The sequence below is a fragment of the Carya illinoinensis genome, chromosome 4 (assembly GCF_018687715.1).
Source record: "Carya illinoinensis cultivar Pawnee chromosome 4, C.illinoinensisPawnee_v1, whole genome shotgun sequence".
NCBI classification, from domain to species: Eukaryota; Viridiplantae; Streptophyta; class Magnoliopsida; order Fagales; family Juglandaceae; genus Carya; species Carya illinoinensis.
Window position 1 is genome coordinate 37,723,647 of NC_056755.1, and position 72,089 is coordinate 37,795,735.

The 72,089-nt window shown below is 34.6% G+C and overlaps 6 protein-coding genes across 11 annotated transcripts; all 6 read right to left on the reverse strand.

Moving 5' to 3' along the window:
- Positions 1 to 15,278: 15,278 nt before the first annotated feature.
- Positions 15,279 to 16,464, reverse strand: LOC122306484 (anthocyanidin 3-O-glucosyltransferase 7-like). Its single transcript, XM_043118915.1, has 2 exons — positions 16,218 to 16,464; positions 15,279 to 16,080 (listed from the first exon to the last, which is right to left on the reverse strand). The coding sequence occupies exons 1-2, from the start codon at positions 16,462 to 16,464 to the stop codon at positions 15,299 to 15,301; spliced, it is 1,029 nt and encodes a 342-aa protein (XP_042974849.1). The 3' UTR covers positions 15,279 to 15,298.
- A 4,407-nt stretch (positions 16,465 to 20,871) lies between these two features.
- On the reverse strand, positions 20,872 to 22,215 carry LOC122306485 (protein FAR1-RELATED SEQUENCE 5-like). Its single transcript, XM_043118916.1, has one exon. It carries the CDS (start codon positions 22,213 to 22,215, stop codon positions 20,872 to 20,874), a length of 1,344 nt encoding a protein of 447 aa, XP_042974850.1.
- A 1,904-nt stretch (positions 22,216 to 24,119) lies between these two features.
- Positions 24,120 to 24,898, reverse strand: LOC122307046 (flavonoid 3-O-glucosyltransferase-like). The gene has a single exon (XM_043119654.1). It carries the CDS (start codon positions 24,537 to 24,539, stop codon positions 24,225 to 24,227), a length of 315 nt encoding a protein of 104 aa, XP_042975588.1. The 5' UTR covers positions 24,540 to 24,898; the 3' UTR covers positions 24,120 to 24,224.
- Positions 24,899 to 38,220: 13,322 nt separating this feature from the next.
- On the reverse strand, positions 38,221 to 39,648 carry LOC122306487 (anthocyanidin 3-O-glucosyltransferase 7-like). Its single transcript, XM_043118917.1, has one exon. The coding sequence runs from the start codon at positions 39,646 to 39,648 to the stop codon at positions 38,221 to 38,223; it is 1,428 nt and encodes a 475-aa protein (XP_042974851.1).
- A 6,279-nt stretch (positions 39,649 to 45,927) lies between these two features.
- LOC122306488 (protein FAR1-RELATED SEQUENCE 4-like) lies at positions 45,928 to 46,815 on the reverse strand. The gene has a single exon (XM_043118918.1). The coding sequence runs from the start codon at positions 46,813 to 46,815 to the stop codon at positions 45,928 to 45,930; it is 888 nt and encodes a 295-aa protein (XP_042974852.1).
- Positions 46,816 to 64,621: 17,806 nt separating this feature from the next.
- Positions 64,622 to 71,531, reverse strand: LOC122308239 (casein kinase 1-like protein 3). Of its 6 annotated transcripts, XR_006241963.1 has the most exons (17): positions 71,246 to 71,531; positions 71,109 to 71,149; positions 70,167 to 70,236; positions 69,928 to 70,076; positions 69,403 to 69,498; positions 69,229 to 69,299; positions 68,966 to 69,027; positions 68,782 to 68,845; positions 68,511 to 68,595; positions 68,292 to 68,418; positions 67,658 to 67,740; positions 67,491 to 67,548; positions 67,061 to 67,197; positions 66,700 to 66,885; positions 66,391 to 66,598; positions 66,043 to 66,127; positions 64,622 to 65,442 (listed from the first exon to the last, which is right to left on the reverse strand). XR_006241963.1 is itself a non-coding variant. In XM_043121449.1 (15 exons), the coding sequence occupies exons 1-14, from the start codon at positions 71,319 to 71,321 to the stop codon at positions 66,706 to 66,708; spliced, it is 1,269 nt and encodes a 422-aa protein (XP_042977383.1). In that variant the 5' UTR covers positions 71,322 to 71,531; the 3' UTR covers positions 66,209 to 66,598; positions 66,700 to 66,705. The 6 variants fall into 6 exon arrangements, 4 of the variants coding, with proteins under 4 accessions (XP_042977383.1, XP_042977382.1, XP_042977381.1 ...); XR_006241964.1 differs by lacking the exon at positions 66,043 to 66,127; XM_043121449.1 differs by lacking the exons at positions 64,622 to 65,442; positions 66,043 to 66,127 and having other exon boundaries at positions 66,209 to 66,598; positions 66,700 to 66,879; positions 67,061 to 67,173.
- Between the last annotated feature and the right edge of the window lie 558 nt (positions 71,532 to 72,089).

The window sequence follows — 72,089 nt, forward strand, 5'->3', positions numbered from 1 at the left end:
CTCATGTAGCTGCACAAAGTTCTCAGCCTTCATCATCTGCAAAGAAAACTCTAGATGACAGTATGGCTCAGATGGCCAATTCACTTCAGCAATTCATGCAGATTCAGGCCACCACAAATAATCAGAACACTCAGGCCATAAATGAGTTGCGTGGCACTATTAATAAGATGAGCACAACCTTGAGCACCCTAGAGAAAGGGAAATTTCCAGCACAGCCTCAGCCTAATCCTCAAGTATACAGACAACAACAACATCAAGTGCATAATGTCTCAGGAGACGTTATTGAGACAGCAAAAGCTGTTCTTACCTTGAGAAGTGGGAAGGAAGTTCCCCGACCTGAGATGACCATAGACACAGAGGTAGTTGCTCCAACGCCTAAAGATGCAGCAGAGACGGATGAAGTTGAAAAAGAACCAGAGGTAGTGAGACCAGAACTGAAAAAGCCTGTGAGCGCAGATGTTGAGACTAGTAAGGGATACCAACATGTGGTTCCCTATCCTCAGAGATTGGCAGCTGGCCAAAAGAACAAGTATCACACGGAGATTCAAGAGATTTTCAAGCAAGTGAAGATCAATATTCCACTCTTGGATGCCATACAACAAGTGCCTTCATATACAAAGTTTTTGAAGGACTTGTGCACGGTGAAGAGGAAGCTGAATGTGAAGAAGAAAACTTTCCTAACGGAGCAAGTTAGTGCATTGATATTGAGTGAGACTCCTCAGAAGTTTGGAGATCTCGACTCTCCCAACATTTCCATTATGATTGGTGAATTACGCATTGGGAGAGCTTTACTTGATTTGGGGAGTAGTGTGAACTTGCTACCGTTCTCAGTATATGAGCAGTTGGAATTGGGTGAGCTAAAAAAGACCTCCATCATGCTACAGTTGGCTGACAGATCAATTAAGGTACCGAGGGGTATTGTAGAGGACATGTTGGTCCAGGTGGACAAATTCTACTACCTAGTGAATTTTGTGGTTCTTGACATGCAGCAGCCGGTCTCCACTATTTACCAAGCTCCTGTCATCCTAGGAAGACCATTTCTAGCTACATCAAATGCATTGATCAATTGCAGAAGTGGAGTTTTGAAGCTTACCTTTGGGAACATGGCACTGGAGTTGAACGTTTTCAACGCTTGCAAGATGCCAGCACATTTTGATGACACAAGCGATTTGAATGCTGTGGAGAGTTTGACACCAACAGATTTTATTTGCTCAACTTCTCCCTTCTCTGATGATGACTATATTTTTCAGACACCTGAATTTTTACTTGATGAGAAAATTGATCATATCAATGAAGATGACTTTGATCTTTTTGATTGTTTTGCAGATTTTTCATTACCACTTGAAGTACAGTTTGCGGGAGCAAGATGGAAACCCCAGTTTGAAGCTCTACCACCACCAGACATGCTTAAATCTTCAGAGGAAGAAGTTCCCCAGTTGGAGCTGAAACCGCTTCCTCAAGATTTAAAGTATGTGTTCGTTGGTCCTGAAGAAGGCACTTTTCCGGTGGTGATTTCCTCAAAGCTAAATCAGAAGGATGAAGCCCAGTTGATTGAAGTATTAAGGAAGCATCGAGGCGCAATTGGTTGGACAATAGCTGACATCAAAGGCATTGATGCCGCTGTATGTACCCACAGAATCCATCTTGAATACGATGCTAGACCGGTTCGTGATGCTCAACGTAGGCTCAATCCTACCATGAAGGAAGTTGTGAAAGAGGAGGTGCTTAAGCTACTCGCAGTGGGTATCATTTATCCCATCTCAAACAGTAAGTGGGTAAGTCCAACTCAAGTGGTACCAAAGAAATCTGGTTTGACTGTCATAAAAAATGATAAAAATGAGTTGATTCCAACTAGAATGGTTACTGGCTGGAGAATGTGCATTGACTATAGAAAACTTAACTCAGCCAGTAGGAAGGATCATTTTCCTTTACCATTCTTGGATCAAATTTTGGAAAGAGTAGCTGGTAATGCATATTATTGTTTCTTGGATGGCTATTCTGGTTATTATCAAATTGCTGTAGCACCTGAGGATCAGGAGAAAACCACTTTCACCTGTCCTTTTGGCACTTTTGCTTTTACTAGAATGCCTTTTGGTTTGTGTAATGCTCCAGCTACTTTTCAGAGATGCATGATGAGTATTTTTTCTGATATGATTGATGACATTTGTGAAATATTCATGGATGATTTCTCTGTTTTTGGAAAATCCTTTGAGAGTTGTTTGCATAATTTGGCACGTATTCTCCAGAGATGTGAGGAAAAAAATCTTTTACTTAATTGGGAGAAATGCCAATTTATGGTTACTCAGGGCATTGTATTGGGGCATATTGTTTCTTCTGAGGGTATAAAGGTTGACAAGGCAAAGATTGAATTAATATCTAAACTTCCTATCCCTAGGACAGTTAGGGATATTCGTTCTTTTCTTGGTCATGCTGGCTTTTATAGGCTGTTTATTTAAGGGTCTAGTTCTATTGCAAAACCTTTATGCACTCTTTTACAAAATGATATTGAATTTGTTTGGACTGATGAGTGCCAAAAAGCCTTTGATACCTTGAAAAAGTCACTTACCACTGCCCCTATTGTGCAACCCCCACAGTGGGACCTTCCCTTTGAGATTATGACAGATGCTAGTGACTATGCCTTAAGAGCTGTTTTGGGGCAGCGAATGGATAACAGACCTTTTGTGATTTATTATGCCAGTAGAACCTTGAATGATGCCCAGAAAAATTATACCACTACTGAAAAAGAATTGCTTACAGTAGTTTTTGCACTTGATAAATTTCGGGCTTATATTCTTGGTTCTCCTGTCACTATTTTCACTGACCACTCTGCTCTAAAGTATTTGTTGGCTAAGAAAGATGCAAAACCACGCTTGATTCGCTGGATTCTATTACTTCAAGAGTTCAACATCAATATTAAGGATAAGAAATGAGTTGAAAATGTGGTAGCTGACCACCTCTCTAGATTGTCATCATCTCCTTCTTCAAATGTCAGTCTTCCTCTTGATGATAGTTTCCCAGATGAGCAACTGTTTGTGGTTGATAGAGCTCCCTGGTATGCTGACATAGTCAATTATCTAGTGACTGAGCGAATGCCTTCTGAATGGTCAACCCAAGATAAGCGTCGGTTTCTATCTGAGGTAAAACATTTCTACTTTGATGACCCTTATCTTTTCAAATATTGTTCAGACCAATTGATTCGGAGATGCATTCCTGATGATGAGTTTTCCTCAGTATTGAGATTTTGTCATATGGGTGCATGTGGTGGTCATTTTTCAGCAAATAAAACAGTGGCAAAAATTTTGCAAAGCGGTTTTTATTGGCCTTCCATGTTTAAAGACGCTTACAATTTTTGTAAAGCATGTGAGTCTTGTCAAAAGTTGGGAGCCATTAGCAAAAGAAACATGATGCCCCTTTCCCCCATTCTTACTTTAGAAATCTTTGATTGTTGGGGAATAGACTTTATGGGACCTTTTCCGGTTTCCTTTGGAAACACATATTTTATTAACTGTGGACTATGTTTCAAAGTGGGTTGAGGCCATCGCTTGCAAAACTAATGATCATCATGTTGTACTAAAATTTTTACAATCTTTGTTTGCTCGATTTGGCATGCCCAAGGTTATCATTAGTGACGGGGGTTTTCATTTTTGTAATAAACAATTTTCTACACTTGTGAAGAAATATGGTATCACATACAGAGTTTCTACCCCTTATCACCCTCAAACAAATGGGCAAGCTGAATTGGCAAACAGAGAAATAAAAATCATTCTGAAGAAAACAGTAAATCCTAATAGGAAAGATTGGTCGATTAAGCTTATTGATGCTTTGTGGGCTTATAGGACAACTTTTAAAACAAATCTAGGGATGTCTCCCTATCAATTAGTTTATGGTAAAGCTTGTCATTTACCTGTTGACATTCAGCATCGAGCTCTTTGGGCCATAAAACATGTTAACATGTCACTTGATGAAGCTTCAGGGTTGAGAAAATTGTAGATCAATGAATTGGATGAAACTCGCCGGAATGCTTATGACAACGCACAATTGGCAAAGGAGCGCATGAAAATTCTGCATGATCAGAAAATTGATCCAAAGCATTTCACACTTGGCCAGGAAGTTCTTCTTTACAACTCTCGCTTGCATATTTTTCCTGGAAAGTTGAAATCCCGATGGAGTGTGCCGTACATTGTAAAGGTCGTTCATCCTCATGGCGCGGTAGACATTGTCAATCCGAAGAATGGTAATAGCTTCACTATCAACGGACAACGTCTAAAGTCATTTTTGAAGGTCTTTAATCCACATGAAGAGATCTTGCTTGTGCAAGACCCCAGGGAAGTGTTTTGATTTGCTTCTCCTTCTTTACAGTTTTCTTTACTTGCTCTGTTTCTATTTGTTCTTTTGCTTTGATTTTATATTTCATGTTGTTTGTTTGTTTTGCTTTTTTTTTTTTTTTTTGTGCTTTTTGTTTTCTTTCGTTCGATTCATTGAGGACTATGTCTCTCACTAGTTGGGGGGTAGCATATGTGCACATAAAAATAAAATATAAAAAATTAAAAATTAAAAAAATTAAAAATTAAAAAAAAAACAAAAGTTTGAAATTTGAGATTTGTGAAAATTGGGCATCTTGGAGGAATAGTTGAGCAGGATCATTTGTGAAGATTTATTTTCAAGCTTAAACATAGAGCATGATTTTTGATGCATCATATTTTGTTGATATGTGGCTTGAAACACCGGGATGTTATGCTTATTGAGAAGAAACTTGATAAAATTTTTGTAGAACGAAAAGCAAATTTTGAAGGACATTTTGCACATGCTTACGCTTGTAGTGTTCCTTATTTACCATTCATTGATTTAACACTGGAGAAGTAAACTGCAGGACTACCGAGCCATGCCAAAAAAAAAACAGAGAGAGAAAAGGAATAAAGGCAACTTAGTGAACTTTCCTAAGTAAAAATGGCTAGAAACAGTTACCCAAGACTTTGGGGGTTGAGTGTCCAACCTTTAAAAACAAAGCTGGCGTGAAAACTGCTAGTCCCTTGGGCTTTGAGGTAGTTAAAATCAGTAATGATTAATCTTAAGGTTGAAAAATCCTATGACAAATCATAGCTAGTAATAAGGAACGCACAGCCAGTTTAGCTCCACACACACATTTGAATTCAGAGAAATTTGCCTCAATTCTACGTGAAAGATTGTTGAGATAATCTTGGTGGGTATAACCCTTGGGGGTTGAGTAGTAACATGTCACTTTTGTGAGAATTCAGAATTGTATTTGATTGTTTTTGTTTGAATTTCGATCTTTATGCAATATTCATCTCAATTAATTTTCACTATTTTACTCAAGGATTAGCAAAATGCTGGTTGGGGGGTGTGATTGAGCTAAAATATTGCATATTTTAGCTATTTAAGACCAATGTATTTTAAATTCATCATGACATTATTAATGGTTTTAAATGGAAAAATGGTTAAAATGAATAAATCAAAGTTGTGATTTTAATTGATTAAAAGCATGAATTTCTGCTTGAATTCTACCAACTATTGATTACTGTGCATTCTAGTCCATAATTTTTCTTGCTTTCCATTATCATTTGTGTTTGTACCATTGTTCTCCTTGTTCTTCATGTTCATAAGGTTTCTTGAGCTATCTTTCCATCTTCAAAAGATAGAAGCACTTCTTGCCAACCCATAACCATAAGGCATCCTCAGCATTAAATTCTTGGCTACAAATTTTGTCTTATTTCTTTTTATTTTCTCCCCAAAACAGATCAGATTCATCCAGCACTGTTCCAACTTCCACCAACAAGAACAGTTCAACATGCTCTTGTTTGCCGGTTTCCTCAAAACTTGGGAGCATCATCACTCACGAATGGAAGGGAAACAACTAATACTCACACAACACACATGCAGAAAATGCAAACATGCAACAAACCAGCACATGCAGACATGCAGCGGACATCACTCATACAAACACAGCACATGCAGAAAAATGCACACATGCAGAAAAGCATCACTAGGACAGCACATAACCTGGACGTTGCAGACAAACACAGCAGCAAAGACACTCACACACGCTGGACAAACTCACACATACAGCAAAAGAAAGAAGACCCTTCGGACAGCACTCACACATGCATGCACACATGTACACAACAGAAAGCATACAGCACGTTACAGCAGACTAGCCTCATTCGGACAGCACACAGCTGGACCCACAGCAGCTCACACATGCAGGACAGCAAATTTGTTCTTCTTTTTAGAGTAGCTGAACGTGCAGCAACAAGATCACTCGGACAGCAGAACACTCACACATGCAGACCTTTGGACAGCTGAAGCAGAAAACTCACATGTGCAGCAGCTACTACAGCAAGAGAAGAAGACTCACACATGCAGAAAAGTGCAAAACCAACAAAGCACTCGGACAACACTCATGCAGAGCACAATGCACATGCAGACCATTCGGACACATGCAGACCAACATGCACACATGCACATATGCAGCACCGAGGGCAGAAACAGCAGAGTTATTTTTTTCCTTTCTTTCTTTTTCATTCGGTTAGCTGGAGCAGCTGGAGATCAGCTATTTATTAGCTGGTAGCAGCAGCAGCAGAAGGAAGTTTTTTGTTATTTTCTTTTCATTTAGAAGACTAGCGGCAGCAGCAGAACCTAGCTAAGCTTGGAACCATTAGTTTGTCTTTCATTTTTGCTTTCTTTTTTTGTCTAAACTGGAAAACAGCAGAGTGGTGTTCAGCAGTTTGCTTTAACTTAAACATAGTGGTGTTCGGCAGTTGGTTTTAACTTAAACATAGATTGGTGTTCGGCAGTTGGTTTTAACTTAAACATAGATTGGTATTCGGCAGTTTTTGTTTTTGCCTACAATGCTTTGTTGTTTTAAGAATTTTTATTAAGTATTAAGAATTGTTTTAGAATTTTATCTCATTAATTGTAATACCTTAATTTCTTTCAAGTGTGCTAGTTGGTTTCATGCAACAAGAGAATTGTTTTAGAAGTTTTTAATCAAGTATGCTAGTTTGTTTCATGAAATAAAGGAATTGTTTTAGAAGTTTTTAATTAAGTGTGCTAGTTTAATTTATTGCAAGAAGGATTTGGTAGAGAACTTTTGTTTTTGTTTTAGTTGGGTAATTTATTTGTTGTTTACTTATTTCATGTTATTTATTTTTATTGTTTCATTAAGTTTTCATTTTAATAGTGATTACAATTGCTATGGTTTAATTTGAGAATTTGTGATGAACCCTAGATTATTGATTTTGAGGCTTTTCAATTTTCAGGACATGTTTTGTCAATTACTTTCTAATTTAGTTTAATTTTTTATTTAGTTTAATTAAATTTCTGAGTTTAATCTATTAGTCCTTTACATTCCAATCCGACAATCAAAATCTAAAAACATGAATCTAGTCCATGACTAGTAACCTCTTCCATCCATTGCACATATCATCCTCTTATTTTCTCTTTGTGAAGTTTTTCACATTCTTCAACGAGTTTAATTTTAAGTAACTTTCCCTGAGGAGATGATCTAGGAATTTATTCCTAATTATTACACGACATCCTCCTGCACTTGGGATAGCATTAGTGCTACTCATTTATGAGTGAGTCAGTGACTGGCATTACCTAGAGATCCTAGTCATTTTCCATGGATGGATGCAGGTAGACTTGGCACCTCAAATTCTCACAAGTAGCAGTCCCAATCAACCAAAGCCGCTCCCCAGTCCCCTCTCTGAACCACCCCGAGAGACTTCTCATCTCCACCACTGCTGCATGCCCCACCTCTTAAATGCATTTAATAGAAATGCATTTGAAAATCAAATGACTACTGAGATTTTATTTGGAGTCAGTATTCGGTGCCAAGGTGAAAAGTAGCAAATGAAAATTTAGTTGCCACCAACTTTTAAAACTAAATATGCCACATTTATTCTTTTTTTTAATATATATTTCAAATATTTATCAATAAAATATGAAAAAGCTATAATTTTATTATAATATTTTATTTTAATAAAAAAGAGAAATATTCTAATCACAAAGGAATTATATAAAAGTAATTTTACAAATTGATGTGATTTGTTAGATTGTAAAGTACATCTGATGAATCATATAAAATCATGTCAATTTGTAAAATTATTTTTGTATAATCTATTTGTGTCTGACAGACCACAAAATGTATATTTGATGAACACCAATAAAAAATGCTCATGATAAAAAATTTGCAAAACATGAGAATGATTGAAAAAAATACATAAAATAGGATAATAACTTTTTCATTTTTATTTTCTTTTGAACTTTTTATTGGGTCTAGGTGTGAAAAAATAAACCAGTAAACTGGTGAACTAAACCAAACCGGTAGAGTCAATCTGATTCAAAATCGGTTTGACCCGATATTGGTTTCAATTTTCTCAAAACTAGTCCGATTTCGCTTTTCCATTTTCTAACACCGGATTTACATTATATATCATTTTGATATATAATTTATATAATTATATATATAATCATCTTAAATTATATACTAACTTGTAATTAATATAACTTCAATTTTAAAATCCTAGTATTCATGAATAATAATAATAACCTAATAACACAAAATTAATATAATATTTAATATAACATAAAATTATTCGTATAAATCTTACGAGTAATTCTTCATACAACCGTGAAGTGCATAAACGCCGTGTAATTGCTGTGAAAAAGAGTGGGATCTACTATTAAAAAAATTAATTTTTTTCATGTGGGTCTCATATTTTATTCACTTTTTTTAAAATGATTACGCGGCAGTTGCACAATTCACGGTTGCAAATATCATTTCTCGAATCTAATATAACATTTGATATATATTTTTAATCTTAAATTTGAATATTTGATCATTCGTTATTAATATAAACTATATATATACTAAGGATAAATACATTTTCTAGCATAATAAATCATAATATATATTCTTTTTAATAAATACCTTTCTATACATTTGATCATGTACAATAATATAAAAAGTGTATATAACCATCATATTATCACTAAAATATATGTAGCCAAGAGTATTATCACTAATATATATAATCAAATATATAAATAAGTTAGACACTAACGTATTATTACTAGCATATTATTACTAAGATACATAATTAAATACTATATCACTATATGATATTATTATATATATATATATATATAGATACACACACTGTAACAGCCCGCTAGAAATTTAATTGTGAAATTTCTATTGGTTTTAGGAACCTCGTGAAGACCCCATAAGTTTTCACGAATCTATTAATTGTATAGGTTTTAGTCTAACCACATAATTAGTATTATTACTCACTATGGTATCAAAAGTGTGGAATGTCCAAATTAAGTTAGAAAAGTTTTAATTGGACACCTTAGCATTGATTTTGGCCAAGTAATGTCATCCCCCTACATGGCTAATCAGATATCTTCAAGAGGATCTAGAAGGTTCTAGAAGGAAAAAAAGAATCAAAGAGCTACCTCACTCTTCCAAATCTATACTCTACCATTAGAAAATATATTGGCTTGACATTTGTGGTTATTTTTGGGTAAAAATATCTTGAGATGATTTTTGTGGATATTATTGGGTAAAAATATTTTGAGCTGATATTTTTGGATATTATTGGGTAAAAATATCTTGAGCTGATTTTTGTGGATATTATTGGGTAAAATATCTTGAGCTGATATTTTTGGATATTTTTAGGTAAAAATATCTTGAGCTGATTTTGTGGATATTATTGGGTAAAAATATCTTGAGCTGATTTTTGTGGATATTATTGGATAAAAATATCTTGAGCTGATTTTTGTGGATATTATTGGGTAAAAATATCTTAAACAGATTTTTGTAGATATTATTGGGTAAGAAAGACCTACACTCAACCCTCACTTCAGCCTCATCCTCTTCCATATCTTGTGCATAAATGTCTCCAGTCCGCTCCCCACGAAATCATCTTCCTTTACACCTTTCATTGAATGAACACTAAACACTCTCTCGGACAGCTTTTAAGTATTCTTTTGCATGTCCATTTCGAAATTTTTGTAAGTGTTTTATCAAAAATTCTTCTGCATACAAGTTGTTCCTTTTTAAGTCTAATTTACGTGGATATCTTATTTATTCATTTGAAGATCATTTGGTCAGTCAAATGTTATTTAAACTCTAGAAAGGTCATTCTGGGAGATAAACTGGAGAATATGTTGTATTTTGGAGTTTTTGACCAAGCTAATGGATAAATCTTGGTCTGAAATTTTTATGGAGTATTGTTAACATATGTATATGATTATTGGTTTAGGATTTGTTGCATGATTAAAGGTTTTTATGAAATATTTTCTTAGATCTAGAAACTTAGAAACTGGAAGAGTAAAAACAGTTTCTATTTTGAGAAAGTTTAAATCTTTGGTGGTTTAAACCTATTCCAATGGCTTTGATAATTTTATTGGAGGATCCTAAGCCTCTTATATACATATTAGAATATTATTTTGAAGATATTTGATGTTAGTTTCAAAGATATGAAATATTATGCAAAGAGATGTTCGGATAGGCCAAAGTATGGATGTTCTTCGCTCAATTTATGTTTTGGTTAATGTTTAACCATGTGATCTTGAATTAGAAGTTTATATATGTTTTAGGACATCTTTTTAAATCATGTGATGGTTTGGTTTGAAGATCACATCTTTATAAGTCATAGATCAAAAGGTTAATCAAAATAAGTTAGAAACAAAAATCAATGGAAATAGCATATAAGAATTTCGGCCCTATGAAATTTTAATAGTTGTGATTAGTTTTAAATTTTTCTAAATTGATATTTGAGTTTAGGATAAAATTTACATAAGGCATGTAAATTTTGGTGACTTTTGGAGTTAGCATGCAAAATCCTTAAATTAGAGGTAAAACAGCATTTTCCTACATATAGAGCGTAAAATAGAAATTTTATTCTTTAAGTTAGTATTTTTCCATATTTCAAATTATTAGTGATTTAGTTCTAACTTTTAGAATCACTATTACAGTTCCTCGTGATCGCACTTGAGCTTTTATAAGAAATGCAGAGATCGAGGTTAGTTAGCTTTTAACTTACTAGCAGTTTACTGTGTATGTGTGCTAAGTAATGGAACTACAGTGTATATATGTGTTATCATATATGACATGTCATGCCAAGTTAAATCAAGTAAAGGAACTACAGTATATATATGTGTTATCATATATGACATGCCATGCCAAGTTATCACATATTTATCTATTACACAGAATTTATTCTATCATGAGTTTTCATCCGTTACACAAGATATTCTATCACTTATTACTATACATTGCAAGTACATCATGTTAAATATGCCATCTATTACATGTATGTCAAGTCATGTAATATTCATTGTTATAAGTATGTCATGTTAAATATGTTGTCTATTACATGTTATGCCATGTTATAAAATATTTATATCTCAAGTACGTCATGTCTTTCGAGTTACGTTCAAGTTTGTTATGTCTAGGATACTCGTGATGAAATCATTATGAGTGTCCGAACATCTTCTTTTGTAATTCACGCGAGATACTTTTGGTGAAATCATTTTTTATTGTCATAATTTAATTCAAGTTCAGTTATGCTTTAATTATTTATGTATGGGGTCACAGCAATTGTGATGCATACACAACGTGAGATACAGCAATTGTGACACGTAGAATACATGGAGCCACAACAACTATGAAGTATGTATTTAAGCAGTTAAATAATAAGTTTCAGACACACGAAGTATGGGGTCACAGCGATTGTGATGCATACACTACGTGAGATACAGCAATTGTGACACGTGGAATACATGGGGCCACAACAACTGTGGAGCATGTATTTAAGCAGTTAAAGAATAAGTTTCAAATCAAGTTTATGTTATGTCATGTTATGTTCACGTACATATTATGTTCGTGTTCAAGTTCATGTCAAGTCAAGTTCAGTTCATGTTTCAATTTTATTTATGTTAATTATGTTATGTCGTACGTCAAGTTATGCTTTGATTACTTATGTATGGGATCACAACAATTGTGACGCATACACTACGTGAAACACAGCAATTGTGACACGTAAAATACATGGAGCCACAACAACTATGGAGTATGTATTTATACAATTAAAGAATAAGTTTCAGATAACGTTCATGTTAAGTCAAGTTTCAGAGCAAGTTCATGTTAAGTCAAGTTTCAGATCAAGTTCATGTCAAGTTAAATTCAGTTCACGTTTCATTTTAAGTTATGTCAGTTATGCTATGCTATACGTCAAGTTATGCTTTAATTACTTATGAATTTGATTATGCATTCATGTTTTTATTGTCATCCATGCATCATTAGCCTGTGTAGAAGTTTTTTGTTAACTTACTGAAATTTGTAATCAAATCTCATTTTGGTAGTCCCAACTACCATTCTCCCCAAATGGTAGATCTTGTTACAAGACCTGAATGAGAATCAAGAGCTGACCAACTAGACACAGTTGACTGAGCGACAGTGCAACATCAATGTTAATATAGTAGTTAACGTAAATTACTACTTGTACGATGGAGTTGCATCTCTAGTACGTTTTGGATCATAACCATTTTGGACTAGTGTTGTGATCTTAGTTGTTCAATGAGTCTTTATGTATGAAGTATGTTTTAAACATTTGGGATATTTTTAATTTGGTGCATAGTACTGCTAAAGAAAAAAATTTATCCGCTGCAAATATTGCATAATATTAGATGCATGTTAGGAATATTGCATTTTATATGTTATGAATGGGGGCAGGTAACCTTGTGTTGTATGTCTCGACGCTTCAAATGTCCATCCGATCCCAAATAGAATTTAGGGGCGTAACACACACTAATACTAATATTATTAGTAATCCACTAAATATAAATAATTATATAAATCATTGTAGTATTAGTAGTTATCCTAATACTATATCACTATATAATCCAATATATATCACTAAGTTATCATTAGCGATAATTTTTGGTTGGTTGGTTGGCATTAAGTTCGTTGAAAGGTTCTCTTCTCTTATGCGTTCTAATTAAGAACACTATGCAATTGTAAAAATGTAAAAATAAATATATTCATTGTAATATTAAAAATATATTACAAATAAATTTTGAAGATATATTAAAAATAATCATAAAATATATTAAAAATTATCATAAATATATTAAAAATAATATTCAATGATAATAAATATATTAAAAATAAATTTTGAAGATGCAAATTAGTCTAACAATGAATAAATTATTAATGGAAAATGAACTAAGATTTTGAAATTCACCTCATCAATTCATTGTAATATATTTATGATAATTGATTCTTGTAAAACATCTATATGATAATCTAGAAACCAATTTTTTTCATTCTCAACCTTAATTGAAAATTTAGTTAGACATGATCGTGAGAATAAGCTCTAAATTTTGAACGTAAATAAACATAAATTTTTTTCCTAAAACATGTTCATGAAGATAAACATTAAAATCTGAACATAAATAATTTAAAATAAACTAAAGAAAAATAAAAATTATACTACTCATGTACAGGACGTAAATATATGCAAAAACTGGAGGTAGCTAGATTTCTTCTCCTTGTTAAAATTTCCACTCCTAAGCCACAGAGCTATTTTTTTATTGTCGAATATATATGGAGTCGCCCGCTACTGAGCCTCATAGACGGAGTTATACCCACAAGGTGATTTTTTTTAAACATTTTACCCTTATATATTTTTGGAGTTGTGATTTCTGAATGTCTTTCTGCTGTTTATTTTTCTGAGTTATATGAATAATATGCATGAACATTTGCACATTATTCAAGCTGGTCGTTGCTAAGAAGAGAATGCATGAACAATTGCAATCTTTAGGCTTCTATTTGCATTATGAGCACACCCTGTTTGATGAAATGTCTCAGTTTTGCACATCGTAATTTTTGGGCTGGCCTTTGAGGGGGTTTGTGCCAATTCGTGTTTGAGAGGGTCGGGTTTGGCATTTTTGTTCAAAAATACTAGTCAATTGGGCCAATTCTTTGAAGGTGTTTATTGATTTATTCATTGCGATTAGTGGTTTGAATTTGTTGTGTACCATATAGAGTTACTGATGGATTTTGGTCATATAAATTCCCGTGTACTATACTCTTCTTGCTTGCTATAAAACTTGTGCAATCGTCTAGGTTAAGTAGTTATTTTTAATCAAGGTTTTGGTCGGTTGATATTGGAGGAATAGGTTGTATTGCTCTGGTAAAGGTGCCAGGGGCCTAATATTTTTTTGAGATAATCTGCAGATGAAAATAAGAAATCTGGGATTAATTCTTGCATTACTATTTTTCTTATATCTATGATATTGAAAATTTTGATCTTGCTATCATGCTAATTTAAGGTATTCATTTGCCTCTCTTGTGGAGATTAAGGCTTGCAATTTAAGTACTATCATAGATATTGTTTGATTAATTTTTTGCCGCTTACAGTTTAGAAAATATTCGGTGTTTGGAGCTGATATGAACAGGCATGTCAACTATATAAAAAAATAATGGCACACCGCTATTTGTGAAGACTTAATTCATGCATGCGGTATAAAGAGAAGTGTTATATACATAAAGAGAGTATACAAAATAAATCTATGAATTGATGTGATTTTATGTAATCTATTAGACTTACTTTATGATAAAAAATAATTTTAGAATCTGACTTACTATATCAAACCATATCAATTTATTAATTTACTTTTATATAATCTCTTTACGATAAAGTATTTCTCGATATAAATTCTAAATTAAATCAGCCTATATAATATCCAAACTTAGATCTCTAAAATTATATTTGTGAAACTCAAAGTAATGTTTCTAATTTAAGCAAGCATGATGATCTCAAGAATTATTATTAGAGCACTTAGGGATGTAGCACGAGAAGCCATCGAATCAGGTGTAAAACAAAAAAAACAAAAAAATTATCTTTTTATTTTTTCTTATATTCTTAAATATTTTTTAAAAAAATAAAAAAAAATTCAGACATTTCTTTAATTACTAAATAAAAAATATATACATTTAGGATACAAATTCGGAACCCAAATTCGGGTCCCAAAAATTTCTCTAATTATTATTATTATTATCATTATTGTCGCTCACACTGCATACTTTATAGATGGCTACGAACCCAATAGATCGTAGCATTCTCTCCGAAAAGACAGGATCAGCAGAACCACACAGACGATAAAATGAATTCCAAAACTACGTACCCCTGTTAAAAGAAAATAAGATAAAATGAAAATGACAAATTATTTGGAGATGGTGATCTTTCTTTATGCAGGTACTGATAATTTATTGAGAGATTAGCTCAAACAAAGTTTTGAAATCTTTGGAAGCAATCCCATCAGGTCCGGCAGCTTTCACTACAAGCTCTTTAAGACCTCTGATCTTCTCCCTCATCCTCCTTCCATGTTGATCATGTCCCAGAACGAGCTCCAAGCTCTTGACCATTCCCTTCTTTGTAAACACCCCTCCCTCAACCCTAACCCCTATTCCCCACACGTCCTCTACCATCCGTCCGTTCATCTTATTGTCACCTAAGATCGGCCGGCAGATCATCGGAACCTCACCGACAATGCTCTCAAACACAGAGTTGTATCCACAGTGTGTAACGTACACGCCTACCGCTTTATGTGACAAGACGTGAGCCTGGGGTGCCCAGGGAACTATTTTTCCTTGCTTCCTTGTCCAAAGAAAAGGAACGCAACTCGCTTCCAGCGCCTGCGCTAAAGCTGCAAACTCGTGGGGTGGCACCACCGCCACTGTTCCAAAGCTTATATATGCTACCGATGTTGGCTTTTGCTCGTCCAACCATGGGAGGCAGCCTGTGGCGTCTGAATGTGATGGGGGTAAGGGTGGAGTTGGGACTATTAATGTGAGAACACCCACGTACAGAATATCTTGGAACTTGGACTTGAGATCCTCGGTGAGTATGGTTGAGTTTAGTTCTTGGAAAGAGTTCATGACAACAGCATTTGCTCGTGGCAGGACCTCACTAATTCTGCGCAGTGTGCGTGCGAAAATTGATGAAGAATTTGAGTGATTACCTTGAAGTATTTCTTGGGGGGAAAAGTCTAAGTGCAGTCGTGTGATGCAAACGGCTTGCAAACGGCTTGCCGACGTGGGTTATTTTAATATTTTGCGAAACGCACCGTTTCACTTAAAACTAAACGGTGACATTTCGAAATATCTGAAAGCTCGAAACCCTCACTTCCCTCTCTGCTCATTTCGACATTTCCCCCCTTCCGAAACCCTTCTCCCCCTTCTCCCCCTCCTCCGTATCTGCTCTGATTCGATTTCCCCCAAATTTCCCCCCTTTCTCTCTGGTTCTCCCCCTCCTCCGTCTCTGCTCTGCTGCGATTTCCCCCAAATTTCCCCCCTTTCTCTCTGGTTCTATTTCCCCCAAATTTCCCCCCTTTCTCTCTGGTTCGATCGAAATCCCTTCCCTTCGAAATCATTTCGAAATCCCTTCCTTTCGAAATTCCTTCCTATCGAAATCCCTTCCCTTCGAAATCCCTCCGAAATCCCTCCGAAATCCCTTCGAAATCCGTCCGAAATCCTAACCCCTTCCGAAACCCTAACCCCCTAGATCTAACCCGAACCCTAACCCGTACCCATCATCCCACACCGAAACCCTAACCCTAACCCTAACCCTAACCCTCTCCCCCGAAACTGGTAATTAGTCGCACCTCTCCAGGTTTTTCATTTACATTATTATTTCATTTTTGCATTATGGTATTGTTATATTTTAATATTTTAGCATGTTTGTAATTTTTGTATTTGTTGTATAGTTGCCATTATTTGTATTTCATTATTTTGTGTATTTGCAAGATTACCATTTCATATTATGTTATTGTAATGAATATTTGGAAGTTGGACTTTGCATCAGTATTATAAGTTCCATGTAATTCTGAAGAATGTACGTATAATAGCCATAATTCCTTCCATATAACTAGTAGGTCATGGCTAGTTATGATCCTCACTTATAGCTAATAATAAATAATTATTAAAATAATTAGATAAGAGTTGTAAATGAAACTTGTGTCCTATCTGTTGAGGAAGATTTGTATGATCTATTAAAATTAACATAATAATGAAACCTTGGACCCGACTTCTCTTAGACAGCAAGCTTGACTTAAAGCTAGGTATCTGTTAATTTGTTCCAATATATGTATCTTTGAGACATCCATCCAAGTGTGGTGTACATGGTGTAAGCTAGCTAGCAGATTCATAATACAGTCTCGAACAATTTTACTTTAATTTTACTATTACTATGAGAAAAATGCTTATATTTGACACGTTATTTGCAAATGAAAATTATCATTTCTACTAAAAAAAATCTATTCTGATCATCAATAGTCATTTTTGTTGTGGTATGCATGAGTATGATTTGTATATGAAGCAAAGCCGATGGACCATTAATATATGATATTGATGATCAATAGATGATCAATAAGGGTTATAATATTAGCAATTCAATTAGAAAAAGTTCAAACATGATGATAAAAAGTCAATACAGAAATGCCATTAATAGACACTCATGTGCTTCATATGATCGGTTCAACCAAATTGGCACATAATAGGACCTACACATCATTCATCATGTGGTGGCATATATGCTTAAATTTTAAAAGATAGCTCATGCATGTAGGGTTTTTTTCTCTAATTAATTTTCTAAGGAGGGTCCTCTCTCTCTATATATATATATATATATATATGGAAGCTGTTACGGTCACCACTCCCAACTCCCACTAGGAGTTACTGAAATGCCATTATAGTATTTTTTGTGTATTTTTTCTACATGTATTTTTTTACAAAAGATTTTGAAGGTTTCAAACATATATAATATATATATACTCTCTGATATATACTCTCTGATATATACTGATGTGGGGGCTCTGTTTACTGATTATATCATGATAGCAAATGAGTTCTGCTTCTCATTCCGGGTCAAGTTTGGAGAGACCACTGTGCTATTGTGGCTCCCAAGCGAAGCTTCGGATTTCTGGAAAAGCAAATACTTTTGGCCGAAGGTTTTTCAACTGTCCAAACTATAAGATGAATAAACAATGTGGCTTTTTTGAGTGGATTGATCTTCAAAGTGAGCAAAACAGTTGCTGTAAGCTGACCTTGGAGTTAGCTGAACGGAGGCACGAGAGGGTACTTCATCAGCGGCTCCTCATCGAAGAATCCAAATTAAAAGCATTGGAGAAGAAGTATAACCGAGTCTTCAAAGTATTAAAACTGACATGGTTATTTTTAGTAATAGTTGCTGGTATACTTTTGATGTATGGAACCAATTATAATGTATCTCAGCCATGTCTACAACTCATGTAAGAAACTGTACTTATTTGCAAAATCGATGGTTCAGTTGAATGTAGTAAATGTGTTGAATGGTGTAAATGTGTTGAATGTTGTAAATGTGTTGAATGTTGTATTGACTATGAATATTGGAGGTTTTTTGCGATTTATCGATATAGTAGTAAATGTATTATAACTGCTGATGTTTCAGTCTGTTTTGATTAGAAAATGACACTTTGATGTTGCAGAAAATTTGGTACCCAAGTACAATTATAATGCATCTGTTTTTTTGATTTTTTCCTTTCTTACAAACAACAAAATTGCTTTGTATGAATATCACTTTTCCTATCCACGTTGGCCATTCATTTTGCAGCGGTTAGTTAAGGGGTACTTATATGAAATCGGGAACCCGAGTCATGTGTATCCAGTCATGAGGTATGCCTTAAATTTTCCAGAAATTCGGCTTGTACGTGCAATTTACCCCATACCCGATCAAGACTAAATGAACTCCACCTGAAATAATGAAACACAAACTTCTTCTAACTTTTGAGAACCCATCTTAGGCAATTAACCCCCAACACAAACTGCTTCTAACTTGTCCTTCTCCAGCTTCTTCATAACCTATACGTAGATGACCAAATAATACATTTTTCCAAAAATAACCTATTTAGCCAAATATAAATACAGCCATAACTATTATGATAATTTGTATAAATAAAAAACACATCTGGTACTTATACCCCCTCCAAATACGAACTTACCCCTCCTGCCTCCATAACCTGTTAACATTATGTAAACCCAATAGCCTCCTCCTTCTATCCACATACATAATTACATCAAATTTGCATGGTATAAGCAACCCAGTATTTTCGAAGGAAATCAAAAAGAATAATGAACTATCCACATGGTATAATTACACCAACCACCAAAATAACCTTTTCCAATATATACAATTTTCCAAAAAAATGACACTTATAGTAATATTAGATGCAACCAATAGTTTATCTGACCTAAAAAAATTCTCTGTACATTTTTCCTATATCAAATAAAAAACACGCTCGATTTCTCAACCATTTTCCACTAGTATTGCCATGCTTGTGCTCCATCTCCACCCAGTGTGCTCTCGCTCCGCGACATCCAATCAAAATATATCTGAACCTTTGATAGATATCCACACATTAGCCTTCGAAAGGGATGCTGACTAATTGAAATGTGCAAAGTTTAGAAATCTTACACTTTCTTGAGTACCAATCATGGGATAACACTGTGTGGCGCTAATGCTGTCCAGTACCTTTTAATAGAAAAACAATAATTTATTTACAATTTTAAATAAAACCAACCATTAAATAAAATGATATATACAAAGTGCTCTTTCTGAATACCTGCCCTTCTCCGGAATTGGTGATATCTACTTCTGAATCCCCAAATAAATTCCGGCACGTGCCCATGGGAGCTATATCTCCCTCATCTCGCTAGCAATCAAGTAAGGTTTAAATACTCACTAGAAATAATTGAGAAATAATAAAGTAAGGTTTAAAACATCCACCTGTTTGCGCTTTCCTCCTGCTTGTGCTTTTTTCTGTTTGGCTTTAACCTTCCGCATATCTGTCTCCATCTTTGATGCTCTTCTAAGAGATGGGGGTCTCCCTTTCCCTCTGACAACAATTGGACTCTTTACTCCTTGTGAACTACCAACTGCAGCAGCTGTGTCCAATGTCGTAACAAGTTCTAAATCTGTGGTTGCAAAGATCAGTTTAGAAAACTTAGTTAACCTCCCATTGATATTATTATACATGAAAAAATAAAAAATGTGATTTAACATTCAAACCTTTTTCACAGTTCATAGATAACGGGTTATGGTTCTGACGATATAATCCAGTCATCTCATGTATCCTCTTCTTTGCATCTTCAAATTGCTCGTTACATTCTACCGCATAGTCGATCATCTCATAACACATATTCAATAGAATTGCATGTCTATTACCATTTGCCCTCTCATCCCCTGCATCGTAGCTACTTCGAATTAATGTGTATCTCCTCTTGATGTCCTTTCTCCATCGATCTAAAATGTAGCCTTCTGGCAATGATTTTATACCGTTTGATTTGAATACAGCCAAAATGTGCCTACATAATATCCCTCTCATCTGAAATAACCCACATGAACACTTTGCTTTTCCTGCCTCGACATTAAAATCCACTGCATATGTAACCTGTTTTGTGAACTCCTGAATACGAACTTCATCTTCTACCAAATAATTCTTCATTACCCCATCCGATGTCTGCAGCGCTGGATCCAAATCAAGCACGCCAATTACTTGTTGTTGAACTTCTTTAAATTTGGCATTGGTGTACAGCTCTTGAAATTTCTTCTCAATTGGAGATCTAGATACGCAGGGAATGGTGCCGCTAAAGGACAGGAATTCTGCCTCACATTCATTTTCAATTTTCTTCTTCAACGCATTGTCAAACTGATCAACAAACTCCTTCAAATTTGTCTTCGAATGGACATAACCGTCAAAAAAGGCGTTCATACTCTCGCTCCGCTGGGTTGTACTCATTCCAGCCTAAAAGTGCTCTTTCAGGAAAACTGGTACCCAATGCTCGCGCTCGGAGTATAAACTTTTCAACCAAGCATTCTCATGTAAGTGGTATGTGTTAATAAACTGGGACCAATGCTTTTCAAACTCGACAATAGTTTGTGTGTCGTACACACATTTCATCAGCTCAGTTTTCAGGCCACTTTTGTACGCAGCATATGAACCCAACTTCTCTGGAACTTTCTTGAGTATATGCCATAAGCAAAATCGATGTCGAGTTTCTGGAAATACTATCGCAATTGCATTTTTCATTGCTCTGTCCTGATCAGTAATAATAGCCTTTGGAGCTATTCCGTCCATACATTGCAACCAAGTTTGGAACAGCCATGTAAACGTCTCTGTGTCCTCACTGGAAATCAACCCAGCTCCCAAAAGAATCGACTGCCCGTAGTGATTTACACCAACAAATGGTGCAAACGGCATCCCATACCTATTAGTCAGGTACGTGGTGTCGAATGTGACGACGTCACCAAAATACTTATACGCAGCCCGACTACGTGGATCTGCCCAAAAAACATTTTTTAACCTCCCATCATCGTCTAAATCCATCAATGCAAAAAAACCGTTATTCTTGTATTGCATCCTCATAAAATAATCACGAAGTGCTCCAGCACCACCTGCACCAAGTCGTAGATGGCGGGCTTTGTCGATGTAATTCCGACAATCCTTTTCCAAAAATGGCAGGTTCTCAAAGCCACCTGCTCCAACTACAAGAGATCCGTAACTCTTGTTCAGCCGAATACCAGCTAAGTCGTTTGTGTCAAGGACCCTTTTAACAGTCTCATTCACTTCTCTGTTACATCGAAAGAAGCGGGATTTCTGAGGGCTAATTACATGATTATGTGAGTTATTCACTGTTGTCAACCGCATCTTTCCCTCGACTCTTAAGGCATTAATCCTTGCCTTACAGTCCGTCTTTCCCGTCGGACGTGGGTTGGCGATATTGGAACTCTTAATCCGAGCCTTCCCTCCCCGTGCACAACCGAGGGTGACATATCTGACACTTTGATCCTCTGACCTCTCACTCCTTTGTGTCATCACTCCAAACCCGCAATTTTTAGCATACTGCTTATAATAGACCATCAAATCTTCCAATGAATTGAACTCCATCCCCGGCTTTGGCTCCTCAATGATATCATTACAATCCGAAGATGGCAACACATACGGTGTAGATGGAGTGCCATCGTCAGTTTCCAGTTCATCTAGTCTATCCAACAGATCTTCATTGCAACCAACTCTTGCGGAAGTGCATTGCTCTTCAATGTCTATGCATACCGTTAAGGGAGATGCGTGTTCTTCTTCACCACCCATGGCCTGTACAAGTTGATAACTATATTATTAACACACATGAAAAGGCAATTGCTAATCGCATAAGAAATTAAAAAGGAAAAAAATTAAAACTCGGCAATAGTTATGGCATGATAAATAGTTTCAAAATAACCTACTTGGGTCCCATTAAAAAACAGCCATGATAAAATTGATGAATTCTTTTGGAGGGATTTGCATCTTTATAATCTAACTATTGAGTAATAATAGTTTAAATTTCGAAACTATTACAAAATTACCTCCAAAACTAGCTACCTAAACTTCTTGTACTCAACCATTATATATTTGATTTGATTTGATTTAGATACGTGCAACTCGCAGTAGCAAGATAGAAATAATTCTAGCTACCTACACTTCTTGTACTTGCATTTGCTTTGATATTTTGTGAAATTACCATCTTGCGAGCTTATCATTCAGATTTCTACATTCTTCTAACATCTCAATATATAAATTTTATTATATAATTTATATTTTATCAAAGAAGCTAATCAATTTTAAAAGAATTGAAGCCCTTTTAAATTATAAAGGACGTATGAATCTCCATCCTGTTTAACTTGTTGAAACGCTCGATTTGTCACATTTTTTTCCTCAATCGCATACTCGATACCCAAGCGGATGCTTTCCATTCAAAATCCACATTACTTGATATTTCACATTTCTAAACTGGGACCAAAATTTTCAGATTTTCACCATATATCACTAATCCAATTGTTTCTTCTAATTTGGTTTACAACAAGTAACATAATCAAACAGTTGCATAACAACTTCATTAAACCAAATAATAAAATACAAAACTGTATCCAATTAAAAATATCCAACTGATTTAATAATAAATTAAAAAATAAAAAATTCATTAGCCAACAACCTGTTTGTAGGCAGCATATATCTAGATTAACTTGCATATAGTATTTGGGAGGTTATCAATCACATAATTATATTTGTACTCATCAAGCAACGTAAAAAAAAAAAATTAATCAAACCAATATTATCGGATGCTTGTAAAATTATATAAACAAAAGTATGTATGTAATTAAGAGAGTAATAAGCTTCTTTTTCATTTCAGATTTCCCAACCTAGTGAGCTTATGTAAATTATTACAATTCCTCCCTTCCATAATCAATGTAAATTATGTAAACAGTCATATTATATTGTATCAACATGCATGGGAAAACCAAGCTACACGAAATTCATGCTAATGCTACACGGGTATTTCATCCAATCAAATGCAAAATATGCCAAATTCATGCTAATGCTACACGAAACCAATCCAGAACTGTAAACAACCAACACATATTGATCCTCATGTGAAAACCATAGTTACACCAATCCACTGCAAATCCCACGAAACAGAGCCAAATCAGAGTTTTTCATATATCAAACAACTTATAATCCAGTTCAAGACCCATGTTTATTTAAGTAGAAAAACCATTTGTTTACATTCACAGAACCAGAACCTGCCTGTGGTGGTGCCGACGGGGTAAACTCAGAAGCTGACCCACGAACCAGAACCGACCCACGACACTCACCCACCTCGCTGACCCGAACTGCCCAAACTGCTGGCCCGAACTGCTGGCCCACCGAGTTGACCCGAGGTTATGGCCCACGAAGCTGACCCAAACCCAGCCCACGAAGCTGACCCAAACGGCTGACCCAAACGACCCTCGGGCTTGACCCACACAATGCAGACCGGGCCGAACTCAAACCACCCAACCGGATGCCCAACCCAACGACTCCGTACTACACCAACGATTGTATAACTGCAGAACGGCGTGGATCTGGAAGAACCAACAAGCCCGCTTGATCTTCAAGAATGGTTCCTCCTCGCACACGCACATCAAAAGCGGGAACGAAATGGTTTCAATATCATTTCTTCCGCTTTTTCATTCGGCTTTTTTTTTTTTTTTTTTTTTTTTAAATATTTTAATATTTTATTATTATTTTAATAACGGCCACGTCAGCTGCGTGCCGCTTACATTTGCCGTTTGCCTATAGAACTACTCTTCTGGGGGTAAGTCCCCGAAGCGCATTACGGAGAGTCCTGGAATGGCATCCAGGGTTTTGTCAATAGGGTTTAGATCTCCCCCTGCACCGCCATTACCATGAGCTTCACCGCCACCGCAAGCTTTAGCATAAGTCTCGTGGATGAGAGCACTGTAAATGTGGGCAGAGAGGTCGTAGGGTGCGGGAACATATAAAGGGACCCACTTTACATGCATGTCCGCAGCCATATCGCAGCCAAAGACCAAGAAAGCATCGCTCAAGATGCAGGTGATCTTTCGCTGCCCAGTCTCGGCCACTGCCATATCCATGCCTTTTTGGAAGCTCTCAGGTGCAGCCTCAAGGAACAGATCCGCTTCCTTGAGGGGATTCCCGGGAGTGAGGACATGTCCCTCCGGCACGCCATCCGCAACATCGTAGGATTTAAGGTTATGTGGGAGGTGAGCTCCTGAGGTGGCAGAGAGCTTTTGGTTGGATTTGGCAGTGTTGAGGAAGGAGAAACTCACGTCAGGGGCGGCCGATGCTAATCTGGAAGTTAGGTTGAGTAAAGGCCAGGGATGGCAGCCAAATGGAAAATTGGAAATGCCAAAACTGCAACATGTTGATTTTTTCCTGATGAGCTTTGATCACTCATATTTTTTTTTTTTGGCTTGACTTGATTTGCTGATAGATAAATAGGACCAGCGGTAGGTAAGAACTGAGAGAGATTTATAAAATATATTAATAGCATTAATAGCATCACATGACATTCCAAACTCTTCGTGACTGTTGACAACAAATATTAATTATTGAGTACTACTGAATGGTAGCTTTAAACCTAAGTCTGACTGGTAGCCAGTTAGATAATATTAATTACTACTTGGAGGGCATCGTTTTTCGTAATGGACGGTGTTAGAGACACCGCTGATTGCTCTAATTGGCAGTTACTGTAAGGTAAAAAAAAATTATTTTTTTTATATTTTTAAATATTTTAAAAAATATAAAAAATATATAATAATATTAAATAATTTTTTTAATAATTAAATAAATAAAAATAAAAATAAAAATAAAATATAGCTAGTGGTAGCCCTCGACGGGAGCCACCACGGCCTTTGTGTTTTCCTTTCGTAATAAGCTTTTGAATTCCCATGCCTCGATAGAATATTATTGCTATCATTAAAGACTAGGATTCTGCAGTGAAAGGGCTGTGGCAGATAAGATTGATGCCATCAATCTGATATTGCCTTTTGCCTCTTTGAGTCCTTTAAACTGTTGCTAGGACAACCATTTTGAATTAAAGCAAAAAAAAAAAAAAAAAATTAATATAAAAAATTATGGATAAATTGTGAAATAATCGGTGATGTATGATTATCCAATCCAAATACTCTACACACTTCGTCCTAATTTAATAGCCGCCCTTTTTATTTTATTTGTGTAAGATGTTCGAGACCATTAACGTACAGGAATGCAAAACACGTCACTACAGTTACTGCCGTACGTGGAATAGTATAACAAATTCAACGTACTCTTTAGCATTCACATTGACTTGACCGTTTGATTCAACTTTACATAATTCAACTCAAAAATACTTAACATTAAATTAGATAAATTTAAAATAATTTAAACTTTTGTTACAGTAATTGATTAAAGATGAAAGATTACTATTCATTCATCAAATATTAAAATATTAATTTTTCATTTCAAACAAATAAATTAAATTAATTAGATGAATATAATTAACATTTAACATTTAGAATATAATTACTATTAACATTTAATAATACTTTTTTATAATATTAATTTAATATAATATAATTATTATTAACATTTAATAATACTTTTTTTAATATTAATTTAATTAGAATATAATTACTATTAGCATTTAATAATACTTTTTTGTAATATTAAGAAAATATAATATAATTATTATTATTATTAACATTGAATAATACTTTTTTAATATTAATTTAATTAGAATATAATTATTATTAATATTTAATAATAATTTTTTAAATATTAATTTAATTAGAATATAATTACTATTAACATTTAATAATAATTTTTTAATATTAATTTAATTATAATATAATAATATTAATGTAATGTAATATAATTATTATTATTAACATTTAATAATACTTTTTTTAATATTAATCTAATTAGAATATAATTATTATTAACATTTAATTGGTAGAATTACAAAATGTGAGAAAATAAATTAAATAAAAAATTTATTAATTTAATAATATTTTATTATTATATAGAAAATAAATGGCTAATCCAATGTGGGAATTGAATTTTGATAGAATATGTAAATATAAAAAAGTGTTGATATTGACTAAATTTAAAAATAAATTTAACCAAACCAATGCTAATACTCTTTGTATGCCTACGACAATACGCTATCAAGCAGGCTGTTTCAATTCTGATCATATACAGGCTACATATCGGGCCCTTTTCCCGTAGATCGATTCTGGCTTTTACTGAACTTTTTTTTTTTTTTACTGATTTTAATATTAGGATCGTCGAATAACTCATTTCTTTAGATAATGTATATATACGAATTCCATAACTACTAATAACCTAAATTAAATAAAGCAATTAAGTACTGTTTGGCCATTTGAATTTTTCATCTTAAACACAAAATTCTCATCTCATCATTACAACTTTCTTAAATCCCCATACAAAATATAATAAACAATTCAACTTTTTCTTAATTTTTTTAAATATAATATTTTAATATTTAATCTTAAAACTCAAAATTTTCATATGAGAAATGCTTAAGTCACTGTTGGTAGTTCCTGCCAGGAGTTATTGCTGGCCCTTTTTCTTTTTTTATTTTTAACTTTTGTTTAATGATTAAGTAAATATTTTTTTAATAGTAAAAATATAATAGTAAAAATAAAAGTTTAAAAATAAAAACATACATTATAACTAGTTGTAGCTGTAGTGCTACCCTTAGAAAAAAAAAAAATAGTAAAGGATGATTTATGTCCAATCTGTTGGAAACTTGAAAGGAAACAGAAACTATTCAGCCTGTAATGTCAAGGCAGAAGACAAAAAAAAAAAAAAAAAAAGCATAGGCTGAAAATGGAGTTGTAGTGATGTGAATTTCAGCCTACTTTAGCAGAAGATGAAGCAACAGTTTCCAACAGAAAAGCTTGAAAAATTAGGAGTCATTCTTAAAGGGGTGTGGACCAGTCGAAATAAATTCATCTTTGAGTATCGCTTTTATAGTCCTAATTATGTCATAACTTCTACTTTGGTGAGTCTCTCTGGTTATAGAGATGTTCAGAGGTTGAAAGGTGAAGCAGATGAGAAAACAAGTGGTACTATTTGTATTCAAACCAGATGGACAAAACCTTGGTCCAGAAGAAAGAATGACAAAAGTGATGCTGCTTTAGATATGGATAATAAGAAACTGGGTATTGGATTGATAGCAAGGAACTGTAGGGGTCGGGGGAGATACTATTCTCATTATGTTCTGGTCAATTTTCTACTGGAATACCATATCTTGAAGAGTGTAATGCAGTACTATAGAGGGCAATTAAACTTTGTCAAGAACTTAATATTAAAGATGTGATCTTTGAAGGTGATGCAAAAAAGGGGATTAAGGTTGTTAAAATTTTAAATTAAACCAAAATTATAAACACAATTAAATTAAAAAAAAAAAAAACTTAATTAATCATTTTCCAAAGAACAAAATGTAATTATATTAAAAATTTAAACGAATAAAAATACACCCAGTACTTCCTAAATCTTTTAAAATTTGCAATAATATCTTACCTTATAAAAAAATGTTAAAAATTCTAGAGTGATCCAAACAAAAGTCTACACATGATGTGAAAGTAGAATGTGATCTACCTCAATAAAATAGGAAAAATACTTTAAGAAATCGAAACTATTTTCAAAATAACAAAAAACTATTTAAAAAACTAGAAAATATAAAAAAAAATCAATTAAATTTATTTATTGAATATAATAAATTCTATATTCTCATTGTCATCCAGCTTAGACAATGATAATACTCTCTCAAAGACGGTAATGGGCAACAAGCCCTTTTCATTGTCATCCAATCCGATGTCATCAAGAGTTTACATCAAATTACAAAACACACACACATTAGACATACTCTTTAATAAAATTTCCTCACCCCATCCAACTTCAAAAACCATCAACAAAAGAATTGGAGCAGTAAGCACTACGAAAATAACACAACGTGAACAAACAAGGATCATAATTCAAGAATAAAAGTTTACCACAAAACAGAAAGCTCACTACAGAACAAAAACCTTTCTATAACTCCAGAATAGAAACAAAAAGCTTAAACTGGGTACATGACTCTAGAAATAGATCCATAAATATCACTAAGTACACGACCCATCCAAATGGATACTGTAGATTGTCCACCTGGGCTCAGTGTTTTAAAAGAAGTTATGGATACTTAATATCACCAGCAGCCGCAATCACTTAGTCAAAGGGGCAGAACCCATATCCCGTGACAAACAAATTCATAACTCAGCTAAATAAACATGCATAATATCTCCATTATAAAAACAGTGAGGAAAAGGAAACTTCACTTGGCAATTTGTATACCTGAGAAATTACCCATCTTCACTTCCAATTATATCGCCATGCCAAGTACCAGTTATCTTAAGCCACAATATTTTTTCTTTAACATTTCTAGCAGGTGCATCAAAGCCTTGTAACAATCCCCATTTGATACTGCAATCATTGCTAATTCGCTACATTTTTCCATCAGAACTTTAAATCTTTTTACTCTCAGATCATCATAAATATTGATAGAAGTATATCTTCGATACAAATCCTTCCTCCATTGGTCAAGAATATATTTTGATAGCAATGATCTAATGTGTCTCATGCAGAACACAATAAGAGCATGTCTACATAAAATTTTCCTAATTTCAAACAATCCACAAATGCATTTCATTTCACATTCATCTTCATTGAAGTAAACCCAAAACATTACTTGTTTAATGTTGTCATCAACATTTAACATATCTGACACTTGATAGGTTGAAACTACACCTTCAATTTTGATAAGAGAACAATTGCAAGATATCATCCCCACAAACTCTTGTTGGACTTCTTTGAACTTTGCAATGGTGTACATCTCTTGATATTTTTCCTCAATAAGAGAATGAGATATACATGGAATCATGCTATTAAAAGAATTGAAATCAGCTTTATCCTCATTATCAATCTTTTTTCTCAAAACGCTATCAAATTGGTCAAAAAAATCCTTCAATTTGGTCTTTGGGTGCATAAAACCATCAAAATATGTATTCAAATTTTCACTCCTTCGTGTAATCCTCATTCCAGCCCAAAATACTTTTTTCAAATATGCCGGTACCCAATAAATCCATTCACTATATAACCCACGTAACCATGCATTGTCATGAAGATTATAAATATCAAGTAGCATTTACCAAATCTTCTCAAATTCATCACAAGTTTGAGAATCTTATAGACAGTTTTGTACGACACTGTTTAAGCCTCAAGTGTATTGTGCATGCGATCGAAGCTTTTCAGGGAGTTTTCTCATAATGTGCCATAGACAAAATCTATGTCAGATTCTTGGAAAAACTATTGCAACTACACTTTTTATAGCCTTATTTTGATCTATCACAATTGCACTCAGAGTTTGACCATTCATGCATTCCAAAAATGTTTGAAATAACCATACAAATGTGTATGCATCCTGACTTGATATTAAGCCTACTCCAAAAAATATTGATTGACCATGATGATTCACACCCATAAAAAGAACGATTGGTATTTTGTGTCTATTAGTCAAGTATGTTATGTCAAATGTAACAACATCCCCAAAACTTTTATATGCTGCCCTACATCGCAGATCAACCCAAAACACATTTATCAACCTATTATCATTAAAATTCATCACAGAATAAAAGCCATTACTCCTTCTTGCATTCTCTAGAAAAACTTACAAAGTGCTGCACCACCTCCTTTACCAAGCTAGAGATATCTTTCATCATCAATAAAATTGGGGTGATCTTTCTCTGCAGACGAAAGATTCTCGACCCCCTCTCCTTCAACAAGTGGGTTAAAGCCTTACTATGTAGAAAATGTATCACATTACATAACCTACAATAGGAATATATTCACCTGGCTTCCCCATGGATAGGGGTGGGGAGTTGAAAAAGCAATGAATGGTGGAAAAAATGAAGGTGGCATAGCTCCATAATACGCCTAAATGAGAGCTCATCAATAAGCTTCTGACATGAATATCCACAATCAAAAAAATAAGCATTGCCATCACAAACCTGCATTGTGCTTGACCAGCTTGACCAATGGGGATAAGATGTTGTTGGTATTTCCTATGAACACATATAAGAATGTTTAAAAACAAAAAATAAAATGAATAAATAGAATAAAAATCAGTAAGTGGGTAAGCAGAAAGATGAGGATACCTGAATGCAAGAAGATGGTTTAGAAGACTTAGGAGTTCTGCTTTCTTTCCCTTTCCCCATCTTATTGTTTCATGAAATATGTGATACCCTGTGTTTATGTATATTTTTATTAAATGATTATTTAAATTATTATAATTAGCATTTCTTTTATTTTAAATTAAACATGTTTCTCGTTATATTGTTTTATAATTTTTTTAAGTTGTGAGATTTAAATAATGTGTTTTTTTTATATTAATAATTATTTCGTATTTAAATTACTCTCTAACTTGAATTGTTTTATTGTTGGGCTTTAACTATTTTATTTTATTAATATTGAGTTCTAGTGTTTTTATTTGGCTTTTATTTATTTTATTGTTCTCTTTATTTTAAATTAGTTTATTGTTGAATTTTATTATTTTATTTTACTAAGTCATTGTGTTTAAATTATTTTATTCCAGTTTGCCATTTTAAAATATTTTTTTGTGGATCAATTTTGATACTCGATTTGAAAAGACTGGATCTCATTTTCTTTCCTTTCTTTTTTCTTTTCCTCTTTTTCCTTTTCCTTTTTCTTCTTTCTTTTTCTTCTTTTCTTTCATATTCTTCCTCCCCTGCCTTCCAGTCGCGTGACCCCCACGCCTATTTTCTCTCCTCCCAACCTGCCGCCGTTTGCCGGAGTCTAGCATCACCGCTGACCTCGCCGACTTCCCCTCATGCCGGCAACCAGTTCCCTCCAATCCCAACTCCTGCCTCACCGCCACTTTCCCCTACAGCCCTTTCCAAGTTGCAGCCTCCTATTACTCCAGCGCCACTATCTGCGATTTTCAGGCCACCGCACCACCGCCAATCACCTTTCTCCAAACCGGCAACGTCCCCATAGCCTCCCTATGCCACTCCGAAGCCCTTACCCATCGCAACTCCTTCCTCTCTCTCTCTCGCATGGCTGACATCTGCTGCTAGGCCACCGTGGGTCGTCCTCTCAAGCCGCCACCAAGCTCCACAAACCCCCAACCACCGAACCAACCCCTCACAGTAGCCCATTTTCCCTCGTACAAGCCCAACCCGAAATGGGTTCCCTTTTCTCTCACGGCGAGGTCCACCATCGTGCCACCACCCATGGCTCCAAACCACTACCACCTGCCTCCCAGCACCTCCCTTAGCTCCTCCATGCCCCTCCATAGCTAGCCAAGCTTCCTCTTCAAAATTCCCTGTTTTGGACCCACAGCAATTGCTTGGACAAGCACTATCCGTCACTATTCCGTCACTTTCGGCATCACCCGTGATCTTGTGCGCCTTTGATCTTTCAGATTTATTGCCTTTAAAGCGTTGTAAGTATTTTTCAAACTTTCTTTAAGATTTAAATATATTTTTTCTTTAATAATAATTTATGATTGGTTGGTTGTGCCGGACTGAGTCTGATGAGTCAGGGGTCGGATGGATTTGAGAATGAAGTTATTTATGTTTGGATGATTGGGATTGTTGGGTATTTTGTGTCATGTCATTTTCAATATATGGTGCATGCATGTACATGTGTTGGAAATTGAAAACTGAATTTTTAAGTGTTAATGGATTTTTGGGTGCGTGTGTATCATGACCCCAAGCCGAGATGGGACATTATCTCGGTGGAGCTCCTCTGGTTATTCAGGAAAGAAAAATACTAAGTAACATCCTCTGGGTTGTCGCTGGGTGACAACAGGCTCTGACGATATGGTAACGCTATCGTGCCGACTCTATGGTCCCTCGGCTAACGGAGACTAGAGAATGTCTGGTCATGGTATGCGCTGGGCGCGGTGTTGGGTATCACTCGTGTAGATGTCACAGGCGTAGTCATTACCTATCGTGTGACATAGGAGCCAGAGTGTGCGGATGATCCCTAGAAGAGATCATGGTGCATACAATAAAATTGGAAACTAGTTTTGATATTAGATATGGGCCATTTTCTGAAAAAATAGCGAGTTTTGGTTAAAGGATATTGTGGGTCATTTTATGAAAAAATGGTAGGAATTTGTAAGAGGATTTTTGTGGACCATTTTCTAGGAAAATGGTGGATTTCTTGTTTTGGGCCATCTTCTGGGATAATGGCGATGAAATGTTTTTAATGGAAATGTTTGGGCCAAAAATTAGAATTTTTGGCATGCGTTGGAAAAATGTTTATTTTTTGGAATAGATTATTTTTGGATTTCATGCATATGGCATCATGTTCATGCATATTTTTAAGCTTATAATGTACTTCTATCTTATGAGTTGTTTGGATTATTACTTACCTGTAGTACCGTCTTTGGTACCCCAGATTTTGATGCAGAGGACGAGGAGGCTGGGCCCAAGGAGGTGGCTCTGCTAAAGGATTGACTGGTGCTCTTAGCTATTATTTGGAAATTATTTTCCCTGTCTTTAAATTATGTATTTTGATTTTATGATGTTATTGAAACTTGTAATATTTTCGGTACACTTGTGTTAAGCGAGATTGATTTTAAATCTGTATTTAAAATTTTGATACTTAGTTGAATGACTTTTATTAACTGCTGCATTATTTTTGTTGTACACGTGTTACATGTACACACACTTAGTACTTAGCGATGGGATGTGTGACCCGTGTTGTCATCATCCCGACGTCTCGATTTTCACGTATCTGTACGTGGGAGTTGGGGGCGTCACAAGATCCCTTCAGGTCCCTATAGGATCTCAACCATAAAAAAATATCACTTTCGAACAAGTGGAGAAAACATATTGATAGACAATGAAGACATGGAGACAGCAAGTCAGTGGTGGCAAAAATATTGAATAATTTGAGGCATGGTGAAGAACTTTCACAGATATCTCAATGAACATCGAATTAAGCAAAAGTTTAAGAAAATTTAACTATAAACTAGAGGTTCATCCAAAGGGTTCAAGCAAAATAGATCATTATCATTTTTAAACTGTATAAATCGACTCCTAGCGACAACTCACTAATAATTTACTTGGATACGTAAACAATCTTTATAATGTTCACGGATATACTAGTTTCCTACAAATTTGTTGTTGCTTTGCACTCGCACCTTTGTGCCCTGAATCTTTGTCAACTTAATGAACATCAACTAACTTTTGAAGCACAAGAGCAAAAATTGCAATTAAAAATTGAAATGGAGGAAAATGGCTCATATGGCTGAACCCACATAGTTGCGTATGGTTTAACTTTAGAGCATTTGTAACCATTCTATGCAACTTTAATGCTGAGCTAGATAACAATAGGGTTGCTCTCCTCAAATTTTCTCAAAAATTGAAAAAATGGGGGCCAAAACGGGTTGGTGCCTTGATTCTCTATACATTTGTTGCAATATGTTTTGGCCATATAATAAGGATAGCAATTTAAGTTTCAAGATTCTCATATAGATCACCAAAGAAAGGAGTTACAGAGGCTAATATGGGGGCATTGATTGCTAAGCATCTCAAGGTAATATCTTATTAGAAGGCAAGTAGGTTTCTTTACTGTTATTGCAGATGCAATCAGTTGCTTTAACAATATATCAAGGTGTCAATATGCAAAGTTACCATTATCAAATCCACTAATTCATCTCGCTTGAGATGAATATTTGAATTGTAAGTCGGCATTTGCCTTCTTTAGAGTTTCCACATTATAGTTATCACAACAAATATATGGATATATGACTTCGGAAACCGAATGATTTGTAAGTCTACATTTATTGGGTATTTTGCTTACTCCTACACAAAGATGGCTTGGAAGTCTTAAGCTTGTTTCTCGGCCAACTCACCAACAAGATTCGCAAACACAGATCATAAAGAGAGAGGGGGCCTTACCAAGATAGTGGAAGAACTTTGAACGGCGTCTGCCGTTATTGCACCTACCACCAGTCCATCACCCATAACATCGAAGATTGCCATTCCTTGAGAGGAGGAAGAGACCAGGTGGATTGGCTAGCGTAGAGATATTCCCCCGCTCACCGGCCATAGAAGGTGTGGAGGAGGGAGGTCCTGAGAGAGAAGCACCGAGAGGGACAATATGCCAAGGAGAGCCGAGAGCTTGAGGCAAAGGTAATCTAAGTGAAGACCCCCACACGACCGCCCTCATTCTCTACTACAAGAGGGACCCCCACAGGGGAGATCAAGACCATTGTTGAAGGGCCTCGTCAGTGGACGTGTGACCTCATCCAGGCGAAAGGCACAAGCCTGAGAGGTTCAATACAGAGAAGTGTACTCAGCCGAATAATGCTAGGCCAAGTATAAAAGAAGCGAGCAAACCCCCACAATCTCCTCTAGAGAAAGCGGTGAGAAAGGGGTCCTTTATCTGCATGACGATGCCCTTGTGGTAACCATGTTAGTCGCCAACTTCATTACGAGAAGGAACCTCATCGACAACGGCAGCTCAGCGAACATCCTCTTCTAGGAAGCGTTCACCCGGATGGGGATAGACGCCGCCCTACTCCAACTGGTTCCAATGCCACTCAAGGGTTTCTCCAGAGAAACAGTTCAACCAATTGAGACCATCACGCTATCCTTCTTGGCGGGCACTACTCCCTACACGACCTTTACCATGGTCAACTTCTTGGTGGTGAAGGCCCAATCATCCTACAAAGCCATAATCAGTTTGCCAACCCTCAACAGCCTGAAGACAATCACCTCCACCTACTACCTGAAGATAGAGTTCCGAACCTCTCAAGGGCTAAGGGAGAGCCAGGGAGAACAGGTCCTAGCACAAGAGTGCTACATGCAGGAGTTGACGCCTAGAGCTAGCGGGATAAACCTGGCACGCCCCCCAGCCCATTGAGAAGGTAAAGCCTCATGTGAAGAGGGCGGTGAAGGAAGTTAGATATACACCTCACATGAAGCCGCGGCCGATATTCATTGACAACTCCCCCTGTCGAGCTGGAGGAGGAGTGGAGGGGCGCATATCATGAAGAGCAAAGAGAGCAAACCGCCACTATCCCAGAATTCTTGCAAATTTACATTTTTATCTTGTATAAACTTTGTTAATGAAAGTATGACTTTTTTCAGGAATAGAATATGTCAAATCAATATCTCCCTCGATGTATATCCCCATCAATGTAAATCTCTATCAACAAAATCTATAATGACAAGTTACTTCCCGCAGAGCACCAAGAGGATAAATAACGCCTAAGTGTTAATCTATCCTTCCTGCAGAGGAGTGCAAGCGAGCTTTCGGCTACTTGACAATTTACCTTTCTCATGAGGGTCAACAGGTGGGAGCGGGTTCAATCTCAAACTGTCCGGTACTTACCTCCTTGTGGGGCTTCAAAGGGCTAGCTCTCCCTCCCAAGTGGGAGAGCGGGTCAGGCCCTTCGGCCACCTAACAACTTACTCTAACCTACGCCACAACGAAGAGTAAGATCAGCATCAACCTCTCCCACTTACCTTCTATGTGATGCCAACAAACGAGAGTGGTTGAACCCAATGTTTCAAGTTTCGTGTAATTATATATCTACATATGGATTTTGATGATAACAAATGAATTCAAAAAATAAAGGAATCTCAAACTCAAGTTGTCTACACAATGGAGTCAAGCACATCAAAGAATCAAGCATGAGCAAGAAGGGAACAAATTCACATTAAAGCTCATAGAATAATGTTGTAAATCTCTTAAAAATTTGAAATTAGGATGAAGGCTCAAAATTAATATTTTATCATAAAACACCAAAATATATTTTCCACTTGTGTATGAATATTTTGAAAATTAAATTTAAAAATTTGAAAGATGATTGATTGTCATCTTTCACATGTGCATGACATGATTAAAGGTTTGAATTTTAAAAATATTAAAGATGATTGATTGTCATCTTTCACATGTGCATGTTTTATTTGAATATTTTCAAAAGTAATTAATGCTCCTTTTGACTTATGTAAAAGGTAGATGATTTTGTTTGAAAATTTTGAAAAGTAAATAGTACTCATTTTGTCATATGCGAAAAGTAAAAAGATTAGGTTTGAAATTTTTGAAAAGTGAAGGATGTTGTCTTTGACAAATGAAAAAAAAAACTTTTATTTGAATTTTTTGAAAAAGTGAATGATGTTGTTTTTGACATGTGAATCTTTTTAAATTTGAATATGAGGTCTCATATGCCTATAAATAGATCATTTGAGAGCTTCACATTTACAACACCAAGAGTATACAACATTCATTCAAACATTTCATTCTCTCTTCTCTAAACATTAAGCATTAACCCTTGTTCATTTTGAGAGAGATATAGTTTACGTTGTATTGTTCTTATTTCACTCATTGAGGAGTATTCTCTGATAATTACCCACTATCAGCTCTTATATCAGTAAAAGGGTGTGTATAACCCTTGTGTATGTAAAAAGTGTTCTACACAGGGAATAGTTAAATCACTACGTGTAAGGTGATTATAAGTGTAGAAGGTGTTCTACACGGTTCATTTGTGTCGGTGTTGTTTAAAGGTGTAATAGGCTTCTATCTCCACTTAAATGAGGTTGAATAGTAAATTTGGAGATTCTCAAAGGATAGTTCGAGACGAAGATGTAGGCAGTGGGGCCGAACCTCGTTAACATACTAAGTTTGTTTCTCACTTATCCTTACTCTTTATATTTATTACTATTTGGTATTTTGTTTATATTTTATATTGTGTATTTGATTTATAATTACTTATTTTTAAATACAACCAAATTTGGTCCCCCTCTTGTATTAGTCATCTGGGTAATAAGTGGGTACAGTTACAAACTGTCTAAATAAACTACCTCCCCACGAGGGTCAACAGGCAGGACGGATCCCCGCGGTGACCTAACCTGACCTTCTCCACGGAGGAGAGCTGGTCCAACCCCTCGGCAACACGAACTACTTACCTTGTCCCCGCCATGGTTAAAGGTGAACCGACTTCTTGGCTGTCCGACATTTACCTTCCCTGTAGAATACCAAAAGCCTCAATAGAATTCTGACATAGGATTCTGCATTGAAAAGTCTGTGGTAGATAAGATTGATGGAACTCTGACATTACCTTTTGAGTCAGAGTTCCACCAGCACTATTCTACCAATTTTTCCACTAGCACTATTTATGGCAGCATCCTAATTTATCTCGTAGACACCTTCTCTTGATATCGACTCTGCATTAATAGCAACAAGTTATGATGGCTTCCATTAGATTTTTAAAACGTGAAGTACTGTTGTTAATTTAAGTAAGCTGGATGATCTCAAGAATTTTATTTATTTATTTATTTATTTATTTATTTATTATTATTATTATTATTATTATTATTATTATTATTATTATTATTATTATTATCATCGTTTACAGTACTGCATATTTTATAAATAAAAATTCTATATACAGTTATTTTTATGACAATATAATTGATTATATATTAAAAAAATTAATCCAACCAATTATATCAATAAAATACATAAATAATATTCATATACGTAGCATTACTCCTTTATAAATGACTACGTACCCACTTCATTAGAGCATTCTCTCAGAAAAGAAAGGAGCAAAACTACAGAGACAATAAAATGAACCCCCTAAACGTATGTACAGGGTTTGAAAGAAAATAAGTTGAAATAAAAATGTCAAATTATTTGGAGGTGATCTTTCTTTCTGCAGGTACTGATAATTTATTGAGAGATTAGCTCAAGCAAAGTTTTGAAATCTTTGGAAGCAATCCCATCAGGTCCGGCAGCTTTCACAACAAGCTCTTTAAGATCTCTGATCTTCTCCCTCATCCTCCTTCCATGTTGACCATGTCCCAGAACGAGCTCCAAGCTCTTGACCATTCCCTTCTTTGTAAACACCCCTCCCTCAACCCTAACCCCTATCTCCCACACGTCCTCTACCATTCGTCCGTTCATCATATTGTCGCCTAAGATCGGCCGGCAGATCATCGGAACCTCTCCGACAATGCTCTCAAACACAGAGTTGTATCCACAGTGTGTAACGTACACGCCTACTGCTTTATGTGACAAGACATGAGCCTGGGGTGCCCAGGGAACTATTTTTCCTTGCTTCCTTGTCCTCTCGAGGAACCCGTTCCGCAGAAATGCTTTGAAGTTTTCCCTAAGAGACCAAAGAAAAGGAACGCAACTCGCTTCCAGCGCCTCTGCTAAAGCTGCAAACTCGTGGGGTGGCACCGCCGCCGCTGTTCCAAAGCTTATATATGCTACCGATGTTGGCTTTTGCTCGTCCAACCATGGGAGGCAGCCTGTGGCGTCTGAATGCGATGGGGGTAGGGGTGGAGTTGGGAATGTTAGTGTGAGAAAACCCACGTACAGAATGTTCTGGAACTTGGACTTGAGATCATCGGTGAGTATGGTTGAGTTTAGTTCTTGGAACGAGTTCATGACAACAGCATTTGCTCGTGGCAGGACCTCCCTAATTCTACGCAGTGCGCGTGCGAAAATTGATGAAGAATTTGAGTGAGTACCTTGATCAAGTATTTCTTGGGGTAAGTCCCCGAAGCGCATTACGGAGAGTCCTGGAATGGCATCTAGGGTTTTGTCAATAGGGTTTAGATCTCCCACTGCACCGCCATTACCATGAGCTTCACCGCCATAAGTCTCGTGGATGAGAGCACTGTACATGTGGGCAGAGAGGTCGTAGGGTGCGGGAACGTATAAAGGGACCCACTTTACATGCATGTCCGCAGCCATATCGCAGCCGAAGACCAAGAAAGCATCGTTCATGATGCAGGTGATCTTTTGCTGCCCAGTCTCGGCCACCGCCATATCCATGCCTTTTCGGAAGCTCTCAGGTGCAGCCTCAAGGAACAGCTCCACTTCCTCGAGGGGATTCCCGGGAGTGAGGACATGTCCCTCCGGCACGCCATCCGCAACATCGTAGAATTTAAGGTTGTGTGGGAGGTGAGCTCCTGAGGTGGCAGAGAGCTTTTGGTTGGATTTGGCAGTGTTGAGGAAGGAGAAACTCACGTCAGGGGCGGACGATGCTAATCTGGAAGTTAGGTTGAGTAAAGGCCAGGGATGGCAGCTAAATGGAAATGCCAAAACTGCAACATGTTGATTTTTTCCTGATGAGCTTTGATCACTCATTTTTTTGGGCTTGACTTGATTTATAAGATATATTAATAGCATCACACATGACAACAAATATTAATTATTGAGTACTACTGAATGGTAGCTTTAAACCTAAGTCTGACTGGTAGCCAGTTATGTAAGCACTCACCTAATATTACTCCAACCTTAATTAGAACGAAAATGATATAAGACCAACTATATTACAAATTGTTTATAACTTATTACAATAAAAAAATTATTATTTTATTTACTTTATATATATATATAAAACATGTCAATTCAACCTAAGTTTATGTTATAAAACAAAAATAATTTTATATTTTAATATATTATATTTAATTTATATATAAACTGTTTTAATTAACATATTTTTTTAATTTAAAGATTTTTTGTCAGAAAAAGAGAGTCAAACTGTCTAGAAGGCAAGCTTACAATTTAAGCAAGCCGTTAAAACGTCGAGTACTGCTAGCTAGTAGCTACTGGGCGTGTGCACGGTGGCTAAAGCCTAAAGGCCTATGGCGGCAGATAAAGATTGATGGAACTCTGACATTACCTTTTGATTCCTTTGTGATAAAATTATGCCAATTTTTCAATCGGCACTATTCGTGGAGTATCCTAATTTACCTTATGCGCTTTGCTACACGCAGTCAGGAAATATAGTCGGTATGCAGTCAGTTATACAAAATGAATAAAAAAAATTATAAAAAAATTATTTTATATTCAGAGAGACCTGCATGAATTATAAAAATCTATAAAAATAATTTTTTTTCATATAGGTCCTGTATTAATTTTTTTTATATAGCCGATTGCACGCTGACTGTATTTTCCGACTGCACAAATCATTTCTGTTACCTTATAGACTCTTTTTATTGATTTCTTCCATAAACATGTCGACTCTTCGTTAATAGCAATAAGATTATGATGGCTTCTGTTAGTATCGGGTGGCTCAATATAAATTGAAATTTAAGATGAAATTTAAATTAGTTATTGATATTTATATATGAAATAAAATATAATTTATTATATAAAATATTTTTTAAAATTTTTAAAAAAATAAGATTTTATTTAAAAATTTTAAATAAAATTTTTTTAAATTTATATTAAATACTACAACTTAAAATAAGACTTTAATATAAATTAAATATCTCAATTCAGTAAAATTTTAAAAAATTATTTGAAATATAAATAATTTATTGTAATAAATATATATTAAATTTAGTATTATAGGATCTTGCAATGTTAAAAATATAAAAATTATTTAAAATTTTATATAAAGAAATAGTTTTTATTTTTTTTAAATAAATAAAAAAATTATTTTTAATTTTAAAAACCTTACATAGGACGGCAATAGCCTAACTTTACCATTAAGCCAGCCCTGCTTAGTATTAATAAAGTTTTGAAGCTCCAGTTTTGTTTTTGGGACAATAGAGTTTGGGTGAGAGAAACACGGCTTTCCCATGTATAATATTATTCCTTCTATGGCAGATCAGCGGGGCAATCGTAACATCTTTATATAGCTCATCATGCTGTAGATTTTTTAGTAGCTGACTCCACACCTCGAGGAAGGAATTGCTATGGCCTGACATCTTCTATATCCCTGGGTTAAGGCACATGTCAAAGGTAACTTCTTAACCTAACCAAACCAGACCGGTCGGTTCGGTCTAGCTCTAAACTAATCCGGTCTAATACTCGTTTCTATTTAGCAAAATTAGTACAATTCTAATTTTGATTTTTATAACACCAGTTTGAAACAAACCAAAACGATACATGTATATTACTTTAAATTTTTTATATTATATAAAATATTTTTATATTATTTTTTATATTATATATAATTTTTTAAAGTATGCTTTTGTTTATCAATAAAATTAGAAAATTTGAATGGGACTGAAATTAAAAAAAATTGGAAGCTTACGTTCAATAATGAATTGGTCCTGTATCGTTATCTAAATTTTCAAATTCAATGTATACTAATTTGGTTCTAAAAAAAAGTGTCCAAAACTCATCATGTACCGTTACACCCATAATCGAAATACTCTACACACCTCATCCTAATTTGGGCATCGGAGATATATCCCATACCACACTGAGCCGCCGTCCTCTTTATTTTCTTCGTGCAAGTTGTTGGAGACCATTAGCAGCAATGCAAAACACGTTCACTACAGTTAGCGCCATACGTGGAATAGTATAACAAATTCAACATACTTTTTGTATGCCTACGACAATAAGCTATCAAGCAGGCTTTTTCGATTCTGATCATATACAGGCTACATATCGGGCCCTTTTCCTGGCTTTTAGTACTGAATTCTAATCATATTCTATTGTATTTCAGATGATATTCCACATTAACAAGTTTGTCCTATTACTACTTATCTTTAGGATCGTCGAAAAACTCATTTCTTCAGATAATGTATATATACGAATTCCGTAACTACTACTAATCTAAGTTAAATAAAGCAACTAAGATTAGAAAAATAATAGGAAAGTATGATTAATTATGTCCAATCTGTTGGAAGGAAACAGAAACTATTCAGCATGCTTTATGAACTTGTCCTTCAGCCTGTGTCTGGGTAGAAAAAACAAAGCATGATTGTCCAAAAATGGAGTTATAGTGATGTGGACTTCGGCCTACTTTGGCAGAAGATGCAGCAACAGTTTCCAACAGAAAAGCTTGAGGATTGCTTTTATAGTCCTAATTATGTCATAACTTCTGCTTTGGCGAGTCTATCTGATTATAGAGATGCTCAGAGGTTGAAAGGTGAAGCAGATGAGGAAACAAGGGGTATTCGTATTCAAACCAGATGGACAAAACCAGAAGAAGGAATGACAAAGGTAAACTTTGATGCTACTTTAGATATGGATAATAAGAAACTGGGTATTGGATTGATAGCAAGGAATTGTAGGGGCCGGGGGAAATACTATTCTCATTATGTACTGGTCAATATTTTACTGGAATACCATATCTTGCAGAGTGTAATGCACCATGGAGGGTAGTTGAACTTTGTCGAGAACTTAATATTAAAGATGTGATCTTTGAAGGTGATGCAAAAAAGGTGATTAAGGGTGTTACAGATTGCAAGAATCAGTTCCTGGTCTGGTGAAAGTGGAAGATATTAGATCTCTTTTCTGAATGCCATCTGATTGGCATCTTGTGTTTACTTATCGGGAAGGCACTGCAGCAGCTCACTGATCTCTTTCAAGGATGGCTTTACATATATATGACTGGGGAATCGATATGGATGGAAGAGGCACCGAGAGTTATTGATTTTATCAAGGCAGTGAATGTGAATGTATCAAAGTAAAACTGCAGTGAAAGAAAAACTCTACTTGCACTCGGGGTTGGGAACCCCCCGCATACCCGTCCCTCCACGTGTATGATAATGAAACGGTGCGTTGAAACACTCATAAAGACGAAACACGAAACACCCCCACGAAAAAGAGAATACGGTGAGAGAAACCAAACTTGAGGGAGGGACCAAGTCAGAGAAAGAAAGTGGGAGTTTTACCAAGAGAACAGCCGAGAAGGTGGAGATACCATGTGATGATGGCTCACGAAGGCACGAGCTCTGTATAGTGGGGGGAAAGGTTAGGTTTCGTGATATTGATCAACAGTGAAGAGAAGAGGATGAGAGGTGGTAGTTTGGGGGTCTTACCAAGAGGGGCAAAGAGCCCGTGGTTAGAGCATAAGTCGTCGGGGATAGAGACTACGAGATGGAGGGTATGCGGCGGCACAGCACGACATGGAGCAGCTGAGAGGGTGGTGGAGGACTGGGCTTCCGTGGTGGTTGGCAGAATGCTCTGTTTTGGAATAGAAAAACAGAGTATGTTTTAGTTGATTGTAGCATCGAGTAACGGCGTGAGGTGGAGGCCCTAGGCGGTGGTTGGTGGTTCTTGGTGCAGGGTAGTAACGGCAATGAGGAGCTTGGGCAGTACTGGGTGGTCTTGTCCGGTTCTCCTCCAAAGAAGGATTTATGACTCTATAACCAACAGAAATTTCAGCCACACTTTTAGTGTTCTTACTTAGAATAAAACCTGTATATTTATCCGTATATCAATTAGTGTGTGAATATACAATTGTTTTGTGAGCAATAAAGATTCTGTCCATATTCAATCTTCATCAGGGCTTTAGGCTCACGGTTTGGCTATTTCACAAGGGGCTTCCAGTGCTAGGGTGGTGCAGTGGCTTCGTCGTTAGGTTGGCAAATGAGGGAGGAAAATGCGGTTGTGGTTGCTGGGCAGGGAGAATGACACGGCGTGGGGGAGTGCTCGTCGTCGAGCTTGTAGACGGCACCAGTGGGTTTCATTTCCTTTCCCTCTCATTTCATTTCGATTCCCCCTCATTTTGTGTTTTTTGTATTTTTTTTAATATGTTGCCACGTCAGCCGATTCCCTCAAAGGTACACAACCCCATGTACCTGTAGCAAAGCTCGCAGTGAATATGTTTGAGTAATGGCTTGTACTTGAATATATTATTGCAGTGAATGTGAATGAGTAAAGGATTTCAAAAAAAAAAGAAAAAAAGAGTGAGATTAAGATTTTAAATTAAACCAAAATTATAAAAACAATTAAATTAAAAAAAACATAATTAATCATTTTCCAAAGAACTAAAAGTAATTATATTAAAAATTTAAACGAATAAAGTTACTCCCAAGTCCCAATACTTCCTAAATCTTTTAAAATTTGCAATAATATCTTACCTTAAAAAAAATGTTAAAATTCTAGAGTAAACAAAAGTCTACACATGATACGAAAGTAGAATGTGATCTACCTCATTAAAAAAGGAAAAATACTTTAAGAAATCGAAACTATTTTCTAAACAACAAAAAACTATTTAAAAAACTAGAAAAAAAAATCAATTAAATTTATTTATTGAAGATAATAAATTCTATATTTTCATTGTCATCCAGCTTAGACAATGATAATACTATCTCAAAGACAGTAACGGGCAACAAGCCCTTTTCATTGTCATCCAATCCGATGTCATCAAGAGTTTACATCAAATTACAAAACACACACATTAGACATACTCTTTAATGAAATTTCCTCACCCCATCCAACTTCAAACACCATCAACAAAAGAATTGGAGCAGTAAGCACTACGAAAAGAACACAACGTGAACAAGCTCGCTATATATAAAACAAGGATCTTAATTCAAGAACAGAAGTTTACCACAAAAACAGAAAGCTCACTACAGAACAGAAAGCTTTCTATAACTCCAAAATATAAACAAAAAGCTTAAACTGGGTACATGACACTAGAAACAGATCCATGACACTAAATTTCACCAGTTAAGTACACGACTCATCCAAATGGATACTGTAGATTGTCCACTTGGGCTTAATGTTTTAAAACAAGCTACGGACAATATCACCAGCAGCCTCAATCGCTTAGTCAAAGAAGCAGAACCCATATCCTGTGACAAACAAATTCATAATTCAACTAAATAAACATGCATATCTCCGTTATAAAAACAGTGAGGAAAAGGAAACATCACTTGGCAATTTGTTTACCTGAGAAATTACCCATCTTCACTTCCAATTATATCGCCATGCCAAGTACTAGTTATCTTAAGCCACAATATTTTTTCTTTAACATTTCTAACAGGTGCATCAAAGCCTTGTAACAATCCTCATTTGATACTGCAATCATTGCTAATTCACTACATTTTTCCATCAGAACCTTAAATCTTTTTACTCTCAGATCATCATAAATATTGATAGAAGTATATCTTCGATACAAATCCTTCCTCCATCGGTCAAGAATATATTTTGATGGCAATGATCTAATGCGTCTCATGCAGAACATAACAAGAGCATGTCTACATAAAATTCCCTTAATTTCAAACAACCCACAAATGCATTACATTTCACATTCATCTTCATTGAAGTAAACCCAAAACATTACTTGTTTAATGCTGTCATCAACACGTAACATATCTGACACTTGATAGGTTGAAACTGCACCTTCAATTTTGATAAGAGAACAATTGCAAGATATCATCCCCGGCCCACAAACTCTTGTTGGACTTCTTTGAACTTAGCAATGGTGTACATCTCTTGAAATTTTTTCTCAATAGGAGAATGAGATATACATGGAATCATGCTATTAAAAGAATTGAAATCAGCTTTATCCTCAATATCAATCTTTTTTCTCAAAACGCTATCAAATTGGTCAAAAAAATCCTTCACTGTGGTCTTTGAGTGCAAAAAACCATCAAAATATGTATTCACATTCTCACTCCTTCGTGTAACACTCATTCCCGCCCAAAATATATCCTTCAAATATACCGGGACTCAATAAGTCCGTTCACTATATAATCCACGTAACCATGTATTGTCATGAAGATTATAAGTATCAAGTAGCGTTTGCCAACTCTTCTCAAATTCATGACAAGTTTGAGAATCATATAGACAATTCTGTATTACACTTTTTAAGCCACAAGTGTATTGTGCATGCGATCCAAGCTTTTCAAGGAGTTTTCTCATAATGCGCCATAGACAAAATCTATGTCGAGTTCTTGGAAAAACTATTGCAATTGCACTTTTTATAGCCTTATCTTGATCTGTCACAATTGCACGCGGAGTTTGACCATTCATGCATTCCAAAAATGTTTGAAATAACCATACAAATGTGTATGCATCCTGACTTGATATTAAGCCTACTCCAAAAAATATTGATTGACCATGATGCTTCACACCCATAAAAAGAACAATTGGTATTCTGTATCTATTAGTCAAGTATGTTGTGTCAAATGTAATGACATCCCCAAAACTTTTATATGCTGTCCTACTTCGCGGATCAACCCAAAACACATTTCTCAACCTATTATCATCATTAAAATTCATCACAGAATAAAATCCATTACTCCTTCCTTGCATTCTCTGGAAAAACTTACAAAGTGCTGCACCACCTCCTTTGCCAAGCTGAAAATATCTTTCCTCATCAATAAAATTGGGGTGATCTTTCTCTGCAGATGAAAGATTCTCGACCCCCTCTCCTTCAACAAGTGGGTTAAAGCTCTTGCTCATATGTCTTTCAGCTCTATCTTTAAGTTCAATCTTTCTTTTCATAATAGGATCTAGCTTCCTATGGCATCTAAAAAAAATTGATTCGTTTGGGTTCAATGCATGATTGTGGGCAAGCTCAACAACAGTTACAAGCCAATAGCCAAAAACAAACATTGCATTAATCTTAGCCTTACACTCCGTTTTTGTTGTTGGACATGGCTTTGAAATATTTCGCGTGCTAGGTCTTGCCTTGCTAAAACGAGCACATGCAAGGGTGAGCTATTTAAGCTAATGTTAAGTAAATGAAGTCTGCAAAACCTAACTAACCAACTTGAGGAGCAAATATGGGAAGAGGGCAATTAGTTTTAGGCATAGAGATGGGCTTCCCGTAAACTGAGGCTTCAGCAGTGCCACCAATTGTGGTACTCTGAGCATTGGCTCCTGCAAAAGTTGTAATCAGTACAAAATTATCAATAGTCAAAGTAACATATGAAGGAACAATTAGGTTGAGGATGAAAAATATGCCATCCACAACCATGTCCTAGAGATCATCCTCTCTACTTCCAGCAAAATCCTACAGGGTTTGGCATCAATTTTATAAAACATCCAATATGGTCATGTGATACTGCAAAAAGTATTAACATAGATATAGTGTACTTTTTGGTCATTATTTTCATTCCTTGCATCTGATGTACCCTCAGTACCACTTTTAGCACTAAAAAGAAAATGAGAAGGAGAAAAAGGGGAGGAAACAGATTTTTTATTACCAATTTGTTTAGCATTGCTTGAACTTCCATGATTATATAAAGTAGGGTATGGAGTCGGTGTCCCATATGGTGGGATCAACGGATGCTGCAAATTTGCCAATAAAAACCTTTACCATGTAGAAAATGTATTGCGCTACATAACCTACAATGAGAATATATTCACCTGGCTTCCCCATGGATAAGGGTGGAGAGTTGAAGAAGCAACGAATAGTGGAAAAAATGAAGGTGGCATAGCTCCATAAGAGCATTGACAATGGATTATTTATCTTCATTTTCATCTTTAAATTTGAAAAATATGCCTTTAAAATCATCTGCATTGGTTTATTCATATGTAAAATTATAAATAACTATGTACAGTTCTTATTCAAAGATGAAGACCTCCTTTTCATTTTTTAAAAAATATTTTTATTATTTCTTCTCTCTCCTCCCCGAACAGCTCTCTCTTTTCTATTTTTGTTCTCTCTTTTCTTTTTTCTCTTCTCTCTCTCTCTCTCTTCTCTTCTCTTCGTTTGGTTGGAGAATTTTTTTGTGTTATTTGGCCTGATTTCGTGTTATTTTTTTCTGTGTTGGTTGGTGATTTCGTGTAATCCAAAAGGTGATTTTTTTCTATGTTATTTTGGTTATTTGTTTGTGTTTAGGAATTTTAGGAAAAAATAATAATAATAATATTTTATTATTATTTGGTCAAAAAATACATAATTCAATGTGAAAATTTTTCTTCATATTCAAAATCAATCTTCAAAATATGTAATTTTGCATATGAAGATAAAGAATCCATTGCCAAAGCTCTAATACGCCTAAATGAGAGCTCATCAATAAGCTTCTAACATGAATATCCACAATAAAAAAAATAAGCATTGCCATCATAAACCTGCATTGAGCTTAACCAGCTTGACCAATGGGGATAAAATGTTGTTGGTATTTCCTGTGAACACAGATAAGAATGTTTAAAAACAAAAAATGAAATGAATAAAAAGAATAAAAATCATTAAGTGGGTAAGCAGGAAGATGAGGATAGCTGAATGCAAGAAGATGGTTTAGAAGACTTAGGAGTTCTGCTTTCTTTCCCTTTCCCCATCTTATTGTTTCATGAAATCCTTTTAGGTCCCTATAGGGTCTCAACCATAAAACAGAAAATATCACTTCCGAACAAGTGGAGAAAACATCTTGATAGACAATGGAGATAGCAAGTCACTAGTGGTAAAAATATTGAATACTTTGAGGCATGGTCAAGAGCTTTAACAGATATCCCAGTGAACTTCGAATTAAGCAAAAGTTTAAGAAAATTTAACTATAAATTAGAGGTTCATCCAAAGGGTTCAAGCAAAATAGATCATTATCATTTTTAAACTATATAAATCGACTCCTAGCAACAACTCACTAATAATTTACTTGGATACATAAACAATCTTTATAATGTTCACAGATATACTAGTTTCCTACAAATATGTTGTTGCTTTGCACTTGCACCTTTGTGCCCTGAATCTTCGTAAACTTAATGAACATCAACTAACTTTTGAAGCAGAAGAGCAAAAATTGCAATTAAAAATTGAAATGGAGGAGAATGGCTCATATGGTTGAACCCACATATTTTCTTATGGTTTACCTTTAGAGCATTTGTAACCATTCTATGCAACTTTAATGCTGAGCTAGATAACAATAGGGTTGCTCTCCTCAGATTTTCTCAAAAATTGAAAAAAAGGTAACCAAAACGGGTTGGTGCCTTGATTCTCTATACATTTGTTGCAATATTTTTTGGCCATATAATACGGATAGCAATTTAAGTTTCAAGATTCTCACCTAGATCGCCAAAGAAAGGAGTAATAGAGGCTTATATGGGGACATTGATTGCTAAGCATCTCATGGTATCCGTATTTATTTTTCAACCTAATCCACTTAAAGCTTCCTTAACCATGTCATGGCATTCACCAATTCTTTTCGATGTCTTATATTTATTTTTCATCTTATTCATTTTAATGTCATTGGCGATTTTAGCAATTATACACTACATTATCATAACACACAGTACTGAAAAAGGACACCCAATAAATATAGAAAATGTTCCATGAAATGAAATTTCACAAGTTCTCATTCAATGAACATAAGTTGCAATATTTAAGATAGAGCTAAATATATAGCAATAAGGTGAAGAGGTGTCTAGATGTGTGTTTCTTGGCAAGAAGAGGAGTGGTAGAGGCTTCTAACAAAATAAAAAGGGGTATCATAATAATCTTGGTCAAGATTTCATGACTTCTATTCCTTAGATTCCTTCCAATTTTGTGAGAATGAACAATCAGTCTTTGAGGGAAAAACAAAATGAATGTTTATTCTCACCTACCCATTCCATTTACAAACTTTCAAATGAGGGAATATCCCTAGCTGTTCACTCAGGTTTCGGACTAGGTACCCAAGTATACGTAACCTAAAATTCAAGTTTCAAATCTAGACCGGAGCCTAGATGAATCTAGAAAAAAAAAACCGACCCGGATGAACGGGCCTTTGTATTCCTCCTAGTCAAACTCCTAAGCAAGGGGATGAATGAGATATTACATATTTTTACTTTTTTTGTTTTTTTCGTTTTTGTAAATCTCATTCCCCCTCCTAAATAAGGTGTAAGGCATAAAAACAGTTAGACTCCATTTGTTTTAAAATATAACATTTAGGATAGTGCTACTGTGCCCCCTCAATTTGCCTACTTGGTGTGCCCCCTAATGCAAGTTACATTTTTTTTTTAACTTTTTATTTCAAACATTTTTTAAACATTTTTAAAAAAGAATAAAAAACAATGTCAATACACTAACAGTCACGTAATTAATCAATAAGAAAAAATAATTTTTTTTTCAAACAATAAATGCATGAGCGGTCAAAATGAGGGAGCATATTAGCATTATTCTAACATTTATGTTACGAATATTGTTTTCAGCAAAATTCTTTGTAAGAAAACAACTTATGTTTTGGTGTTTGGTTTTCACTTGAAAATAATTTTTTTTTTTTTTCCTTTTTGTTGTTTGGGTTAGCATAAATTTTTTATATAAAATGTTGTTTTTAATTATAGAGCTGGTATTAATGCATCATATTATACATCTATATATAATAACAGTTTTCATATTAAAAGATGTAGTACCTGAGATAATAACTTTCATAGTTAAAAATATTATAAACCGTTTGGAAATGTAACATGATTTTTGTGATAGTTTCAAATCTTTAAATAATAACCTTTTTCAGTTTTCCTGAAAAATTCAAAGAAGTTTCAATTGATTTTGATACCATCCGAGAAGTTATATATTGTTGAACCCAAAATTTCAAGTTTTGTGTAATTATATATCTACACATGGATTTTGATGATAACAAATAAATTCAAAGAATAAAGGAATCTCAAGTTTAAGTTGTCTACACAATAGAGTCAAGCACATCAAGGAAACAAGTATGAACAAGAAGGGAACAAGTTCACATTAAAGTGATAGAGTAATATTGTAAATCTCTTAAAATTTTGAAATTAGGATTAAGGCTCAAAATTAATATTTTATCATAAAGCATTAAAATACATTTTCAACATGTGCATGAATATTTTTGAAATTTAAAATTGAAAATTTTGAAAGATGATTGATTGTCATCTTTCACATGTGCATATCTTGATTAAAGGGTTGAACTTTGAAAATATTAAAGATGATTGATTGTCATCTTTCACATGTGCATGTTTTATTTGAATATTTTCAAAAGTGATTGATGCTTTTTTAGACTTATACAAAAGGTAGATGATTTTGTTTAAAAAATTTGAAAAGTAAAGTGTGCTCCTTTTGTCATATACAAAAAGTAAAATATTAAGTTTGAATTTTTTGAAAATGAAAGTGTGCTCCTTTTGTCATATGCAAAAAGTAAAATATTAGATTTGAATTTTTTGAAAATGAAAGTGTGCTCCTTTTGTCATATGCCAAAAGTAAAATATTAGATTTGATTTTTTTTGAAAAAGTGAATGATGTTGTCTTTGACATGCGAATCTTTTTAAATTTGAATATGAAGTCTCATATGCCTATAAATAGATCATTTGAGAGCTTCACATTCACAATATCCAAAGCATACAACATTCATCCAAAGCTTTCATTCTCTCTTCTCTAAGCATTGAGCCTTAATCCTTGTTCATTTTGAGAGATATAATTTGTGCTGTATTGTTCTTATTTCACTCATTGAGAAGTGTTTTCTGATAATCTACCCACTATCAGCTCTTGTATCAGTAAAAGGGTGTGTATAACCCTTGTGCATGTAGAAAGTATTCTACACAGGGAATAGTTGAATCACCACGTGTAAGGTGATTGCAAGTGTAGAGGGTGTTCTACACGGATCCTTTTTAGCGGTGTTGTTCAAAGGTGTAATAGATTTCTATCTCCACCTGAATGAGGTTGAATAGTGAATTTGGGGATCCTCAAGGGGTAGCTTGAGGAGAGGACGTAAGCAGTGGGGCCGAACCTCGTTAACATACTGAGTTTGCTTCTCTCTTACCCTTACTCTTTATATTTATTACTGTTTCATATTTTGTTTATATTTTATATTGTATATTTGATTTATAATTGTTAATTTTTTTTTAAATACAACTCAATTCACCCCCCTTGTGTTAGTCATCTGGGCAACAATTAGTATCAGAGTTAGTTGACCTATACTGTTCATACAGGTAGATCATTCATGGGAACTCTCGCTTGTGACTGTGTCACCGAAGCAAGACTCTCCGACCATGGGTGACGGTGCATCGGTAGAGACGGTGGCCGGCTAGTCTGGTAGGTACAATTTTTAGGTGACATAGGTGCGGCCTATGATCAGGAACAATTAGTATCAGAGCTAAGAGCTCTATTATAAGATTAATTATCTTTTGAATTAAGATTTTATGGCTAACATTGCAGTTTCATTTGGTGAAGGTCAATCTAGCAGTCGGCCTCCACTCTTTTGTGGAGATAATTACTTATTCTGGAAAGTTAGAATGAGAATATTCCTTCAGGTTCAAGATCGAGAAATCTGGAAATGCATTGTAAATGGACCTTATATTCTAACAAAAGTGGTTGATGGAGTAAAGGTCAAAAAGGAAGAAAAAGAGTTTGATCGTGAAAATGATAGACTTTATACTTTGAATTTAACTGCTATGAATTTATTATTTAATGCTCTCAATAGAAATGAGTTTAATAGAATAATGACTTGTACTACGGCAAAAGAAATTTGGGATAACTTGAAAGTTATTTATAAAAGAACTTCGCAAGTCAATGAATCAAAAATTTATATTCTTACTCATGAATATGAAATGTTTAAGATGAATGATGATGAATCTATTTCTAGTATGCATACTCGTTTTACTAACATCATAAACAGATTGACAGCTCTTGGAAAAGTTTATTCCAAAGTGGAGATAGTAAGAAAAATTCTCAACTTTCTACCAAAACGCTGTGAATCAAAAGTGACAGCGATTCTTAAAGCTAGAGACCTCAAGAAGCTCGAAATGAATGAACTCATCGGGTCACTTATCACCCATGAGTACACATTGAAAAGAGGAGAAGAAGAAGGAAAGCCAAAGAAGAGCTTGGCACTTAAAGCTGTTCCTCATGAAAGTGATGACGATGAGGAAAATGAAGACAAAAATGAAGAAGTTGCGATGATAACAAGATGAATTTAGAGGTTCTTAAAGAAAAATAAAACTCCTCCGAGGAAATCTTTCAAAAAGTTTTCCAAGAAAGATTCAGGTAAAAATGACACTTTAATTTGTTATAAATGCAATAAACCTGGTCATATCAAGCCAGATTATCTTCTGCTAAAGAAAGATCGAAACAAGGGCAAGAAAGTAATGAAAACTACATGGGATGATTATTCAAGTAACTCAGATAGTGAAGCAAGTAATGAAGAATCAGCAAATCTTTGTCTTATGGCTAAAGATGACATTGAGGTAACAAATCTTGATAATATTGAAGATCCTTCATATGAAGAATTGCAAAATATTTTAGAAGGGGTATATAAGGAATTTGAAAAATTGGATATCAAGTATACTGCTTTGAAAAAGAAAAATTTTTCTTTAACAAACGAAATTGATATTTTAAGAAAAGAAAGTATCATTTTGAAAAATGAAAATCTTGAGTTGAATAAGAAAAAAACTGATTTAGAAAATATTGTTGAAAACTTTACGAATGAAAAAAGAAATTTTGAAAAACTTCTTGGTAGTCAAATATGTGTTTTTGACAAGGCAGGCTTGGGATATATGCCAAAACAAAAATATAAACCTTATAAAAATTTCTTTGATAATCCTTCTACATCAAAGACCAATATTCAAAATTCTTTTCATAAAAATAATTTTGTCAAAAAAAGATATTATTATAATCATTCAAGTTCTTCATATATGGCACATGCTATTTGCAATTTCTGTAATAGAAATAGTCATAATTATCATACTTTTCCTATTAGAAGAAATCATACAATGACTATTAGGGTCATATGGGTACCTAAAAATCTTGTTTTTTCTAATACTAATAAATAAAGGACCCAAAGAACTTGGGTACCAAGAAAAATTATTTTAATTTTTTTTTATAGGTATGCATGAAGTCATCCACAAGCAAAAACAAATGGTTTTTAGATAGTTGATGTTCAAGATACATGACGGGAGACAAGACTAAGTTCTTTGATCTTATATCTAAAGAAGAAAGATACGTGACATTTGGAGACAACTCGAAATGGAAGATCGTGAGAATAGGTAAAATTGGTAATAAATTTTCTCTCATAATTGAAGATGTTCTACTTATTAAAGGTCTAAAACATAATCTTTTGAGCATAAGTCAATTATGTGATAAAGAATTTACAGTTACTTTCAAAATGGATAAATGCATTATTTTGAATGATCATGATTATAATATTTATTTTATTGCTTTTAGAAGCAACAATGTTTATACAATCGATTTTGAAGAAATTACCTCACAATATGCAATTTGTTTTTCAGCTCAAAATGAAACTAGTTGATTCTGGCATAGAAGACTAGGTCATGCCAACATGGAATTTATTTCCAAACTTTCAAAAAATGATCTTGTGAGAGGTTTACCAAAAACATATTTTCTTAAAGACATAATTTGTGATGCATGCCAATTTGGTAAACAAACAAAAACTTCTTTTAAAACCAAGAAACATATTTCCACTACTAGACCATTACAACTGATACACATGGATCTTTTTTGACCAAATAGAGTTGCAAGTCTAGGAGGAAAATATTATGCATTTGTTATTGTTGATGATTTCTCTAGATATACTTAGGTCATCTTTCTTGCTCATAAAGATGAGGCACATAATGTATTTACCAAGTTATGCAAGAAAATTCAAAATGAAAATGGCTATACTATTTCAAGTATCCGAAGTGATAGGGGAAAAGAGTCTGTTAATAAAAATATTGAAACATTTTGTGATGAAAATGGTTTTTGTGCATAATTTTTCTACTCCTCGAACTCCTCAACAAAATGGGGTAGTAGAGAGCAAAAATAGATCTCTTTAAGAGATGGCAAGAACAATGCTCAATGAGAACAACTTGCCTAGTTATTTTTTGGCCGAAGTGGTAAGTACTGCATGTTATGTTATAAATAGAGTTATGCTAAGATCTAAATTAGATAAAACCCCCTATGAGCTTTGGAATGAGAAAAAACTCAATATTGATTACTTTCATGTATTTGAATGCAAATGTTTTATTTTGAATGACAGAGATAATTTAGGCAAGTTTGATGTAAAATCTGATGAAGGTATCTTTCTCGGGTATTCTACTAATAGTAAAACTTATAGAGTATTCAATAAAAAGACTTTAACTGTACAAGAATCTATGCATGTAGTATTTGATAAATCTAATTCTCCACTCTCCAAGAAATCTATTGATGAAGAAACAGGAGGTATAAATAACACAGAAAGTCTCAATCTCAACAAAGAGAACATAATAGAAGAAGCTCAACATGGAACCATCAGGAAAGATCATTAAAATTTAATACAAGATGCAACCAAACAGTGAAAATTTGTAAAAGATCATCCAGTGGAACAAATTTTGGGAGAACCTTCATGAGGTGTAAGTACTCGATCATCTCTTAGAAATATTTACAATCATACTACTTTTCTATCTCAAATTGAACCCAAAAATATTAACGACGCACTTCTTGATGAATCTTGGATTCTAGCTATGCAAGAAGAGTTAAATCAATTTAAAAGAAATGATGTTTGGACACTTGTTCCTAGACCCAAAAATCATACTATTATTGGAACAAAATGGATTTTTAGAAACAAGAAAGATGAGTCCGGAGTCATTACTAGAAATAAGACTCGACTTGTAGCCCAAGGTTTTAATCAAGAAGAAGGAATCAATTATGATGAGACATATGCACCAGTCGCAAGATTAAAAGCTATTCGAATACTACTTGCATATGCTTGTTATAAAGATTTTAAACTTTTTCAAATGGATGTTAAAAGTGCTTTCTTAAATGGTTTTATAAATGAAGAGGTATATGTTGAGCAACTTCCAGGTTTTGAAAATCATATTTCCCCAAATCATGTTTTCAAAGTCACAAAAGCATTATATGGATTTAAACAAGCTCCTAGAGGTTGGTACAAGAGACTCAGTGGTTTCTTGATTGAAAAAGGTTTTTCAAGAAGAAAAATCGACATAACTCTTTTCATTAAATATGAAAATGATGATATTCTTTTAATTCAGATTTATGTTGATGATATAATATTCGGTGCTACTAATGAAAATATGTGTCAAGTTTTTGCTAAGACTATGCAGGAAGAATTTGAGATGAGCATGATGGGAGAACTTACATTTTTTCTCAGATTGCAAATTAAGCAAGCAAAAAGTGAGACATTCATCAATCAATCAAAATATATTAAGGAATTACTGAAGAAGTTTGGGATGGAAAGTGCTAAGGAAATTGGAACACCAATGAGCCCATCAACTAAACTTGATAAAGATGAATCCGGTAAGCCAGTTGACTCGAAAATATATCAAGGTATGATTGGTAGCTTATTATATTTAACAGCCAGTAGACCAGATATTATATTTAGTGTGTGCTTATTTGTACGCTTTCAATCATCTCCAAAAAAATCACATTTAATTGCAGTCAAGCGCATTCTTAGATATCTTAGTGGTACAATTAATCTAGCGTTATGGTACCTTAAGCACACATCTTTCGATCTAATCAGGTACACAGATGCAGATTATGCTAGCTGTAAAATAGATCGAAGAAGCACTAGTGGAGCATGCAATTTCTTAGGTCATGCACTAGTTTCCTGGTTTAGTAAAAAATAAAATTCTGTTGCACTATCTACTGCTGAGGCAGAATATGTTGTTGCGAGTAGTTGTTGTGCTCAAGTTCTCTACATGAAACAACAACTTGAAGATTTTAAACTCATGTATAATCACATTCCAATCAAATGTGATAATACAAGTGCTATAAATCTTTCAAAGAACCCAATACAACATTCTAGAATTAACCATATTGAAATAAGATATCATTTTCTTCGAAATCATGTGCAGAAAGGCGATATAGTATTAGAGTTCACAAACACACACGATCAGTTAGAAGATATTTTCACAAAACCTTTACCAAAAGATAGATTATGTATGATCAGAAGAGAAATAGGTATGATGCATGCTATGAATATCTCTTAAAAGATAGACCAGAGTCAATAAAAATAGAGATAATTTTTTTAAATACTTTTACATAAACTTGAGATTCTTGGCCTCATGTTTGAGACACTCATTCTCTTCATACAATATCATGTCATTCTTATCCATGGGAACCGGCAAGCGGAATGAAGAATCTAATAAAGATTTTAACTGTTTATTCTTCTGCCGAATGATTCCTTCTCTTGTGTGAGACTCTTGAACAATTCGTTGAAGTACAACAATTTGTTCTTTGAGCTTTTCAACTTCATGTTTTTTGGCTTGTAACCGTTGGGAAAAAGCAACAATAGAGGAAGAGTAGCGAGTCCCAAGACTCACCAAGTCATAAATAGCATCAGAATCTGACTTATTAGTCAGATTATTATTTTCTTACTGGAACATGGCACCAATGGCAGTTGCAGAAAGGACAGGAGGTTGAGATGCAGAATGCCTCATGGATGGATCTAGAGAAATGTTAGAAGAATGAGCCATTGAGAATAAAATAGAAGGCTTAAAACGAGAATGTTGAAAGAATACAGATGAGTTATAGAAATGAGAAGAAAACTTGATGCGGATTGGATGAACTTTAAGACTGATTTTATAGATATAGCATAAAGAACTAGACGAGCTATCATCCAAGTCAAAGAAATGTGATTTTTTTTTCCCGATCGGTGAAAATGACATTTTTTAGAAACTCAAAGCCTTCAATCTCGTTTGTCAACAACATCAAGCGATTTTTTTCAAATCTCCAGCCACACTTGTCGAGTCACGGACGGATCCAATTTTTTTTTCAACTATTTGCAGTTTCTACTAATGCACCGTTTTCTTCAGTACATTTACTTGTTGCGGATCATTTTTAATGATGTCAAAATGGGGAGAAGTGTTAGACTAGAACATTAACATTGTTTGAATTGCTAAACTTATTATATATGCTTGGAATTATATTTATACTTTTGCTTGAAAAACTAACGCACATTCTCAGAGGGAACTTAAGTATTAATACAGGTTTTAGGTTCTATCAAGTATTTGTCATCATCAAAAATGGGGAGATTGTTGAACCTAAGGTTTCAAGTTTTGTGTAATTATATATCTACACATGGATTTTGATGATAACAAATGAATTCAAAGAATAAAGGAGTCTCAAGCTCAAGTTGTCTACACAATAGAGTCAAGCACATCAAGGAAACAAGTATAAGCAAGAAGGGAACAAGTTCACATTAAAGTAATAGAGTAATGTTGTAAATCTCTTAAAAATTTGAAATTAGAATTAAAACTCAAAATTAATATTTTATCATAAACCATTAAAATACATTTTCAACATGTGCATGAATATTTTTGAAAATTAAAATTGAAAATTTTGAAAGATGATTGATTGTCATCTTTCACATATACATACATTGATACATTTATTTGAATATTTTCAAAAGTGATTGATGTTTTTTTAAACTTATACAAAAGGTAGATGATTTTGTTTGAAAATTTTGAAAAGTAAAGTGTGCTACTTTTGTCATATACAAAAAGTAAAAGATTATATTTGAATTTTTTGAAAATGAAAGTGTGCTCCTTTTGTCATATGCAAAAACTAAAAGATTAGGTTTGAATTTTTTGAAAATGAAAGTGTGCTCTTTTTGTCATATGCCAAAAGTAAAAGATTAAGTTTGATTTTTTTGAAAAAGTGAATGATGTTGTTTTTGACATGTGAATATTTTTAAATTTGAAAATGAAGTCTCATATGCCTATAAATAGATCATTTGAGAGCTTCACATTCACAACATTCAGAGCATACAACATTCATTCAAAGCTTTCATTCTCTCTTCTCTAAGCATTGAGCCTTAATCCTTGTTCATTTTGAGAGATATAGTTTGTACTGTATTTTTCTTATTTCACTCATTGAGGAGTGTTTTTTGATAATCTATCCACTATCAACTCTTGTATCAGTAAAAGGGTGTGTATAACCCTTGTGCGTGTAGAAAGTGTTCTACACAGGGAATAATTGAATCACCACGTGTAAGATGATTGCAAGTGTAGAGAGTGTTCTACACGGATCCTTTGTAGCGGTGTTGTTCAAAGGTGTAATAGATTTCTATCTCCACCTGAAGAAGGTTGAATAGTGAATTTGGAGATCCTCAAGGGGTAGCTTGAGGCGAGGACGTAGGCAGTGGGGCCGAACCTCGTTAACATACTGAGTTTGCTTCTCTCTTACCCTTACTCTTTATATTTATTACTGTTTCATATTTTGTTTATATTTTATATTGTATATTTGATTTATAATTGTTATTTTTTTTAAATACAACTCAATTCACCTCCCCTCTTGTGTTAGTCATCTGGGCAACATATATATATATATATACTAGGGAATGGCCCTAGGTGCATTAGCCCCGGGGTGCACCTGATATAATGATTTAAATAAAAAAAAAGTGAAAAAGTCAGTAGCTTATTTGTTTGGGAAAAAAAATACAAGGTTATAGAAAGACAAGAAATAAAGATTAAAAAAAAAAAAAACTAAACTTAAGCAAAGTATGAGTATTGGTCTGCATCCATATTGGATTATCTATTTACTCTCTATATAATAATAAAATATTATTAATTTAATAATTTTTTTAATTTTATTTTTATCACATTTTATAGTTCTACTAATTAAAATAATAATAATAATTAATATTATATATTGAGTGTTTTAAGTATTTTATTAGTTAAATTTACTTAAAGTTGAATTTTAAAATGACAATAATCTAAAGCGTTTTTGTTCTAAAAAGTAAAGTCATTTTAATTTTTTCATTTAAAAAAATGAAACAAAAAGAAATGAAAATGAGTACACTATCAGAACAAAAAGAACAAGAAAAAGTGACATCAACTCATATGCACCACGGGCTATTAAGAGCATTTTGGTCAAATAGAAGCATTATTAAATTCTACAAGGGAGCTACATGTCAAATGGTCAAGAATTTTAAGAACCTTTTAATAAAACAAGATCCTTCATTAAATTCTTCAAGGAAGCTACATGTCAAATGGTCAAGAGTCTTAAAGGTCTTTTGGTAAAATAGGACTTAATAGAAAAACAACAAAAGTTAATGAAAAAATAACAAAAGTTATTATTCATAATTAGATAACCACTTATTATAATAGAATATATATATATATATAAACAGTTTATAGTTGTTGTAAATACATGAATGTAGTAAAATTCATTCCATGTATTTGATGAATGATCATTAGAATTCTGACCTATTCATGTATTTCCATTTTTCATATTCATCATGTATCCTCTTAATTTAGTCATGTAATGTCATTCTTTAAGTTCATGTATCTATTTAATATCATGTATCATCTCATGTCTATAAAAGGGAGTCATGATAAGCATTTGTGCTAGACACATAATAAGAAACTTGAAAGAAATAATATTGAGTTCCTGAAGAACTAGTTTCATATCTTATGTTTCTTCAATTCTCTTATTATTTTTCTTCAAAAGCCCTACTTCATTTACCCTTGAAAGGTTTCATCTATTTGCAATGGGGAGGAGAAAGAAAACTTCTAACTTTATAGAAATAAAGATAAGAAATAAAAAAAGAGGCACGGCTGGAATATGCAGTACTGGCCATTGGTCTAGTACATGTATTATACCTATTTCGTACAGGTTCGAATACCGGCCGATATTTCGGCCTACGTACCAATCAGTATCGGCTGTATTTCGGCCTTCACTTTTTTTTTCATTTTTTTAAACTACAAGATTATTTTTTTTACCCCCAATTCATACCGGACTATATATAATTTATATATATATATATATGTATTTATGTATAAATTATTCATATATAAATTATTATTTTAGAATATAATTTTTATATATATTTATAAATATAATTTATTTATATATCGACTATTTTGAAATAGTATACGAAACCATATCGATAACGAAATATTTCGTTTCAGAGTACTGACCAGTACGACATCCAGTACGATATTTAAAACATTGATTACAACTGTGAGGCTCTCAAGAATATGATGAGAAAAGTTTGGAACCTACTCAGAAGGTGAGCTTTAAAGATCTAGGATCGAAGTTACTACTGGTGGAATTTGCGGACATTCGTGATAAGCTTTGTGTTCTTCGAGAGGGGCCGTGGTCTTTTGATCATAATTTGGTTCTTCTGAAACATATGGAGGGTGACTTACAGGTGACGAAAATACGTCTTTCAGAAGCGTCTTTCTGGATTAGACTGTACAATATGCCACTTAATGCTATGAATGAGGAGGTGGGGCGTCTTATTGGAAATCAGATAGGTGGAGGAGGTTGAGGGTGATCAAGGAGAGGCTGCATGGGGTGAGTTTATGAGAATCCGAGTTCAGGTTGATGTTTCTCAACCTCTTATGCGTGGAACCAGGGTTAACTTGGGTCAGTTTGGTTCATGCTGGGTCCGTTTTGCTTATGAACATTTGCCAATTTTCTGTTACTGGTGCGGTAAACTTGTTCATCAACTCAAAGATTGTGAAGCTGTTGGTAATCAGGCTGCACAGGATTCTACTCAATTACCTGTTGGGTCGTGGCTATGTGTTGGCGCATCTCTGGGCAGAGGGAAGGAATATTATGAATTTTCAGGCCAGAAGGGTGCTTCTCACCGGAATTCCTCGCCGACATGTTCATCCAAATTAGAAACTCCGACTGCGGGGGTCAACTCTGGACGAGGAAATGACGGAGAGGAAGACTGGAAATCAGGAAATGGCTAAGAAGGAAGACGTCTTTTGTGCTTCGGTTATGCATGATATAAGGGAGGAGGCAATGACAGGTGTTAATGCAGAATGTACCGATGGAGGCCTATTGACTCCTAATGTTGGTATTGGAAAAGAAGCTGAGCAGACTTTCTCTTGTACTGAAGGAGTGGAAAGCATTCACTAATTCATCTCGCTTGAGATGAATATTTGAATTGTAAGTCTGCATTTGCCTTCTTAAAGAGTTCTCACATTATAGTTATCACAACAAATATATGGATATATGACTCCGGTAACCCGAATGATTTCAGGAAAGCTTAAATTGACCTGATTTTACTGGGTATTTTGCTTACTCCTACACAAAGATGGCTTGGAAGTCTCAAGCTTGTTTCCCGGCTAACCCACCAACAAGATTCGCAAACAAAGATCATAGAGAGAGAGAGAGAGAGAGAGAGAGAGGCCTTACCGAGAGAGCGGAAGAACTTCGAACGGGGTCCTTTGATTGAATTGTTTGTGCCCCGGTTTACAAAGCCTTGTTTGGTGGTTGGTTTTGTGCATTTCATCCTCACTGAAAATAATCTCTTGGTTTTCCTACATAGCATACAATTGCAATGACGGGTTATGGACCTGAAGATTGAAGTTTTGTTCTGGAATTGACATTCAACTACGGAGAGACTGAATATCACAAGGCTTATGTTCAGGTAGAAACTAACTCCCCCCCGCTCTTGCTGGTGGCAAATGATTGTTCTGTTGGGGTCTATGACATTGAATATTGTTTCACTTATTTGTCAGAATAAGAGATGACATATTAGTATTGGAGACTGATTTCTTACATCGTAACAGATTGCAATAGGCACAGATGATGTTTATAAAACTGCAGAAGCCTTACATGGGAACCAGGACCATTTCCGGGTATCAGCACCTAGATTACAGCATGCTTGGATCCTGATGGTTGGAAAACGGTATGGCTTGTCAAGGTATTATGGTTTCATGCTTGTGTCCGGGGACCCCTTTTTTTTTTTCAACCGTGTTTTGCATATATAACTTGAGTGGCTTTTTGCACAACCCAAGAATCGTTCAGAAGTCAGAACAAAGGATGTAAATATGGGCATGCAAAATATATTTACCTGGATGGATGTCTGCAAAGCTTTCGGTTAGATCAGAGACTTTGATAACTTGGCAAATGGCTAGTTGTTGCTGTTATTGGGTTCAGTATTTTAAAGTATCACTTTTTAGTTGTTTTCTAGTGTCAATTGTGGTTTTTCCTTTCTTTTTTCTAATTATAGTTTTTTAACACTTGCTTATTGTTCCCATTCATTTAATTGGTATGCAATCTGACATGAAGAAGGTTTCCACCTCTAGGCTTTTGAGTGAGGACCGAGGCAAGAAGAAGTGAATAACAGTTTAAGGCTACTAGATGCATATTACGTCAGGTTTATATTCTAGCAATGCTGTTTCTAAGCCGAGTTATATTATACAAGAAGGTCGGTGATAGTTTTCTTCCCACTTTGGTTGACTGATAACTCATGCATCCTATGGTATATGTCTCTCACGTGCCAATTGAAATGGACTAACAAAATAGGTGGTCCGTGCAGTGAGCGGAAGAAGGTTGGTGGTTGACTGATAAACAAGATTTTTGCAAGTGTAGTTTAGTAGTAAGTGTAAATGGTTGGATACAAAATTTTGTCAATATGATTGTTGGATAGAAAGAGAGTTTAACAAAAAAAAAAAAAATTAGTTAATTAGGAAATATAGAAATTTGATTTGCAATTAATACATTTATATAGGATTTTAGATATGTTTAATTAATTTGAATTTTGGATGTGTTTAATTAAACGATGATGGTTATTAGCATTAGGTGACTATTGAAAATATAATTTTTTAATAAATAATTTAATTGGAATATGAATTACTAATTAACATATTATCAGTAAAATGGTAAAATATGATAAAATTCAAAATAAATTAAATTAATATAATATCTGATATGATTGGATTAATCAAAACTAAATTCATCTTTTATTATTTTATTATTAAATAATAAATAAATAGATAAATATTTAATATAAATGAAATAGTCAAAACTAAATTCACCTCATATTAACTCAAAAAATTATGTGGCTTTGATTATTCCTACGAGAATACTCTTAAAAATTATGTGGCTTTGATTATTCCTACGAGAATACTCTTAAGATGTTTTGATTTATTTATTTGTTGATAATGGGTGATTTAACCCAAGCCTCGTGACTCATATTGTTTAGCCTTTAGGCCCCGAAAATACCATAACATAATACGTGAAAAGCCGAAGTAATTTTAACCGAAGAAATAATATTCTTTTGGAAAGCATTTTTTTTTAAAATGATTCTTTTAGAAAACTAGAACGCTGTTTGATGGTGGGAGTTTGCGCTTATAATATTACCGTCTTTAGTCTTCAAAGAAACACACTAATTTATTTTTTTAACCCATTTTTTTGCTTGCATTTTCATATTTATAGATAAAACAATAAAAAAATATAATGTTTTTCATAAAACTCACTCATTTTATATTATAATTTCTAGATTACCCATTAAAAAAATAATAATCAGTTATATTCATTATATTTTAGAACAATACTACGTATAGTCATGAAGTGTAAAACTACTATGCAGTCGCAATGAAAATGATTAGAATCCACTTTTAAAAAATTAACTTATTTTTATGTGGAGTACCGTATTGATTCACTTTTTTTAAAGATAATTACATGACACTTACATACTCACGGCTGCAAGAATCATTTCTCTATATTTATTTAGTTCAATATCAAGTGAAAAGTTTAGTACTAATTTAAAATCATTTAAAATTAAGTGATAGACTGAGAAGATGAACAAAAAACAATGTAAAGGCTTCCAAAGGGTTTGAGGTGAAGTCAAAACGCAAAAATAAGGGTGGTGGCATCTAAGACGATGAACACAGACCTCCCTTTATAGGAATCACCCTTTTCTACAATATGACTTTTTACCTCTTCAGAACTCTCACCTGGACTGCATTTGCAAACTACCCGTTTCAAATATCTTATCTTCCATTCTACTTCCTTGGCTGAGCTAAGATTGACTGGAGGCATTAAATACACCCCCAACAGATATCAGGTGGAAATAGAATGCAGATGCCACCAAAATGAGTTTCTGAAATTCAGCCTGGAATCCCAGTCTCGTAGCCAAATGATCCCCATGTACATCGTGGAAATGAGTTGGTGATCCACACAAGTGTGTGTGATGGCTTGCTTGCAATCTATATATGAATTCAATAACTCCGATTCGAATCTGCTTTCAAACGTAATGTACCTGGTGGCAGTTCGCATAAAAAATGCATCTCAAACGGTAATGGACTATCAACACGTTATGGGTTCTTAGATCTCCAGACTGAAGAGCACAGATATTAACAGCATGCCAAAGATCCAGCATAAAGGATTTTTGCAGATTTCACCATATCCAACTACTAATTGTGGTGCATTTACTACCCTCCCGGTCCTGCCTGGTAAGAAACCACCAATTTCACGATTTTTGTTGACATCAAGAGGGTCTAAATCTCTTGATCAGCATACATGAAATCCCATAATGCCAACATTTCCTATATGCCTTCTTCCTCAGTAAGCAGCTCCCTGCCACGTTTCATCCTGCAAACAATGTTGTGGAAAAAGAAATCCTGCAAATTGCAAAGTGTGAACTGATAACTGAGCAGGTTATTTAAATCTAATCATAAACATGAACATCAACAAGAAGCTATAATTACTTTAAGCCTTTAAATAACATCATGAAACAAAACTTAAAACCACTGATCCTCTTTAAACAATGAAAGTAAAATAGAATCAAGCATGATTTATGTTGTCCGACTACAAGTAATAATGCATACCATGGGTATCTTGGGGTGTATAATCAGATCTAAATATGTAGAAAGGCAAATTGAGAAATCATAAACCATAGCATGGATTCTCCAAAGTTCTATGCAATTCAAAAATATGAACAGTCACTTACAAACACTTCAACGATCTATCCCCTACAAAAGGACAACTTTTTTTGGGACGAGTACCTTTTATATGTCATAATTCTAGAACTCACCTATAAAAAAAATTCAAAAATTTGTAGAACTCACTGAGATACTTCTCCCTCATTCAAAATTAAATTTAAGAAACAAGTGTTGATCTGATCACTTCGAGAAATCAGTGCTATGATGGAAAACCCTTTGAATCAGTCAAAAGAAAAAAAACCAAAACTTAAACCTTCTTCAGTTTGAACTCCCACTTACTTAGGGATGCTTCAGATAAGACACATAACATGGACATCAAGATTAGTGCACTAGGTGAAATTCCTCCAGCAGAACACCCAGGGGTCTGATCCAAAAGATACAGAACATTAACCATGGATCCAGTAAAATAAAATTAATCAACGTAAAAATGTCACCAGCCAGCATATGGCACAAAAGGCACCTACTATATATGACTAGAAATGGAAATCAAAGTATACTTTCACACATCATTCACATTACATAGGACTGTAAATACAAGTTCTCTATGAGCCACTTGTGAAATCTATGTACATCACAGGACCCAAGTTTTTTGTAGTCTGTGTTTATAACAATTGTGATTGTAGTCACCTTAAGAAAAAATTACGCAAGCTGGCATCAATAGAGGAACCAATGCAGCACATCACATCAGTGGCACATTGCAGCCTCTGTAGATGCATTACCAGAATCTTCTCAACAGACACAAAGTGAAGAACAAAACTCCGACCACCACACATTTACAGCTTCAAACGTTGTGTCCCTAGAATGTTCTTGAGCAGATCCACAACAAAACAAAACACTGCAAAATGGTCAACAATACAATTAATGTGTAGAATGGGAAAGCAAACTAAGAAAGAATCCAACCTATAATGTTATTGAAGTATGATCTTGATAAATTACCATAAATCACTTTGCAGACGAGATACGTGGCAGTGACGATATCCAGCTACTTGAAGGACCCATTCGATTGCCATGTCCATTACCAGGATTTGTAGTATCAGTGGGCATTGCAAGCTTTGAGGAATTTCTTTTAGAGGAACCAGCAAGTGCATATGAAGTAGAGGCCACGTGTTCTTCGGTCTGCACCTACATAGCAACATTTATCCCACCCATGACCTAATTAGCATAAATTTTAAATGGATAATGTACAAGGAAATTGCATCACGTATAACCCATATAATTGCTCCCTCCCCCCCCCCCCCCTACAAAAAAAAAAAAAAAAAAAAAACACCCAAAATAAAGGCTCAAGTAAAAGAATTACATTCTTCTCAATAGGATTCTCAGAACTTAAATTCTTGGCAATTGGTGATTTAAAATGCATCCGGAAACCAGGACCAGTAGCATTTCCAGGTCTAATGCGCTCTGTTACTTCAGCTGAAAAAGGAACAGTAACACCCCCTGCCAATTAGATGATGAATATAAGATTATTTCTTTAATGCAGCTGAATATATGATACCAGGTGTTGAGAGGGAAAATAAATAACACAGTTCTATTAACTCCATGCCACTGGTGCCCTAAGTTAGTACCAATCATATAGCCAATGATTAACTTGGTATTTTCGTATGCTGAAATTCATATGAATCCTTACTTTGAACAAGCAATAGCTCATCAGAGCTTATAAGTCATCTTTAGAGGTTTTTTTATAAGGATTTCTAGTTTTTTTTTTTTTAAATGCATCAGCAACAACTAACCTTGATGATTGTCCACATCTAGTGGCATTGCACGGCTACTGCTACCTACAGGAACAGACTGTAATATATGTGGACATTGAGTATTGTTAGAACCATCAATATCCCTCTCTCCAAATAAGCAATTATAATCAAAGTTATAAAGCATACCAAGCAGAAAATATACGTACAGATAATCGAGACTGGGTTCTATTCTTTTGTGACTGCTGATACTTTATGATTGTCCAATCAAATATGAAATCAAATTCATATCCTGGAAATTGCCAAAAACATAAAAGAATAAGAGTTAAATTTCAGCAAAATCTGGCATAGCTAATAAAATAGTCTGAATTGAAATGACCATCACTAATAGTTTCAAAATTAGTTGTGCAGGTTCAGAAATTATTCGGACTACTTCTATTTACCAAAAGGCCATACCTATGCATATGTGGGCTTCTATTTAATTGCCTCCTGTGTAACCATAGGTATGACCCACAATCCCCATCTCATTGTGGGGAAGGCCCATGAATGCTCTACTAGGACAACATGATACAGGCTATTTTTTTTTATCCTTCATTTTTCTATTTAGATATTTATAGCTTGAGGGAGGGGCAAGGGTTTAAACAAGCACAGGGGACATAGACCAAAAACATAATCAGCATGTTACTGCAATTTCCATAATTCCTCTCATGCAAAGAGCTCCATATCTGACTGGAAGGATTAATGATTGTGGCATATGCTTTATCAGATTGCTTAAATCTGCAACATGACGAGAATTGACCAAAAAGAGAGAAAGAGGGATCACTAGGCTTTGTGGATCAATACCTTCACGAGCAAACAAGTCGCGGAACAGACGCTTCAAGAATCCATAATCAGGTCGCTGATCGAATGTCAGTGAGTGGCAGTAATGAAAGTATGAAGCAAACTCCACTGGATGAGATTTGCAGAGAACCTTGAAAAAAAAAAAAAAAAAACCAACAGTCACTTCAGATACACCTGTAACTTCCATCATACATATCCACAGTCAACAGACTCAACCCACACCTCTATAGGAGTTGATAACTTCTTCTCACATATTTTGTCATACTTCTGCTTCTTTGTGGCAGCCTTTAAACCCTGCCATGGAAGGCTATACACAGAAACTGAGTCATTAGAGAGATGATGTGCCAAAGCATAAGAAAGCAGAAATCATACTTTTAGATCTCAGTATCACAATTACTCATTATTAATACAAAGCAGAAACAGATAGTGGTTGTGGGCATGGTTCTTCTATATTTAATCTTTAAAAAGGAAAGAAATGAAAAGGCAATCGTACCTTCCCCTCAAAAAATATAAAAGCACATATCCCAGTGATTCTAAATCATCCCGCCGGCTTTGCTCTATGAAGAAGATACCAAATATGGATGATTACTTACATAATCAGAGGGGAATGAAGAGGAGGAAAGTAGGGGGTAGAGGGAAAAAAACAAAAATAAATGGGAGAACATTTCCTAGCTTACCAATTCCAAGATGAGTATTGCAACTTGCATAACGTGCAGTCCCCGTCAAGTTTTTATTCTCCCTGTTGAAGACAATGCTCAGTTGTGCAAGGATATGTATCCATTTATTACATAGAAATCCAAGATTGTGTGTGTGTGTGTGCCCGCGCGCACGTTTCCATGTCTATATAAATATTCTTTAAAGATATTCACTAAAATGTATGAGAAATGTAGGCGTCCATGAAACATATAAAAACATTAGTTGTGTACTACTAAAAAGGTACCTGTAAGGAATATGGCGATTGGTTGTTGCATCCCGGTATCTTTTTGCAAGCCCAAAGTCAATCATGTAAACCTGTTCAGCACAATAAAAGCACAGGATGATTTGCAATGAAATGACAAAGCAAAGAATAACAACCCATCCAAGGTAAGGAAGAAAAGACGGTAAAATCAATCACCTGGTTTGCTTTCCGAGCAAGACCCATGAGGAAGTTATCAGGTTTTATGTCTCTATGCAAGAATCCTTTAGAGTGCACGTACTCTATTCTTGTAATCTGCAAAAAAAAAAAAAATGTAACATGGGTAACAACAAGGCCATCTAACTTTGAAGATTCTTCAAAGTAGACATTTATAGTGGGTTCATGGTAAATAGATGCAATATACTCCATATACTTTCTCTAAATAATTGTTAACTGAGTACCAGTGACTCTGACAAGAAAAGCCACAGGACCCCCCCAGTCAAATTGGAAACATCTGATTGCGACACATAACGGTCTTTAGAAAGTCAATGAAAGTTTTCATATAGCAAATGAAATAACCAGTTGACAAAACTACTATTTCAGAAGCATTGAAACCACAGCTCCTCAGCAAACATATACATTCGTTTCCGAATTTGTATATCCGCAAGTGAGCACATGAGCAGCACGAACAGTTTCTGCTGAAAGCTTAAAAAAAAAGCCATTAAGATGGAAAATTAAGGATACCATTTGATCAGCCAACATTAGAACTGTCTTCAATGAGAACTTCCTCCCACAATACACCAACAGGTCCTCAAGACTGGGTCCTAACAAATCGAGCACAAGCACATTGTCCTCCCCGTCTACACCAGACCATCTTATGCTAGGAATACCACCTGAAGAAAAAAGTTTATATACAACCATAAACAATTAATTTAAATCTTGATCTCAACAGTAAACAGTATAGATACATGTAGAATACATACTTCCTCCTTGAAGAATATTGTATAACTTGGCCTCATAAAGGAGCTGCGGATGCTTAGTTTTACCGTTTTCCTGCAATAAGAGGAAACAAAATGAAAATAATAAAGACAAGTTCAAAGAAAAGTAATAGGTAATTTTTAGCGTTCTCGTTATCATTACTACTCTAAAATTTGATCATTTCCGAAAATCCTAAACCAGCAACAATTGTTAATTGTTTCATTCATCATAAACATAAACTTAAAAACTCAGCTCCCTGAACGAATGAAAATTCAGTATACACACATATATAATATATAATCAGAACATGATCTACGCATCTCCACCTTCAAGGATGGAGCCAGAGGCACTGACCCAACTAGAAAAAAATTCAAGCCACCCCCGTCCCCGCATTTTTTCAAAAAAAATTATTTTTTCCTCCCTAAAAACTTGAAATAGAAATTTTATCCTTAAAATGAAAATAGGATTTCAAAAATTCTCTCTCCTATCCTTAAAAGTACTATATAGATCTTTTAAACTCAAAAATTTGACCCAAAAAGTTTGTAAAAGTATATGGATTTTACTAAAACCAACATCATAAGATTTTTCTCTATTATCTTTTATTCCTTTCAATTCAATCTTGCTCTTCTCCACAATCTTAATTTCAAATGAAATATTGTGTTATCCGTTGAAAATAGAAAATCTTAGTTTGTAATTCATAATATGTTGCAACCACGAAAGGCTTTAAATGTCTTCAGGTTGATGAACATGTTTATTTTTTTTTCTTGAATTATATTTTATAGTGTTTCTTGTTGTATACATAAAATTATAAATAACAAATTCTTATTATAATATAAATTCGCCGCACAACTGGCTCCGCCACTGTCCAAGTCTTCGTAGTTACAGATACGTAAGACACAGCACCTAAATGAGCCAAAAGGTATGAAGAGAGAGAAATTAGAACTTACAATCTTAACGGCGACGATCTCAAATGTATCGATATGCGTAGCTGCGACCAATGATCAAAATTCGAAAAGATCGATCAGAGTTTCAAAAGATGAACTTTAAAAACAAAAAATCAACCACAACGCGTACAGATACTCACCGAGGAAGATTTCACCAAACGATCCGCTGCCGATCTTGCGGCCGAGCTTGTACTTACCGCCGACGATCCGTTCCATCGTAGAGATTCAATGATCCGGATCCCTCAAGCTCTCTCTCTCTCTCTCTCTCTCTCTCTAGCATAAAAGACAGCTAGGATTTTGGAGTTTGGATCCGAAGAACAAGAACAAGAAGAGCTGGAGGATCAAAAATTGAGAAAGAACGAGAAGGGGGCGGTGCAGAGACTCTTGTTTTATAGTTGAGAGAGAACTGAAACCACACAGGTAAAAACAAAGAGAGCGTGATTTGTTGATAAAGAGGGAAAGTTGAGGGGTAGTCTTGGCATTTCTGGTAAGGCGGTGAGTCGGAGACGGGTTGACTTGTTGACGACTCGGAGTTTAGGACTACAAATAAGAATTAAAATGATATTTAAAATTAGGAAAGTTGTTTGAATTAAACTATTTTAAATCAAATAAAATTGAATTGGATGTTTTAAGAGGTTATTGAAAAATAAAAAAATTATATATAATAATATATAAAAATTATAATATTTGATTGATTAATATGTAATATTAGCATACCATATCAATTAATTAAAAGACTGACAGATAAGATACTTATATCGCATGACAATTTTTCATTAATATACAGAGTCATCCAATTAAAAGACTGACAGATAAGATATTTATATCATATGATAGTCTTTTGTTATTTTCTTAATAGGAGATTGATCGAAAAAATTAATTACAAATATTTTTAAAGTTAATATATAATTTTACGGAGGTTGAAATCGCATATCACAATTTATAAAAATGAGAAAATTAAAATATTGATTTTATAGTTACGAT

Coding starts and splice junctions, on each gene's coding strand:
- LOC122307046 (XM_043119654.1), bottom strand. CDS start 24,539: ATGGATATGGCAGTGGCCGAGACTGGGCAGCGAAAGATCACCTGCATC.
- LOC122306485 (XM_043118916.1), bottom strand. CDS start 22,215: ATGGGTGGTGAAGAAGAACACGCATCTCCCTTAACGGTATGCATAGAC.
- LOC122306484 (XM_043118915.1), bottom strand. CDS start 16,464: ATGATTTCGAAGGGAAGGGATTTCGATCGAACCAGAGAGAAAGGGGGG. Junction 16,081..16,217: donor CGAAATGAGCAGAGAGGGAA/GTGAGGGTTTCG, acceptor GACTGCACTTAG/ACTTTTCCCCCCAAGAAATA.
- LOC122306488 (XM_043118918.1), bottom strand. CDS start 46,815: ATGTTTGTTTTTGGCTATTGGCTTGTAACTGTTGTTGAGCTTGCCCAC.
- LOC122308239 (XM_043121446.1), bottom strand. CDS start 71,321: ATGGAACGGATCGTCGGCGGTAAGTACAAGCTCGGCCGCAAGATCGGC. Junction 70,077..70,166: donor CAATATTCTTCAAGGAGGAA/GTATGTATTCTA, acceptor TTTTTTCTTCAG/GTGGTATTCCTAGCATAAGA. Junction 66,886..67,060: donor AGAATCCTATTGAGAAGAAT/GTAATTCTTTTA, acceptor GTTGCTATGTAG/GTGCAGACCGAAGAACACGT.
- LOC122306487 (XM_043118917.1), bottom strand. CDS start 39,648: ATGAGTGATCAAAGCTCATCAGGAAAAAATCAACATGTTGCAGTTTTG.